Consider the following 51,019-nt stretch of genomic DNA (forward strand, 5'->3'; position numbering starts at 1 on the left):
TTTCAAAAGCGCGTAGAAGATCTTGACGGTGCCACAATCGGGCAGCACCTCCGTACTCGGTCACACGTACGGTGTTGATGACGACGTCCTTCTCCCGTTCCGGCGGGCAGCGGAAGTAGTAGCTCCTCCTTGACTCCGGCGGCGACGACGGCGTGGTGGCGGTGGCGATGGAGAACTCCGGCGAGCTTCGCTAAGCGTGCGGGAGAGGTGGGGAGGAAAGGGGGCGGCTAGGGTTTGGGAGAGGGGTGGCGGCCTATGTACATGTCTTTGTCACGGTCCTGCCTTCACATCGGTTCACGCAACCCATGAGGTTGATTGCCTTTTACCAGTTGTCTTCCCAGTCGGCGGGACATCATCAAAACTTACAGGTGTAAGCTCGGACGTGTTAGAATTAATAGACAACTTGTATTACCAGTCAAAAGGCCATAATATATAAATGCAGATACAGTGGAAATATGCGACCCTAACATGTAGAAAACTACAATATACAAATATATACATCTAACACCCGAAACTCATGGTGGATCACAACCTTTGGAGTTGGAAGTAAAGAATGTGTGTTAACAAAGGTTTGTGCCTTTGGAAAGAAATTCGCCAACTACAAATCTGAGAGCACATAATGAAGCACAACAGCACAGGCTGCACACAGGCACGTGTATAAGCATCAACACCAATATGCTTGATAAGCTCAATGTAGCCGGATGCGTGCAATAAATAAATACACGTACAGCTGAGACATAAGTGGGAGTGGAGTCTTCCATGTGAGACCAAAATCTGCAAGCGACACCCAGTAACAGGTCCCTCAACAATCAACAAAGCCATAGCCCCTGACTCGACCTCAACACTCGAATGGGAAGCCGCTAGGTTTCTTTGTCTTCAAGCAACAAGCAAACCACCAAGAAACACGATCGCGGAAAGTGAACGGCGGTCAGTGAGGATCACTCGCCCACGTAGCATCCGAGGTAGCACGCTGGGGTGGAGAGAAGGCTGAAGCGAGGAAAGAAAAGGCGGCAGTGGTAGTGCCATGAAGATAACCAGAGAACCTTACCAGGATGAGATGGTGTAGTGACGATGTGGAGCTAGAACAAGCGGACTGAAAAAGTTTGTGGCAGGCAGAAATATGAGCGGATAAAGAGATACTTCCGGGGCAGTAGCAGCAAATCAACAAGACTCCCAGCAAGATAATGATAATGTTTGGTTCGGGGAAAGGGATCACCATCAGTAGGACGAAGCAACATTAAGCTCCATGGAGTCTAGTGATGCATCATCACCCAAAATAGCTGAGCAGAAGATCCACGAATATACTTTTCTGAGAGATAGAAAAACCATGATGGAGGAGACCTCAATCCCAAGAAAGTAGCGAGGGGACCAAGATCGGTCATAGAGCGATCATGACAGCCTTGACAAAGCGGCTATGCACTGGATCATACCATTCATAGTCTGTCATCAACATAGAGGCGAAGAAGAGTCGTCCATGAGAGAAGTGTGAACAAATAAGCTGGATCGCCAGCTAGGAGAGAAACGTAGTGATCACCCTGGGTAGCGCTCAAACCAGGCCCGAGGGGCACATTTGAACCATAAAAAACCTTGAAGGCTGACAAAGCCACTCCATGAGCAGAATACCCAGAGGAGAGGCTGCGCCATAACCTCCTCACTCAACTCGCCATTAAGAAGCGTTCCACAGACATTAAGGCTGGGACACGGACCAGCGTCGAGCCGAAGCGATAGCGGGAGTACGCACAGTGGTCATATGAGCCCACGGGGAAAAAGTCTCATCATAGTCACGGCCGTGCTCCTGTTTGAAAGCTCCACGAGCCACAAGAGCGCGATTTATAGCGCTCAAGAGATCCATCGGACGGGTCTTAATTTTATAGACCCTTACACGTGATGGGGCCAGACACCGGGAGGGAAAGAAACAAGATCCCCACGGTGCCGGTGCGCTCAAGCGCAGCAATCTGACCATGGCAAGCTGCCCATTCGGGATGGCGCTCGGCATCCCGTGCGGCTAGAGAAGAGAGAGTATGAGTGCAGGCATAGCGCTGGCGAACATACGTGAAGAGGAAGCTCATCGGCGGAAGACGGCTCATCGAGAAGAGAGGGAAGAAGGAGCAATGAGAGGAAGGTCCGAGCGGAGAGCAGGAAACTACAGTGAACTGCGACGGAGGAGAGAAATTTGGCGCCGAGTCGAAGAGGGCACATGAACTAAGAGGTGCGAGGAAGAGACAGTGGAGGTGCATCGAAATACAAGAAAAGATATATCATCCAACAGTAAGTACCGGAGGGTGGGGCGGATAGAAGATGGCGTCTCATCAAAGTGACATCACGGGAGATGCGCATCAGAGCGACCAGCGGGGTCCCAGCAGCGTAGCCCTTGTGCTCATCCTTTGTATCAGAAAACACACTCAACGGTGGAGTGGTTAGTTGGTGTGTTCGCGAGGAGGTAGGAGGACATAGCAAACGTAACCAAATAAACGAAGAGTCGAGTAGTTTGGAGAACTACCGGGCGCTGAGAGGAATGCTACCTTGAAGGGCGGCGGTAAGATATTAATGAGGTAAGTCAACGCGTGGCAGCGGCCTCGGCCCAGTACGGCGGAAGAGAGAGGAAGCAAATCATCATATACGTGTAGTCTCAGAATATGGCCAGTGCTTCGTTCGGTAACACCATTTGAGCATACGGAGCCACGAGGCCCGAGCGGGTGCCTGCCCGACAAGGACACCACGGAGGTCTTTGGGAGATACTCACTGCCAGAATCAACCTGAAACACACGAATAGGCGTGGAATCACGGAAGTCCCACGAACCATGGTGCAAGCCCTGATAAATAGAGCACCTCAGCTGCGGGCGCATAAAAGACAACCGGGTGTCACAGTGAAAAATCCTCAATGAATAAAATATAGTATCGATACAGCCCCCTTTTTGAAGCAAAGGGAGCGGGACCCAGGACATCTGAATGAACTAAATCAAAAGGTCGGCCGAGATACGAGAAACACTAGTAGGATAAGGGAAAGGTAGATCTGTTTGCCAACCATCACAACCCCAACTTGGTTAAAGACACATCTCTGAGGCAGAGACCCGAAGACGGCAGCAGGACTAATGGCCCGATGGCAGGGCCTAAAGGTGACCCAGACGATGATACCCTTCTTTGAAAAGAGACCGGTGACAAACGACAACGCGGGGCTATCGGATAAAGTATCGGCGGATGGAGCCTTGGCTTGATCTAACTCCATAGCCGGAGACTCAAAGTGCGAGGGTGATGTGCGTGAGACACGTCAGATTGGGAACCCCAAGAGGAAGGTGTGAAGTCTGCTGCATTGTACAACAGAGTTTTCCCTCGGTAAGCAACCAGGTTGTCGAGACTGGTAGAGTCCAGGAACAACGTGAAGAAGGTTGTTGGTGAGGCGGAGTGTGAGTGCGGCGCAGCACCAGGGATTTCCGGCGCCAACGTGGAACTGCACAACACAATCAAAGTACTTTGCTAGCGTAACGGTGAGGTTGTCAATCTCACCGGCTTGCTGTAAACAAAGGATTAGAGCGTATAGTGTGGATGATGATGGTTGTTTGCGAAAAACGATAAAGAACAAGTTGCGGTAGATTGTATTCAGATGTAAAGATGGGGCCGAGGGTCCCACGGTTCACTAGTGAAGTTGTCTCTCCCATAAGATAAATAGCATGTTGGGTGAACAAATTCTGGTTGGGCAATTGAAGCAAATAGAGAAGGCATAACAATGCACATACATATATCGTATGAGTACTGCAGATTTAATCGGGCGGCTTCGCCGACTAAAGTACATTGAGCTATCCGGCATGCATCTATGCCTAAAAGTCCACCTTGGAGTTATCATCAGACCCCTTTCGATGTGTAGTTGCAAACAACAGACAATTGCATTAAGATATGGTGCGTAATGTAATCAACACCAAATATCCTTAGAGACAAGCATCGATGTTTTATCCCTAGTGGCAACTGGCACATCCACAACCTTAGAACTTTCTGTCGCAGTCCGAGATTCAGTGGAGGCATGAACCCACTATCGAGCATAAATACTCCCTCTTGGGATTACACAAGTATCAACTTGGCAGAGCCTCTACTAGCAACGGAGAGCATACAAGAACATAAATAACATATATGATAGTTGATAATCAACTTGACATAGTATTCAATATTCATTCGGATCCCAACAAACACAACTGTAGGCATTACAAATAGATGATCTTGATCATGATGAGGCAGCTCACAAGATCTAACATGATAGCACAAGGGAGGGAAGACAGCCATCTAGCTCTGCTGGACCCACCTGCTCAGCAAGGACACCACGCAGGTGTTGGGAGATATACTCTCATGCAGAATTAGCACGAAACACACGAATAGGCATGGAATACTGAGTACGAACCATGGCCGCAAATCGCTGATAAATAGAGAGCACCTCACTGCGAGGGCGCATAAAAAACAACCATGTGTACCGTGAAAAATCATCAATAAACAAAATATAGTATTGATGGCCCCCTTTTGAAGGAAAGGGAGCCGGACCCCAAACATCTGAATGAACTAAATCAAAAGGTCGCTGAGATACATACACACTAGTAGGATAGGGAAGCTGAATCTGTTTGCCTAACCTACAACCCTGACACGAATATAAAGACACATCTCCTGAGACAGACCCCAGAAGACCACGACGAACTAATAACGATAAACAGGAGCCACAAAGGTGACCCAGCCGATGATGCCACTGCTGAAAAGATCCACTGACAGAAGCAGTAACCGCAGGAGAACTGACAGATGAAGTGTCAGCAGGAGGAACCCGAAGCCAGTCTAACTCCCAGAGCCCCGGGGACTCAAGGCTACGAGGACCAGCTCCAACCAGGGCCTGTGTACGGTGATCCTGAACAACACAATAATCAACGTCAAGAATGACGCGACAACCAGAATCAGTAAGCTGGCTAGCAGAAAACAGGTTCATCTTAAGACTAGGAACACGAGAAACATCAGGAACAGAGAAAGAGGAAGTAGAAAGGGTGCCTCGACTGGAAATAGGAAGAGAGGTACAATCAGCCGTGATAACACGGACAAGAGAAACAAGAGAGCGAAGAGCGGAAAGAATAGAAGACACGGAAGTCATATGAAAAGAAGCTCCAGAATCCAAATACCACGGGGATGTCGTACCTGACTGTGTAGAAGGTGGTGGTCGCGCGGTGCTAGAAGAGCTAGGCACAGAACCAGCAGTACCCGACGAGGAAGAGCCTGTAGCAGCGAGTAGACCACGAAGATCACGGAGAATGTCCTGATCAGATAGCGCAACAACAGAAGATCCTGATGAACCAACCTGCCTACGAGCATGGTACCGCTGACGTAAGCTGAGATCCCTCTTCCAGCAGCTAGAGACATCATGGCCAGACCTGCCACAGTAGGCGCAGGAAGGTGCTATCATACCACGAGGCTGCTGAGGCTAACTCTGGCCCTTGACCGGAGGAGTAGAGAGTGTCGGTAGTGCTGGAGACCGCAACGAAGCCGGTGGCATAGGAGGACCACGAGCAGACGACACAGGAGGGCCATGAGCAGCAAGTACAGAGGGAACCTCAAGAAGACCAGCACCACGAAGACGAGTCTCCTTAGCACGAAGCTCAACCAGTACCTCAGAGAGCGGAACATGACCACGGGCAAGCAGCTGTGCACGACGCGGCTCAAACTCCTTGCGGAGCCGCGGCAAGAACTCAAAAATGCGCAGAAACTCCAGATCCGCGCGTACAGTCAGACAACAGGGATATGTGGCACACACAGCTGTACGAATAGAATCAAGCTTACGCCAAATAACAACACTCTGAGTGTAGAACTCATCAATAGTAAAATCACCCTGCTGAAGGGCATACTCCTAGCGGACCACAGACAGGTAAAGAGCATCCCCAGACGGCTGATAGCGCTAACGAAGAAAAGCCCACTGAGCAGCAGCACTGGGAAAACCCATGAACTCAACAGCACACTAAGGCAGAACACTGGAGGTAAGAACAGCAGCAGCACGAGCATCCTCATCTATCCACTGAGTGTAGTCAGTCAGATCCAGCCGGTATGTCGCAACAGCAGTAGAATGCTCCTGGACCTTCCGGTCATAATCAGCCAGAGCAGTATCATCACCACTCTTGGCTGCATCCTTGACCGCCTAAGTAGCATCAGGGGCAAGAGCAACGGGCGTCGGAGCAATAGGCGCTGTAGGAGCAACGGGGCGCGGCGGACATGAGACCTCGCCAGAAAGCACACCTCAAAGACGAAGACCGCGCATGTGGACGCGCATGAAGGAAGCGAAATCAGAATAATTCGCGCCATCTAAGATCACCGGGCAGCGAGGAATCGCAACATGGCCCGAAGATGAAGACATTTTTTTTGACAAGAATCAGATCGAGATCGAGTCTAACTCCCGATCGAAAATAGACGAGGCGACGGCGACCAGGGCGCCTGGGAGCAGCCGGGAGGGCGGCCGGGGGCGGGACGGGCGGTCGGGAGAGCGAGCGGCGGCGGACGGCGGGCGGCGGCGGCCGGGCGACCGGCGGCGGACGGCGGGCAGCAGAGGCGCGTGACGGCGCGACGGAGACGAGCGGCCGGGGCGGAGGCAAGCCGGCCGGGGGCGGGGAGAGGGCCGGAGGAGGAAGAGGGCCGGCGGCGGCCGGGGAGTAGCCGGCGGCGGACGGCGGCCGGAACAAGCGGCAATGACGGCCGTACGGACCTGGAGGACCAATTTTTGCTCTGATACCATGTTAGGACAATATGCTTGTTGTATTACCAGGGAGCCAAAGGCCATATATAGCCGGTGCAAATAGGCAGGAAACCCCCTAACATATGAAGAAACTAGAATATACAAATATATATACTCTAACAGTTTGTACATCAACCGAGGTAGAGCGGGGTTAGATGGGCGCTTAGGTGAACGCCGAAGCCATTCGACAGCAAACACAATGGTACGACCCCTCTTAAATTAAACACTCTCCCCTGTACTTGGTGACCTACCCAACCCAACAAAAGAATCCGCCATTACCGTTGGCTAGCTAGCTCAACTCCCCGCCACCTACCCGGCCACTCCCCTCCCTCCTATAAACCCCCCTCCCACACGAACCTCACTTGCATATCTCACCACACACACCAAGCAGCATACGCCTCCACCAGCACACAGCTGATATTCACAGCTCGATCGGCCAGCTCTAGTCCACCTTCTAGCTAGCTAGCTAGCCAGGACAGCACCACCGTCGACGATGGCCTCCCTCACCGTCTCGAAGGCGACACCGGCGGCGGCTGGCAACACCACCGCCAACAAGGAGCGGGAGGGCGCCGAGATCGTCACCGGCGCGGAGGCGTGCTACGCGCACTCCAAGGAGATGCTCAAGGGGCTGGGGTTCCCGGGCGGCGTGATGCCGATGCGCGGGCTGGAGGAGTGCGGGCTGGTGCGGGAGACCGGGTATGTGTGGATGCGGCAGGAGAAGGGGAAGGCCTATGAGCACTACTTCCGCGGCACGGGCACCCGGGTGCGCTACGACGCCGAGGTGACGGCGTACGTGGAGGAAGGGCGCATGAAGAAGATGACCGGGGTCCGGAGCAAGCAGATGCTGATGTGGGTGCCCATCGTGGAGATGAGCCTCGTCGACGGCGGCGAGAGAGTCTACTTCAAGTCCAGCGTCGGCATCGGCCGCTCCTTCCCCGCCGCCGCCTTCGCTGACGAGGACGAGGACGCCGCCGTCGACGAAAAAGCCGCGCCGGTGGCGGCGCCCGCGGTGGTGCCCGAGGCTGCTGACGCCAACGACGAAAAGTGATCGATATGTACGCGACCGTGCGAGCGAGAGTGATCGCCGGTGCATATTGATGCATCTCATGCTCATGCCTGGATGCATGTATCTATTTTTATTCTGTGAGTTTGCTTGTATTATTTTCAATTGTTACCACGATGGCTACGTGAATAATCGAGCAAGTCTTTGTCACACAGGAGAAAGGGGTTGGGCGGTGGCCGGTGAGCGTGGCCCGATCGATCGTGTAGCTAGAGTGGTTGAGCCACCGCATTGGCAGTACTACTATCTATCTTATTCCTTTCTCCCAATCTGTCGCTCGCAATTACTCCTAATGAATAGAAGCACTGCACTACCGTCTTCTACTAGTAGCAAGTTATGGTACCGAGTCGCTTTCGTGTTACGTATAGGAATTGCTAACAGATACACAAATACCTGAGTGTTTCTTCGTTTTGGGATTACTATAAACTACAATTTGAAGTGTTAAAGTGCAAGTTTTCTTGGCGTGGTATGGCTAAACAACATATATTTTGAATGGAGATTAGCCAACACTATTTTCTTGAATTTTCGGACTGCTTACCAATATGCCATGTCAAGATATCGATCGACGATGTGGGCTTAGCTAAGTGGTTGGGATCGCAGTGGCGCCCCAACGAACCGGAGTTTGATTCCTATTAGGGACGAATTTCAAAATTGTCACGCCAAGTCCCGCTTGTACTATATCAGAAAAATGTCTAGTTCCTCCTAGACACGGTTTCATTTTCAAGATATCGATCCTGCAGACCGAACCGATACGTGAGCGTGAGTGGAAGAGGCGATCAGGAGATGCGGCGGCCAGAACCCATCTAGGTTGTGTTCTCTTCGCCAGCGGCGCCACCTGTCCGCTCTAGAGGCCTTGGAGGTGTGACGGACCATAGCCCCTCGCTGACGGGGAGTTTCCATTTTTATGTTGTTTTTCAATGTCTTTTTCCGAATGGTGAGGCAACGGCTACATCTTGCAATCAGAATAAGGTAATCCCCACTCTATCCTCGCTTCAATGGCGCATCTAGCGCTAAAAGAGGGTGCATGGAGTTGTGTGTCCGTTGGATCTCCTGGAATTCGATCGCTTTTCGTATTCGTTGGTGTGGTTTCTTTTCAGTCTTTTCTGATCTACGGTTGTCATCATTGATGATGGTTGCTACTATGATGCGCCGGTCCTTTGGGGCCTTAGCATGACGACTTCCTATCTATCTACTACAACAAGCTCTACTACGACAAATTTTGCCCAACTCTCGTGATAGAGGTGCGAGGAAGACGGCGCGTCTTCGACTCGTGCTATTGTTTGTAGTCTTCTCTAGGTGATCCAAGTACCTATTTGTAATTTTTATTACTTTTTGAGCTATTTGTACTATTCTTGATGATGATTATTATTAATAGATCGGTGAAATTTCGAAAAAAATAGTGGGACATTTATGTAGCCATGGTTCAATCTGGTTGCCAGCTCTGCCACCCATTGTAGCATTTAGTGCACTTTTTAGCTCCTCATCCCGACTCCGATGACTTTTGCATGAACCACCTTCTCTATTCTTCTATGTTTGGCACAATTGTGTTAGCTTTTGTTTTCTCTATTTTCTCACTTTAGAGTATCTAGTTCGCAACTTCAAAGTTCAAACTTCTGTAGATTTGAAACCATAAGTTCAATTTGAAAACTATATGAATATTTAGGTTCCTAGTGAGGAGAGCTTCAAAACAATACCAATATTGAATATATTTTAATAATGTTTGAAAATTGACTTTGAAACATAGTGAAACTTAGAAAAACACTATGAACCTTTGCGAAAATATTTTCAAACAATTTGTCTCACCACGTGTTAAACTTGGTTCAACGGAGTTATAAAAATAATTGGCAATTGACTTAAAGTTCAAACCATTAAATATAATGATAAAAAACAAGTTTCAATGGATTTCATTGCCAATCATAACGTTTCATTATGTCTCAGAATTCAAGTTTTGCAGTTTGTTAATTTGTGGCTTGTTTAAAAGGTTTAATTGAAATAAATACGCATGTTCCATTAGATTGTTAATTTGATAACTATTCCAATTTAGATGGCTCTTTTAAAATCTAGGATTGAGAAATAAATGAATGGGGGAATGAGTTTTTAGCCATTGTACCATACGACATGCAAAAGATTCTCTGCTTGTCTCGTCATGAAATTCCAAGCATGACCATGTGGTGTACAGAGAAGGATGTATAGAGATACATCTCATAACAAACATCAGTGAGATCAGTCACACTATTTCTTGTGTTGGGATGCATGAATTGGGCATCGGAGTTGCAAATCTAGTATTCCCCATCCTTAATTCTGTTATTTGGTGTGCTTTGTATTCGGGCCTAAAAGTAAACCAATATCGAGCCTAGCCTTTCGATGTGTATATGTGTGCAACCCTCGCGATGAGAGGGGGAACATCAACGGCCCGGGGGGCCTCCAGCCATCTTGTGACCATGTTCTTCCTCAACTCATGCGAAACCCCACATGGGAACTCATCCTTGCCTGAATTTAACTTATTCCAGATACCAATATTTTGCACACGAAACACTAGAATAGATACCAGAACCCATTTCAAAGCATATGATGATTTGTATTTGTCTCCATTCAGTTCCAATCCCTCCAATACATACATCTAAACACAACATAAGGGTGTCCGATGTGGATTTGATGGACATCGTGAGAATTCACCCTTTATAAATGTAAAATCAAGTTGTAGAATAAAAAAAATATGGCAAAATTGTGACGTAGAAAAGTTATGTGCATGCCAAGTTTGAAATTAAAATACAAAAGTATGTAACTTGTGTGAAAAGCGCAAAGCATCGGAGTAACCTACAAGAACTGGATTTTGACTATGCACGTCCTTCTCTTTTGTGTCGGACACATACGATCTTTCCTAGAAAATCTGCACTAATAAGTATCAAAGTAATATTTAGATGCACCGTCTATTTTATTTTGTTACAAAACTTTGAAATAAAACTTTTGAAATTCTTTGAAAATTATGCCATGCTCTTCTTGTTATTTTTGGGGAGGTGTCCCACTAAAACCACACACACGCAGGTCAAGTCATGGAATGGAACACATACAAACACAGGTCAAGGACGGCCAACACAAATACATCTAGTAAAAGCGAAAGGAAAGCACAAAGATTCCCCTTCCTTCTCAAAAGGGTACATGATTTCATTCAGGTTCCTAGTGATCAACCATTGCATAGAACTTTCAGCATGTACATCACATATTATTTTCCATGTTTTGTGCTTGTTCTCCCATCTTGGCTCTCCCTACATACCAATAATTCTCCAAATATTCTTCAAACCTCTCCCAATAGTAACCTCAAACCAATACCCATCCCTTTCTTCCAACATAACAACGGTCCACCACTTCTACCATCACTGCAAATGCAATTTTGTGATCCATATTTAGTTGTCACCAAATGCATTCGACTGGCTACTTGTCAAGACGTCCCTCTGATAGAAAAATTACATCCGCTCCTCAGTATCAAAAGCGTCTTCACTACCAGTTCCCTGCCAAGGCCCCAGCAGTTTGGACTTAGGAGTTTCATTGGCCCCGAGGGTCCAAGGAGGAACTTGATCCATAATTAGTTGTATCAGTACCGGTACCATCACCATCAATCCTCATGTTCTTCTTGTTTGAGTTTTTATACGAGGTTTGGAGAGGTTTTTTCTGAGGGAAAGTCATCTTGGTTTAGAAAGGTTTTTGTTGTTTTTTTAAATTTTTAAATATATATATATATGCATTGAGAAGATCGTTAATGAAGGAAATTGATAGTTTTAATATCGTCCACACATTTGAATAGGAAAAATTTATTGCAATACTATAAAGCAGACATTTTGAGTATAAACGTCGCCAAAGATTTATGAGTAAAAATCATATTCGATGGTACGTATCACACATGGATTCAACATTGTTCAACAAACATCGAGTATATGAAAAATCGCTTGTGAATATTTTTGTCGTGAAATATTCCCGCAAGTTCACAATTTTCGTTCAAAATGCAAACTCAAAATCTTTGCGTCGTTTACATCCTCGCATTTAAAATGACTTGCTCACTCTTCGCGTCGGTGGCCTCCCCGCATCTGCACCATGCCTCTATACGAATCAACCCTAGGTTTCATCGACCTAGCATCGTCAGATACGGAGGAGGAGCATTCGTCACAACACAACTGTGTTGGGGAAAACATCATCGACCTCACAGGATTTGACTCGGAGGAGGAGCACGCTCCAGAGGAGGAGGAGATCATGCTGGCAAGGCGCAGGGAAGCAGAAGCCTCAGCCTCTAGCGGACACTTCACCGATGATGCCAATGCATCTGGCTCCGGAGAGGGCGTAGACGTCGACGATGCAGAGGCATCAGACACCGGTAATGGCGTCAACGTCATCAACGTCTCCTCTCGTGATGAGGATGATGTTTAGTACAGTGATTTACGATTTTGATGCTCTATATATGTATGTAATGTGCACCGGTCTTTTTGTACATAAAGGCAACCATTTTATATTGGTTCCCTCTCGGTCTAAGCCCAAATATATTATGTATGCTTCTTCAAGATAAATTTTGTGTTGTGCAGCCAATTTTTTCCCTTTTATTTATGCTCAAATAGTTCCGGAGAGGATGACGAAGACTGAAAGTGTAGATATAACACAAACGTCTTTCCACAGAAAAGACATTTGTGATACCCGTAAGAAACACTCGTGTGCAATAATACGCATAAGACTTCCCTAACTCTAATTGTGCGTGATGCATCGACAACACGTACAATTTACCGAGTAAAGGATGTGTGAAATTAGCCCAACAAACCCAACCCTACCTTCTTTTCAGATATGTAAGGATCAACACGGTCCTCCTCCAGACTCAGTCCACAACAGCCGCAAATCCAGATTTAGAAAGAGGCAGGACACACCTTGCTCCTCCGGGTCATCTGGTCAGCGAGCGGGAAGCTAGCCATCCCCGTGAGCCTTGCCTTGCTGGCAGTGGCGGAGCCAGAATTGGAGCAAGGCCCGGGCAAAAAAAAAACTAAGCGCAAAAGCTACAGAAAAATCTCATGGAATAGTACATGCAATTTGGTACGATTGCGAGGAAGAACACATAAATTCAACTCAATTGTTTTTTTAGAGGAGTCAAACTCAACTGTCAACAATCCAACATATAATTTGGTATGTTCTTGGGTTTGCGGATTCAACTATTGGTGGGGTGTTGAGATAGACATTATTTATATTATATTCTACAACATATAATTGATTACTGAAGTTATAAAATCAATTAAATGTTGAACTTCTGTAGCAATATTGTTGTGGGGAATAACTAATGCAAACACACGTTCTGGACAAACAAACACATACTGTATTACCTAGCAGTGGATCCTTGAGCCCTGAACTAGGAGATGCAGGCCGCAACACTGCAGCACCCGGCCAGCGTCGGACAGCGGTCGCACAAAAGGCCACTAGCTAGGCTGGAAGGCTCCGAGGTGCTGCGGGCTAGGGGAGGAAAGCCGGCCTGCCGACGCGTTCTATCGTGGGCATGCGGCGGCGCGCGTCCTGCCCCCAACTGCAATGGACACAGGGTTCGACAGTTGTGTTCGCTCGCTCGTGATGGGCTAACTGAGTTGTGCTACTTTGTTGCAACTTGGGCCGCCAAGACAGAAATCTTTATAAGTAGTAGGCCGGAATATTTGCTGCGCCCCGGGCCATGGCCCTGGTTGCTCGGGGTGTAGCTCCGCTCCTACTTGCCGGAATGCAGATAAACTTGACGGCATCTTCTTTATTGTTTGCGTCGGCCGAACCGTGTGGTAGAACGCTGATAACGCCGATCAATCCAACTACATGTGACTTCTGCTCAGAGGTATACATTCTTTATCTTATTTAATTAGACTACCGATCTGATGTGTAACATAGTTAGAAATGTTGGATCCATTTAAATACTAGGTTAGGATCAGTGAATGCGGATTTTTTACTCATTAGAAATGCCAAATGCATTAGAATATTGTGTTTGGGTTGGGTGTTTTGTGATTTGATATATAAGCTACCTTGATATACATGTTATATTGAACGCTAGGATTAGATTGCTAGATATGTATATTACATGTTGTGTATACGATGTTCTGTATAGTTTGATCTATATGTGAATGTGTATAGCATGACAGGATGTTGTTGTTTATATCTTGACCTATATGTTGTATTGTATAGCTTGATCTATATTTTTTCATACATCTTCAGTTTTTCCTTCTATTTCACATAGTTAACTCTAGGTCTCATCTTACAATAGGGATTGTATTTTGATGACACCGCACACGAATTTGATTGGCTGGTCAGGGCCAATAGAGTCTCAAGTTTTCCTCCTAATCAGCAAGACCCCAAATCATTTTTGACTTAACTAGTTTACTTCTAGCTATCATGTGTTTGGTATGTTATATGTTAACTTCAAGATTTGTTTGTGCAATATTTACGGATTGGAATGCGATATAGGGATTGCTTGTTACGAGAGGCTCAATTGCGCTCTCCCATACACCCCCTTGTCATAAGGATTTCAAGGCACGGGTCGCGCCTCGACCCGTTGCTATTGGGATGTTTTGGTCCACTGCATAAAATACTTCTTTTTAGTTAAATGTGTCTTATATAGTGTTGCCAAAATATCACACAAGTGACGACAAGACCACAAAAAATTCTCAACAAAGCTTGAGCATTTGCAACAGAACCTTCGACATGGAGAGAACGCCGTAACCATGATTTTTTTTTGCAGAATTTTTATTATTGTAGCAAGCAATTGAATCTATGTCAAAATGTTTATGAGATATACAATAAAATAAAAATATTTTTTCTAATGTATTTGCATGCAACGTTCAGCTATGGGATACTGACTAACGCTTGTTGCATACATAAAACGTCTATGATGCTTGCAGAAAGTATATGGCTGAACAAAACAAAGTGTGCAATCACTAATAAATACATATAGTTGCCGAAAAATCATCGTATCCAATCTTAGAAGTGGTTCACTCCCAAGTGTAAAAAACGTATGTGATATGATGGCCCTTCAAATCACAAGCGGTTACGAGAACAGTACCATTTGCGAAAATTGACCCTATCGCACACGGTTTATTTAACCGTGTGCGTTGTAGAGAAGTATCGTTCATCTTTGTATAGTGACGGTAAGGTTACCGTGTGCGACATGTCATTTCCACTGTACTAGTGTAAGATAATCAGAGAAATCATCATGGCACACTGGCAGCATGAGTTTTCTACATTTCTAGCTAGCTAATGAATTGGCCGCTACGTTTGGCTCCCTAAGGACAATAAGGACAATGAAGAAAACAATCTTCTACAAAATTTTGACCAACTTCCTAGTAGATTGCAGCTTGTAGAGCCTGAGTGGATCTTTTTTTTTCATCAAGAGAGAAACAGCCGAACTCACTTACATTTGGTACTCCCCCTTGCTTAATAGGCTTTCTCTCCGATGGAACAGATCTGGGAAACCCAGGTGAAGTGACGGCCAACACAAATACAGCCCAGTACAGGCAAAAGCAAAGCACAATGGAAAACTGCTGCTGCCTTCCCTAAAAAGATGCTGCCGCTGCGTTCATGTTTAGGTTGGTGTTCCGTTCACTGTCTCTACTTTTGAGACTAGTCGTGTCCAGTCCATCAACGTTTTCCACGCAGCAGCACTAATTCTGTCCGTGCATGCACCGAGAGTTCTAACTTCTAAGCACTGTTTTGGGTCTTCTATCAACTGTCGTGAATAGTATGCCGGAAACGACATTAGCACGCACATCACTTCGAGTTCCTTCCTTGTCTCTGCTATGTCGCCGAGTTCACGACCTGACTTGGTGCTGAAAATCACATCGCTGCTGCCGTGCTGCACGTTTGTCTCTCGGCTCATAGTCAATTAGCCATCGCATCTCTCCTAGTAGATCTATCTCCAAAAACGATCTCAACCCAGCTACTCAGTACTATTGAGTAGGACTGATATTCCCACACGCTATAATTGCTCGCGCCTATACGGCGCACGCACAACACATTGCGGCTCTTTCTCCGTCCACATTTTCTTCACAAAATATTTTTATACGAGGTCGCAAAGATCGCCACTTCACAATTTTGAAGAACAATAGTACATCTATTTTACGTAGAGCATCTTCAGTTGCGTCCCTCAAACCGTCTTCCTGAAACATGTCAGATATTTAACTGCTTCTAGCGATGTGTCCTATATGCTGATTCGATCAGGCGTGGTCTAATAGAGTGTTCGGCGTTCCGAGCATGTTCCCGCTACACATGGGTTGTTGTGGTGGCGCTGGACGCAACTAAAAGCGATGTTGGTATCTACCTACCAGTGACCAAAGCCGACGCCGTTGTCTCCGCCTTTCTTTCGCGACACACCTTCCGTCCTGCCCCTCCTAGGCTCATATCGCCGGCCATTTCAACGGAATATTTCGCCTGCGCCAGAATCTAGAGCGACATCATTGCCTAGCCATCCATTGGGACGACTGGTGGTTCACTGACTCGTCCCCGAACATGGCAGATTCAATGCGCTCCACCGTGCACTAAAGGTGTTCGACCAGTGTTGGCGGTTGTGTTCTTGCCTACCTTGTCGGCGATGATTGCTAATGATTTTTTTCCTTCGTAGACATGGATAGAAACGACAAGATGATCCAACAAATCATGTAGGATGAGGAAGACTTCGACGCCGACGTTCAGGAGCACCTTTCAATCATCGGTTAGCTCCAAAATAAGCTTGATGACATCGAACAAAGGAAGAAGGGGACGCGCGGTGGAGTTTCAAAGCCTGGAAGAAAAAAGTCTAAGCCGCGATGGATGTTCAAAGTTGGTCCTTATGAGTGTGAGGGGCCTTTGCGAACGTGATCACCATGTGCCTACAGCTTTTGCTGATTTTATCGTCACGCACGCAGAAATCCGTGACTCAAATATTATGCTCAACTATAAAACGATCTTGTAGAGCAACTGTGGATGCTCAAACGAGAGTCATCAATTGTGATGGTGTCCCATTTGAAATAACTAGTAATGTTGCACGCGCATCGCGCGTATGTAACTATATTGCAATGAATCATTAATATGATCATCAATCTCCTATCCTGCGAAAGTGAAGAGTCTGGCAAAGAAATTTTGCTTCAAAGATCAAACAAATTGAGATGGTCTCTAAAAAATTGGAAGAAAAACGCACTAATTTAACACATGCCTAAAACTTTTGCCATCTTATTCAAAAGAAAAAAAACTCGGCTGGCGGCTATGCAGTTTTTTTTTTTTTTTTTTTTTTTTTGCCAGAGAAGCACAAATGAGCTTGGTCATATTTTGGCAAAAGGCGCAGACAACAGAAGAGATAACCATGGTTTGCATCTTGTCATGTCATATCCTCAAACAGATTAAAGCTTTATGTTCTACCAAACAATTTGTTTCAGCCACTTATGAGGAAAACAAATCTTGTAGCTTCGTTGCGGACTTTGAAACGTTCAGTGCTTGGCTTGCCTCGCTGTACCTAGCAGTAAAATCTTCTGCTATTGCAAATAAAACAATTTCTCACTTTAAGGAATATCAAAGCAGAGTTAATTAGAATGTTCTAGCAGAATGGAGAACCAATGATATAGTGTATGTATGTACAAAACTACTATCACTTGAACTGATTTACAGTGTCATAGGAATTAGGCTTCACGTCTTCAGCGTTTTTAGCAGGCTTGCCGCTTTAACTAAACACAGCTGCCTCGGGCACGATGATTTGCAAGGTGTCGTTGTTGGCTCAAAAAGCTTACCATTTTTAATGCAAAGTTCTCCGCTGAAGAGGCAATTATCCGATGATAAATTTGTATATATGCTTTACCCAGGCAGGCAGCGGCAACTGAAAACAAGATATATAGATCAGCAGAAATAGGCACAACTCGGCATGTGCTTCGCGTGCTTCGTCGTTGAACCATGGGCGACCCACAGGCCACATCGTCATGCACGCTTGTGCGTGGCAGGGCCTGACTACCTGCTCCTCCGTCGACGCCGGCCTCATACACATTGACGTACTTGAAGCTGCACCTCGCGATCGACCTTCTCCGGGTCTTTCTCCGCCGGCTGTTTCCAGGATGCTGCCCTGGTGTTACGGGCCTACGGCAGGACATCGCCGGCCGAGGTGTTGGTCGCCCTCCGCCGCCGCCGACATAGCTCCTGGGTCGAGTCCGTTTCTAGGCGGAGCGATCGGGGTGCGATGTGCGACGGGTGTGTATAGGACTGTGATCCACAATTAGCGTGACGTGCAACAAATTAGGAGAAAACCGTGAGAAATTGGTAGAGCCAAATATGGAAAGAATCGCAACGTCATTGGAGGCACATGTGCCGTTAGATTTGATGGAATAGAAGGCTAGAATTTGATGTTTCTGCCAACTTCGTGCCTTTATAAGTAGTTTAGATATTGTGAAACATAAAATTTGGAAGAAAAAATAAAAATTTGAAGCGTTTTTTCAGATAGTGGAGGGGATACGCTGAAAACAGACGCCCCTAAATCGCGGCACTACACGACAACATCTTCCAAACATTTTATCCAGCACTTTCACCAAACGCGATTTGGAGAGGCGGGAGACGCTCTTACCTGCCTGCCTAGACGCCATCGTCAGCCCATCATAGATTATCCTACTTTACGCTATTGGAAGAAATCGCCCATGTGAATTTTGAGTAGTAATAAAAGTTCGACTCGGCCAAACCAATGTACGGAGTATGTACGTGCCAGGAGTAGATAAACACTAATGACTAATCGCTCGCGTGCCCTTGATTATCGAGCGTGGATCATCATCATCGGATAAAAAGAGGATGTCTCGATACGCTGATCGGCCCATGGGTGATGTGGCACAGTGATCTGATCTACCCGTCCCTGCCCCCCGCGACGGGCAAATGGATGGGATGGGTTCCATTCGGATCACTACCGCCGGAGACCAGGCCAAGTCTCAAGACGCGACGTGCACTTTGGGACTTCGTAAGCGTGCTGCAAAGAGTTCCCACTCCCGACCGAAATTCTCCGAGCTTCAATCTCTCTTAATTTTGACGACGCGATGAGGCATATTTATCCTCCGATTATGGTGGATGGGTTTTCAACTTCAAACACCGGATGATATCGGTGTGACGCCGTGCTTTACGACGACCAGGTGTATACATGTAAAAAGATTCTTCTTAGAGCATCTCCACTTGTTGGGGCTTCTCAGGCCCACATCCGGCATTAGTTAGCGTCGGATGGATGTAATTTTCAGCCGGGGGAGGGAGAGATTTTCAATGGCGAACCCACATCCGATCTCTAGGCCGGGCTATTTCGACCAAAAATATGCCAGTTTTCGGCCAATTTTTGGTACAATTTCAGAATACAACACAAAATATAAATTTATGATATTGTTCGCCGAGGTTTTGCATTATTTCAAAAAAGCAAATAGTTCAACAAACACAACATAATCGTGCACTTCTCATAGCGACCGTGCACTTCTGTAACGAGGAAAATCCAATCATGCCGGTGGAGTCCGGTTTGCATCGGAAGTAGGGGTCCAACTCCCGGCCGGCATACACAATCTTCAGAAAGAGATCTCGACTCACCCTGAACCGGCACCGGAATACTGCAGCGGTTCATCGGCGAAGTAATCGGCGTATAACATGATGTACCCCTCCAGGCGCGGCCTCGTCTTGGCCTTCCGACGATCCGGCGCAAAGCCGCCACACTGCAGTTTTGAGTTTCGCTCGGGTTATAGGCTGGCGAGAGACGCTAGGATTATCATGTGCTCTTCATCTTCGGCGACAGCGACGTTCTCCTCCTCCAATAGCGAAACAAACATTTGCTCGTCCTTGTCATTGGAGTTCATGACCGAGCAATCCAAACGCTGAACACCTCACCGACGTGGTGTTGTAGAGGTCGGCAGAGGGATCGGCATGGGGATCGGCTACGGAACTCCGGTGAGGTGATGAACGGCGGCAATCTCGGCAGTAACTAGGGAGTGGGTGCTGCCTTTCTACCGGCGTATACGCGACGGTAAGGGGTGGGGGTGGTGCCGGCGGCGAGGTGGCGCGACGATGAGGTGGTTTGGACAACAAGAGTGGAGTGGGGAGAATCTTTGTTAAATCTCAGTCCTAGCAAGTACTCTTTGCTCGTGCCATGATCAACAATCTCTTGTGACCAAACATTATTCACTTTGCTTTCATGCTATGTAGAATGTGTGTCACCTGAGCGATCCCTGAGTATATCTCTCCATTACATGGATGGACAAATCTCAATCTTCATACATGCAAACTCAACAAGTAATTTCTGATATACCAAAAATCACCTTTATGATCACCCAATTACGAAGTGACGGTTGATACCTTCAAAGTATTCTTTCGGTACCAAGGAGTAGCATAATCAAATTCGCAAAAAAAAAAAGGAGTAGCATAATCTCATGGTTTAAGGATTGATATATTTGAGATTAGAAATCTATATTTACCAAACATTGATACAATCATATTGCTTTTCTTAGTTACGTCTTGTCCATGACATGAATCCATTGTTAATTGACAACACATGTCCATGGTTAGGAAACCTTAAGTATCATTAACCAACGAACTAGTCTAGTAGAGGCTTACTAGGAACACGACATTGTCTACAAACCACGCAAGTATTACTGTTTTCGCTTAATACAATTCTAGCATGGAGTAAAAAAATATCATGAACAAGGAAATATGATAATAACTATATATATTATTATTCCCTCTAGGGTATGTTCGCAACACTTCAATGTTCTAGACTCACATGGGTTACCCTCATGATTGTGACCATCTATATGTAACCCTTTTTTGGTGGATCTTTGGTTTTTTTATTGAGATTGGTATTTGAGATTGCAATTGTCAGTTTATGTTTGATGTATGAGTAGATTAATATTATGTACCATGTTCTTCTTTATAAGTTTTGATCCAAATGGTATGAGAGAGCTTGAGAGTGGGAGCACGTGTGCATTATTTGGACTAACATGATAGTATGGAACTCGACAGTGGCAAAAAATTTCGAGTCCTACTATGGTTTTTACCTTTCCATTGTTGCCTCACTAGGGATAACAAAATGCATGTGTTACAATCACCAAGTTACCAACAATGGCGATCTCATATCTTTTGAGATAGCATATTTTATATTCAATATCATGTCATAGAAGCAAATGCAATACTCTGTTCTCTTAAATCTAGTTTGTGGAGTTTTCTCTTATTATAGGAGTATTAATGTGATGTGTTGCATCACCTCAACCATAGAACATGATTCCTACATGAATACTTATTAAAAACATATTGAAGTTACATCAATACTATGCCTTTCTCGGGAACCTTTTCATTACATCATGTTTATAAGAGAGTAGACAAGTGAACCTATGAACCTCGGTCCATTTTTAATTATAAGAAACACTTTTCACTTGCCTTTACACACCATTACAATTTTAACATTTAATTAGTACGAAAATACAAAAGTATTAATCATTCTTGCATTTAGTTCTTTAATAAAGTTTACACCACTACATTTGCCATACCAATTTACTTTTTCGTAGAATTTATTTTATTTTTAATATTGCATTTACTTTACTGCATATTTACTTTAATTTGTTACTTTACCATCTTTGTTTTCAATTCTTATAAGAAACCTTGGCTTGATAACCACTTGGTGAAGTTGGGAACACAAGGCAACTGGCAACACTATTTTGTTTTGTAGGTTGTTTGAAGAGGAAAGAAGTTTTTATAAGTGTTCCCATGAGAGTTTGATATAAACTCTTGAGTCAACCTTATGGAGAAGAAACTCTTCCTACATTACTTTGCGCTTGAAGTTCCAAGGAATTGGTATACTAGTAAATCTGATGCCATCGGTGTGCAAGTGTGCAAAATCTCAATGCAATTGCAGTTTGAACACACAAAAATGAGAAAATCTAATATACTCAGACTTATCCATTTTGTTTTAATATAGCGTATAAAACTACATAGGGGATTGAGATTTTACACATTTAAAGTATACATCATTAACGATATACAAAAACTCCCTCTGTTAGCAATTACCCCCACGTTTCTGGGTTTAGTCAAAATCAAAAGTTTGACCAAATATTTAGAAAAAATAAACATCTATAATATAAAACTTACTATATTAGGATCTTCATAAAGTATAATTTTAAATTACTATATGCATTTGATATTTTTCTGCTATTCTTGGTTAACTTACAAGTTTCAAACTTAACTAAACCCAAAATGCGAGGTAATTGTGAATGGAGGAAGTACTCTTTCTTCTTAAATTAATTGAGTTAACTTTGTGTAGTGAGTCAATTAGTTTGCGACAGAGGGATTTTTTTGAAACTTTAAAATATTATTTCGATGTTTAAAGTATGTAGCCACATGAAGTACTAACACCAATTGATTTCTCCGGTGTTGGCTTTTGCACACACCGGTAGACCTCTTCGGGCAACTGCGTGCGGATACGGTCTGAATCACTGCTTGTGGAGTAAAATAAACATATGCCTTACAAAATCGGCCGTTAATACCAAAATCTAAATTAATTGAGTCTACTTTGTCTTGATACAAATATATCTATACATACTCCATTCATGTTAAAAATATGTGTATTCATATATCTACACACTAAACTGCGTCTAGGTACATCTACATCTACACCAAATTATGACACTTGTTTTGAAACTATTGTAGTAGGCTTGAATTTGCAAAATTTGTTGTCATAATCGGGTTCGCTGTTCAAAAGAGAGGAAAATGACCTGTGGTTACGATCACGCATGGCCGATACATTTGGAAGGAGAAGTTGAACACGATTTTGCCTTCCTGGCCCATGAGCCAGCTAAGCTAGGTTTTGTCAAACACTTGTCAGCAGTGATGGAGCACACATGCATACATCCACAAAGTGGTCAGTCCAACATAGTATTCGGATAGACAGAGCACCCTAATTCAGGTTGGCTTCGGATTCTTGCTTTTCCTGCCATAACTGGGAAGATTCACGGCCAGGTTCATGGAGATTTCGAACGATCGCTTGATGTTCCAAAGTTAGCATGCACGGTGGCCAATTTTGACTGCTACTAGTAGCGGTCGCCCAAGGACGAGGCCTATAGTTTTGGTTCATTGAATTTAGACGCTGTCTCTTGTCACCCCGAGCACGTACGAGTGCGTTGGACCTGGTTTTGTTTCACGTTCACATTCACCCTGGCCTGCCGGTTAAGTTAGCCTGGCATGCATGTTGTTACTGACATTCCAATAGAAGTTACCGGCGCCGTTAACTCTGACGACGGGTAGCGATAACATGTTCAACGTTACACTTGGCATGAGCTTTTATTGGCGTTATTAAAACGTAGAGTATTGCGAAGTGTGAAACCCTCGAACTTGGGAAGACTCCTGTTCTGTCCTTTTCCCCCTAGCCGTAAAATGGGGCCCGGTACATTCCCCTTTCCCATCCGCTGTCCCTTTGTCCACGCGTACGGTTCACAGCTAACCACGTTGCAAGAAAAAAACATCTACGGAGTACCGACTCCCGCACGGTTTAATCGGCTATAAATTGGCACCGTCCTCTGCTCGGTTCCTCCACACCGCTCTCGATACATCGATCTCGCGCTCTCAGCAAATTAACATCCGCTTCCAGATCGCAATGGCTCACGTCCTCGCCGCCGCGGAGCCCCTCACGCTCCTGAAGCGCCCTACGCCGCCGTTCGGCGACGAGGACAACAACGGCAGCACCGACGAGAAGCCGGCCGTGAAGGCGCGCCGCCGGGAGTCCGACCCAGCGGCGGCGCTGGCCGCGGCGCGGCACGAGTTCGGCGAGCACGGCGGCGTGAACATGTCCATCGAGGCGTCGGCGACGTTCACCGTGATGGAGCCGGACACGATGCGGCGGCTCTTCGCGGGGGAGCTGGGCCCGGAGCGCGGGGACCTGTACATCTACAGCCGCCACTTCAACCCGACGGTGCTGGCGCTGGGGCGGCAGATGGCGGCGCTGGAGGGCACCGAGGCCGCCTACTGCACGGCGTCCGGCATGTCGGCCATCTCCTCCGTGCTGATGCAGCTGGTGGGCGCCGGCGGGCACGTGGTGGCGTCGCGGTGCCTGTACGGCGGCACCCACGCGCTTCTGTCCCGGTTCCTGCCGCGCACGTCCGGGGTGAGCGCCACGTTCGTGGACGCCGACGACGAGGCCGCCGTGCGCGCGGCGGTGCGGCCCGGGGTGACCAAGGTGGTGTACGTGGAGACCATGTCCAACCCGACGCTGGCTGTGGCCGACATCCCCATGCTGGCGCGGGTGGCGCACGAGGCCGGCGCCAAGCTGGTGGTGGACAACACCTTCACCCCCGTCGTCGTCTCGCCCGCGCGCCTCGGCGCCGACGTCGTCGTCCACAGCGTCTCCAAGTTCATCAGCGGCGGCGCCGACATCATCGCCGGTAAGGATCCATGACCATCTATTCTCCCTCACGCGCGCTGCCTCAAGCCATGCCTTGCTACGTGTTCCATGCATGCATGCGACGACGAGCTAGAGCGTGCGTACCAGCTGTTGCTTGGAAGTATCACGGAAATTAACGTTTCTCTGGACGCTTCAGTAGCGTGCCACATACTGAACTACACACGCACACACGTCCTCAAAACTTTTTTTCCGCTAGAAAGGAAAACGCTACAGGTGTGTTGGTAGACCTTAATTATGTGCAAACAGATGGTACATGCGTCACATCTTTTTTGTCGCATGTCACGTTCCAACCATGCTGGGGCTGAAAGTAGCAGGGCTCACATGCATTGTCCCGATACATGGGGATGGATGGAAAAGGACATCACTGTTAAAATAGCCTGTTCTTTTCACCGGTTTCAATTTTTGAAATAGTTTTCCTAATAGCCGGTTAGTGTATCAATTCAATAAATATGATATCGGAGCTTTTAGACCTCAGGTAACACTAGGGGTAAGTTGGGGCCTCTAATGGATTTGACACATTCCCTTCACCCTATGAAACATGTTGAAAATTTGTTAAAATTTGGATGTATCTTATTCTATTTAGTGTCTTCATACGTCCAAATTTTGATATATCTCGGATAACATATATGGAACGAAGGGAATATATGGTCTTTTTATATGTCCAACATAGACGTGTGGGAAGTAGATTCCAGAGATGGTATCGAGATTCGACGGCCACAAGTAGAACGGAATCGCAAAATTCTCATTAAAAAAAGGGTGGAATAGCGAGTAATAAAATCGTACCCAGCGCAATAACGATTATGACATATATGACCAACTTGACATTCTTAATTTGTAATTACTTCAGAATTCAGCATATAATATAGTGTTACACCCTGCATTTTTATTTAATTTGCCTTCTAGGTTTAGCCAAAGTTACACTTTATAAAAATTTAACCAAATATTTTAAAAAATATAAACAATTATACCAAGACGTGATTTAAATAAAAATAGGATACGATTATAAACTCTCAGTTGCAACGAGAGAGATCTTTGTTACAATCCACATGCAACTCACATAAGAGCACAAATCATGGGGCGATTCATTCAGCTTAGAACTAGCATAAACCATCGTGAACATATTAGAATCAGGATTCTTCCGGTGAAAGATAGCACTCCTTCCGATCCACAATACATACTGGTCGTAGTTTCAGTTCAAATTTAGCAGAATTCAGATATTTACATGCCTGGTATCTCCTCGCCTACTACCAGACCTCTCCAACGGTCCAACCACGCGTACGACGCCGACCCCTCACCGTCGCGTCCTTGCCACGCGCGTCCCCACCCATTTCCGTGCAGAGATAAACACGATCGACGCCCCAAAAGGCCAAGAGGACAAGCTGCTGAGTCAGCGAGGACATCAGCTAAGCTTTCAGTAGCTAGCTAGTCCGTGACGGCGATGGTGACCCATCTACCCGTTCTGGCCGTGTGCACGCTGTACTCTCCATGTGTCGCATGTCTCCCTCCACCGTTCGTCTCGACGGTCCGGTGCGATCCACTCTCCATCACTCCATGGTCCATGGAGCCACGGGAGCGCGCGTTCGTCGTCTAGCCTAGTCCTTTTTGGTTCCTTTCACGTTTCCGCGCCATCTGGTCGATCATGGCGCCACCGGGCCACCGTGCTGGCGGTCTTATCTCGGCAGCAATAGTCGTCAAGCCCCGTGATCGGTGCACCGATTGTCCTGGCATGTCATGCGTCGGGCCACACTGTGGATGCATGCAACTAACTGATCATCATCAACCTGTGTGAAAACCTGCAACTAACATGGTCCGGTTTCAGGGGCGATCTGCGGGCCGGCGAGCCTGGTGAACTCGATGATGGACCTGCAGGACGGGGCGCTCATGCTTCTCGGCCCGACGATGAACGCCAAGGTGGCCGCCGAGCTCGCCGCGCGGCTCCCGCACCTGCCGCTCCGGATGCAGGAGCACTCACGCCGCGCCGCCGAGTTCGCGGCCGGGATGCGCCGCCTGGGGCTCCGCGTCACCTACCCGGGCCTCCCCGACCACCCGCACCACGCTCGGCTCCGCGACCTGGGCAACCCCGGGTACGGCGCCGGCGGGATGCTGTGCCTGGACATGGGCACCGAGGAGCGCGCCGGCCGCCTCATGCACCACCTCCAGAACACCACCCAGTTCGGCCTCATGGCCGTCAGCCTCGGCTACTACGAGACGCTCATGTCCTGCTCCGGCTCCAGCACCAGCAGCGAGATGGACCCCGAGGACCGCGCCCGCGCCGGGATATCGCCGGGGCTCATCCGCATGTCCGTCGGCTACAACGGCACCCTCGAGCAGCGCTGGGCGCAGTTCGAGCGCGCCCTCGCGCTCATGCAGCAGGAGACCGCCCCCGCTGCCAAGTACTGCAAGGCCGTCTGACGGTCCGACGAGACTGCGAGCCCACCGCTAGCTGAATGCTAGCTCGATCATGTTGTATATACCGGTAGTGTTCTAAGCGCCCATCTGAATCTGCTCAGATGGATGCCAATGTTGTTAAGCTGCATGCTTAACTAGTCTTAATTCGTGCAACGTACTGCGACCTCTTACTGGAATAAATTGGCGTGATTTTCCGCCGAATAATGATTTGTAAATTCCATGCATCACTTCTCTCTTACTGGGGTAGCAGGCTTCAGTTCCGCCATAATAGCTGCCCAAGTGCCGATACCAGGTTAACAGGTATTCTGTTTCAACATACAGACAGCTCAAGTCAAGGAACTAGACATCTCTCTACGAACCTGAACCTCTGTACTAGCAGAGAACAGATCGAAAGGCTATCTCTATGCTCTCGTTTCAGGTTGCTGCCTTGGTTGCTAGCTGCAGTTTGCTCATGCCGTCTGGAATATGTTCTGGGCCATCTTCTTCGGCTTTTCTTTAAAAAATAAAAAAGACCGTAGCGCTGCCTTAAATTCATCATGCCGTTATCGATAGAGATACAAAGCGCTGCCTTAAAAGAGGATTTTATGAAGAACACTACTCACTAGAACTCTAATTTCGTGTTGATTTAGCTAACTCTGCCCTCTCATCAACTTTACAACACCATTTTGCCCCCCTCAAAGTCGGAAGCTGGCTCCGTCCCTGAGAACAACCAGCACACAAAAGAAAAGAAATGAAAAACAGCTAGAGCTTCGAGTCCATTGTCCCGCCTTGCCGTCCAGCTGAAGAAGACGCGAAGTTGGAGAAGAAGGACGTCATTGAGGTATTCACCCTCGCCAACCTCCAGAAGCCAACCCAAGCCATAATGACATCCGTTTTCACCTCTAAAGAAAGCTCCCTGCTTTCTCGCCCCGGATCGGAGGGCGCCGCACCTGTCAAAAGGTAGAGAGCTCTCCCTGAACGCGCATGGGTATTGTACACTTGCCGCAGAGGAGAAGGCTCCGCGCAAACGCCTCACCACACCGCCATCCACAGACTTCACCTCCGTCCTCAGCACCAACCGCAACAAACGAGACCAAGCTGCCGAGAGAAGACAAAGAAGATGCGGTGAAACCGCTACCAGCTACCTACCAGCCACCGCCGGGCACTCGCTTCGAGCTCCGAGATCTCATCGGCGTAATTTTCCGTTCAAAAAAGGATTTGTCAATACCAGCCAAGTTCACAATGCCATAGTACTGCAAGCCTGTCTGAGGGGTCTGAGTCTGACCAAGAACCGACCGCTGAATGCTATTGCTAGCTCATGGTGTGTATATACTGGTAACAAGCAGGGTTGAGCAGTGCATCCAGATTACTTTCTGCATGATCTGCAATGCAGCTTAACCGATTCAGAATTACCATGCTATTGCTAGCCAATGGGTGCCAATGTTGTCAATTCCGTGCATCCAGATTACTTTCTTACTACTACTAGCACGCTTCAGTTCTGCCATAGTTGCTGACGAAGTGTCGATAGCACCATAATATTCTTCCGACATACAGGCAGCTCAATGAACTAGATATCAACGTAGTCAGGGTTTACAATGGCATGTGTCTGAAACTCTGAACTCCGAAGCTCCGAACTAGCCAGAGAAGAGATAGAATGGGTATCTACCCGCTCTTGTTTCAAGTTTGCTGCCTTTGTTGCTAGCTGCAGTTTAGAATGCGTGTCTTAACACTTAAGTTCTGAACTAGGCAAAAGCTATATTTTGAAATGTATCTTACATATATTTTGAATTTCAAAAAAATTAAAATAAAAAATTTGCACGTACATCTTCATTTGCTATGCGCTCACAAAGTCGTTTCATAAAAAATCAACTTATCATGTGACGTGTGTGAAAAAGACAAAATTCAGTCCTAAAAATAATGTTTTTCATAAGATAAAATTTCTGTTTTTACATAGACCACAAAAAATTTCGGTTTTTCGTGAAACTTGACGAACACATGTACATGGAGATGTACATTTAGAATTTTTTATCAATTTTTATTAACACTTCGAAATATGATTTTTTGGTAGAGGGAGCATACACACCCGGGAGCCGAATTGAATTTCCGCGAGAAAGGGTATCTCTCTCTTTCTGCTCTTGTTTCAGGTCGCTAGCTGCAGTTTGCTCATGCAGTTTGGAATATGTTCTGGACCATTTTCTTCGGGCACTCCATCGCCGCAGCTTCGAGCTCCGAGATCTCATCGGCGCTCAGCCTCCAGCCTAGCGCGCCCAGGTTGTCCTCGACGTGCCTGACTGTCTTCACGCCGGGAATAGGAATTGCCCCTTTGCAAATGCACCAGTTTATGGCCACCTGCGTTAGATCAGTGTCAGCTTTAGTGTTTACTAATTGTAGGAGACACGTTGACTGAAAATTTCAGAAACCCGTGTTCGTATAAGGCGATATATGTTGATAATTAAGTTGAAGCCAAATTACAAGGACTCAGCGTTTACAGTGCACCAAAATAAAAACCTGCTTGCTGTGTCAGAACACACATCATTTAGAAAATTTTGGGCCATTCTGCGCATCGATAAAATTCACAAGACTACAAGAGCATTGCGTGCTTGTGGGCTATATGACCAGTTTAATGGAGGTTGCCACAACTCAAAGCAACACAATCCTCTTATGTTCAGTTCAAGATGAACAATAGGAACACAACACGAAGAGGAAGACAATAGGAACACAACGCAATCCTCTTGACCAGTTTAATGGGCCTTTTGTAACTCAAATTTCACTAGCCAACATGAACAATAGGAACACAACACGAAGAGGATTTCAAGAATTCTGCATTTATTTACAATGTACAAAAAATCACGTGAAATTTGACTTACAATTTTATTTGTTTGAACTCATCATCTGAACGAGTCGCACATGCACCCTAGCACATGTTCCTCGACGCTGAGGGCATCTTTTAGGCGCTACCATTTTTCTGGCATTTCGTGTTGGTTGTCTTGCGTTTCTAATAAGTTGTTTAACCGTCAGCATGTTGTATTAGTATAGAAAAAATGGATTGGTTTAGATCCATCTTAACCTGATGATTGATCATCATGAAGTCATTCTATTTATATTTTTCTATTATATCGAAGAAACTCGAATTTGAGTCTGAAATAAGTTTACAAGAAATCTGGACAGAGTACTCTCAAGGTATACAAATAGGTCTTAGATGAATGTGATATGTATAAATGCACTGCCTTTAGAGGGACAAGGATCTCAATAAGAAAAGTCCACCGCTAGCAGCGTGGGATCCAGTTTGCAAACCCAAGGATCAAGGAGGATTGGGGTGCTCAATTTATCAGTCCAAAATGAATGTCTACTCATGAAGCATCTCCATAACTGCCACAATAGAGTTGATCTCCCTTGGGTGAAACTAGTTTGGGCATTATATTACAGCAATGCTGCTCCGCCATCTGCAAGATCTGGAAATATTTTGTTTTGGTGGAGGGACTGCTTAAAATCTTTAAATCTCTTCAAAGGGTTGGCGCACTGCAGTTTCAGAGATGGAAAAGCGTTGCTTTCATGGAAGGATAATTGCAGTTCAATTCCTTTACAGAAAACTCTGCCACATTTATTCTCTTTTGCACAAAATGAGGATGTTTCAGTTCACACAGCTATTTCATCCACAGATTTATCTTAAATCTTTCACTTGCCTTTATCTGATCAAGCTTTAGATGAGCTATATGAACTACAAACTTTGTTAGTGGTTTAGAGGTGCAGCAGGCTCCAGACTCTTGGGAAGTGTTCAACAGCACATCCACCTTCAAGGTATCTAAGGCATATAAATCTCAAATGGGGCATGAGGAGATTCTCACAGCTTTGAAATGAATATGGAAGGGGTGTTGTCAGCAGAAGCACAAAGTATTCTTTTGACTCCTTTTGCATAATAAGCTAAATACCAGAGCAATGCTGCAGCGCAAAAGTTTGTTCATGGATAACTACACTTGCATCATGTGCAGTCACTCAGTCCTTGAGACAAGGGATCACCTATTCTGGCAATATTTATGTCCCAATTGGGCTCCTCCAGCCAGGGCTTCTGCTCACTCAGATATCCACTTCACTATGCTCAGTGTCCAAACAACCATATTGACAAAATATTTTTCATGGAGATCATCATGCTAGTGGCCTGGGCAATCTGGACAGCACGCAAGGATTTCATCTTCAAGGGAGTATCTCCCAGCTTATATCGATGCAGAAAGAGATTTAGGGATGAGATGGCTCTCCTTAAGCACATGGCAGTCAGAAAGTCATATATTGGCATAGCAGATTGGATGAACAGTTTTCGCTAACTTAGCTTTAGTGGGCTTAAGGCCTTATATATCTTTTAGTTGCTAACCTCTAGCACTTTAGACTTGTAAGTAACTTTATTTGAAAATTTATAAAACTATGTTGTGGGGAAACCCACTGTTCAGTCTCAAAAAAATATAGTCGTTTTGCACTCAGGAAAACACTTACTTGAGACATGGTTTTGCCTTTTCTGTCTGCAATACTCTTCAGGCAAGACAGCAGAGATTCCAGCCCGGGAAGAATCTGCCGGAACAACACAGACCTGGGTTGAGGAAAGCCAAAGAAAAATGCTCTCTCACCAACTGCCGTAGAAGCTCAAAGAAGGAAACATTATATTTGCTCGGCCTCATTGACCATTACCTCGGCCCATTTGGAAGGTTAGAGGGATCATACTTCCCAGTGAGCATGCCCAGCCCAAGCGGACTATAAGCGATGACACGAACACCTAATGAATCACACACCGTTTTCAGCTCCATCTGCTCATCGCCCATGCTCAGGAGCGAGAACTGCACCTGCATTTACAGCAATCTTCAGGCATAATAACTACTACACTGAATCGAAAGTGTAATTGAGCGGCCCAACATGCACAGCCAGCCATGTTCTGTACCTGAGCTGAGCTTAGAGGGACACCTCTGGACGCTAGGTAGCTGTAGATCTTCAGAAGCTGCTTCGGCCCGTAATTGCTCACACCTACGGCCCGGACAAGACCCTGAAAACACAACTTCAGTGAAATGATACGATATGTAGCACATTTGTACCTGGAAAGGCTTGCACCTTCCTGTCAAATTATACAACACGCGTACGACTAGGTGTGCACTACACAGAAAGGAATTCAGAGACTTTAATCGATGCCATGATATGATGTGTCTGAAAAAAAAACGGAGACCTTGTCATACATTTCAACTAAACCGTCCCAGAGAGCACGCTCCTGCAGAGGTGCATAGTTAGCAGTGGACCAATGCAGCTGCCCTATGCCGAGCCGATCAATCTGCAACCTTTCCAATGATGACCTGAAAAGAGGAAAACCATAAGGCAATTAGAAGATCAAGGTAATGTAGATGATTTCCATACGGAGCTACATATGTTTATTGCACGAGTTCATTGAACTGGAGTAAGAGGTGTACACTGAACGAAAGGAAAATATGGCTTGTGTACATTAAGCACACGGATTGGAGGAATACTTGCAGGCGTTGACAAACTGGCCCGATGTTAGTCGCCATGGATACGCGGCAAACTTCGTCGCGATGACCACATCATCTGGAGATCTGTTCCGCCCTGTACAAAAATAACACCACAAATGGAAGCAATTTCAGCTAATAAAACTGATACTAGAACGATCATCGGTTGACAGTTGCTGAATTCAGTTTGAGCAATTCTGCTATCCAAAGTTCCACACCTTCGCTGATAAATTTTCCGAGAAGCCTTTCACTCTGCCCATTCAACTTCCCGGTTCCGTATGAGTCAGCGGTGTCGAAAAGGTTTATGCCATTCTTCAGAGCTAGATTGAAACAATCCTGCAGCTCACAGTCCATGCTTTCTTCATAGCCCCAGAGCAGCTGGTTGCCCCATGCCCATGTTCCAAAACCCATGGGGGATACTGAAAGGGGGCCAACTTTCACCTACATTTGTGAAACATCAACGTTTCGTTAAGCATATCCCAGTAAACAAGTGTTCAAAACTTCCGATACTAAGTGTACACAGTGCAATATCTCTGAATATATGGTGATGGTTCAGACTAATATTTAATGAGTCAAAAGATTTGCTCTTTCATTAATATAGTAGAAGAGACTGTAATATGACCATAGAAAGGTACATAATTGGATTAACAGGACTTGTTAAAGACTTCAAAGTTTCACTAGTCCATCAAGACTTGGTGGAAGAGGAAAATGACTTGCTCTGGTCAATATCATCTCCTTATTTTGCCGGTTGTCTGATGCACCAACCAGCTCTTTCTCTCTGTTTTTTTAGAGGTATACCATCAGCTAATTTTATTACAGACACTACGTCAGTAGCTTTTCACCCACCTAGAGTTAAAATAAGCTTGGTGGTCGGCTGATGGAACGGTAGCAACAGCAAACTTCGTCATGTTCTCTAACGGCGATCACACGACATGGAACTTTTGGGTTGCCGTGCACGGCTTCGGTAAAGAGGAAAGAATGCATATCGACAATAGCTCTAAACCAGAAGAAGATTGACATTTTCCGTTTGAACCGTAGCAGCTGGGATACTGCAAAGGTACTACTACCACTAATCTAATCGCATTCCTGCTTGAGCTTCGTCAATAGGGGTGTGTGTCACAAATTCTAGGTGGGCAAGTTCAGACAGAACATGGAGTTTGTCCTTGTGTCCCATCTACTCGCCAAGTTCTTTCATGGCGATATGTACTGTGCATTCAGCTCGGCTCATGTCTTGTCTGAATTCCGAAAATCAGCAGCGCGATAAAGAAAAAGAGTACTGTCGAAGCCTTCAATGTTGTACTGATAGTCTGAAAGACTGAAACTGTATAGAAAACTGCAACCAAGGCCTGCTCGGCCACTTCACAGTTCAAGACGCTATAGTTTAAGTGTCTAGCGACCTATATCGAAACCACGGGGGTAAATTTTCACAATTGTTACTCTATTTGAACTCTTCGCTATGAAATCCATGCGAAATCGCCGCATTCCAAACGGGACACTAAGCTTGAGTTCAGAACCGTACTGTGTGGGATACTCAGTACGAGTGCTCAGTCAGAAACGATTTCCTAGTGTGATCTCAGCATGGGTATGACTGCATCATGCATGCGACATGTAGAGGAGAGCTAGCGTGTCAAGACCTTTTCCCACGGCCAGAAGAGGGGTCCGAGGCGCAGGGCCGCGGCAGGCACGGGCGGCGATGACGGTCGCCGGAGGAGGATGCCTCCGCCGTGCGGCTGCGACGCGAAAGGCCTCGCCGGCGCCGCCTTAGCAGCCGGCAGAGCCATAGTCGGTGGATTCTGGGTGCGTTCGTTCTAGTCCGTTCGCGTCCGGATAGAACGAACAACGAATCCCCTTCGTTTTGCGGATTCTGGGTAACTATCTTTTTTTTTTCTTCTAGATTCTTGTGTTCCTCTGGATTTACGTGCAATTGGCGACACTCTAGCCCGGTAGGAACTCAATATGGGCTAAATTATTTCGGCCTTGGCCTAGCTACTATCCACGATTTAATTTTTTGCTACTATGCTAGAGGAAAAGAAAATGGTCCAATGATTTTTTCCCTTTTTTTTCGAGGATGGGGGGGGGGGGGGGGTTTAAAACCCCCACCGCTTGTGATTTATTTCTCGAAGAGGCTAAGCAGCCGGTCTATATGTACAAAATGGGAGGTACAACAGGGGGTAGGAGGAGAGATACAACATCATTCATATCTAGTGAGCAAGTAAGATCGGAGACCATCCACGTCAGCCCGAGCAGCAGCCGGGATGCGCCATCTCCAAAGCACAATGTCATCACACGCGTGTCTGAGTGTGAAGCTCGCGGTGGTGGTATTGCCGTTGAACACAAGGTCGTTGCGGGATTTCCAAATGGACCACATGATCGCCGCAACGCCAAAGTGCCAAGCAGAGGGGCAATACGGGGGGGGGGGGGTGCAGCTCCCAGAGAGGAAACTAACTGTTAGGGATATGGACGGCAAGCCGAGACCAGACTTCACCGGCAAGGGCGCACTCAAAGAAGAGGTGTCAACTAGTCTCCACAACGGGACAAGCAACACAAACAACCGAGGGGGCGCAGTTCTTGTAGAAAAGGTTCGCCCTCATGCTCAGACGATCGATGTCGGCGAGGTACGTGAAAATCTTCAGCTTCGTGCGCGCGGTGGCGAGAGCATGCGATATGCCTCACGAGAGAAGAAGCGAGACTTCGAATGAGAGTCGATGAAGCGCCTGTCGTTGCCGGGGCCGAGGGAGGTGCTGGCAACAATCCGGTGCATAGCAAGGAGCTCGTCGGCCACCATCGAGGTGAGGCGAGGTTGGAGGTCAAGCCCCAGAGCGACCACGGTGGCCACCGTAGCATGGCGGCGGGTACAGTGGGAGAAGAGGACGGGGTAGCGGTCGGCGAGGGGAGGCCCCGTCAACCACTTGTCCAACCAGAAGGACGTGGAGCAGCCGTCCACGACCTCCAACCTTGTGATGGTGCGATAGAGGGGAAGGCATGCACTCTTCGATGATCTTCTCCAGAAAGGAGGGGTACTTGGAGGATTCCCCCAAATCACGGCCTGAAAGAGAGAAGAACTAACTTTTCCATGGCAGAGGGGTAGGTAGGTGGAGGCTATGAGCAAAAATTAACGGCAAACACCTGTTCTGCCGGTGGAGATCATTGATGCCGAAACCGCCCTCCTGCTTGGAAACACCACCTTGTCCCAAGCGACAAGACAACGGGCACCAGAGCGGGAGTCCTTCCCGGTCCAGAAGAAAGGACGGCACCTCTTGTCGATCATGTCAATAACCCCTCGGGGAAGCAAGTGCGAGCACATATAATACATAGCGAGATTATTCAGAACCGCGTTACAGAAAACAAGCCTACGCCCAGCGGACAAAAGGTTCGCGCGCCAACCAGAGAGACGGCGATCGAAGGAGAGGACAAGAAGTGGAAAAGCCGATGCAGGAAGCTTCGAGGGGGAGAGGGGAAGACCAAAATATGGCCGGGGAAAGGAAGAAATGGGACACCCGAGGGTGGAAGCCATGGTTGCTGCATCCTCTGTGGCGACATGCATGGGGATGAAGGAAGATTTGTCAAAATTGATGGCAAGGCCCATGGCAGCGGCGAAATCATCAAGCACCTGCTTGAGGGTGGCAGCCATGTAGCGGCATCGCCTTGCACAGAATAAGGGTATCGTACGCATACTGGAGAACGGGGCAGGGAATGTCCTGGGAGAGGGGGTGGGCCAAGGACCCGATAAGGCGCTGAAGGACATCAACAACAAAGATGAATAGGTACGGGGAGAGAGGATCGCCTTGACGGAGTCCATTGCGGCATTGAATCCAATCCCTAGGTACCCCGTTTAGTAGAACTGTTGTAAGGCCAGTGCGAAGGATGCGCTCCATCCAGAGACACCATCGTTCATTAAAGCCACATGCTCGCAGAACGGTAAGGAGGTTGTCCCATTTGACCGAATCAAAGGCTTTACGGAAGTCGATTTTGAAGACGGTTGGGGCTTTGCGGGTGTGGCAACACCGGAGGAGATTGATACGTCTCCGACGTATCGATAATTTCTTATGTTCCATGCTACTTTATTGATGATACTCACATGTTTTATACACATTATATGTCATATTTATGCGTTTTCTGGAACTAACCTATTGACGAGATGCCGAAGGGCCGATTCTTTGTTTTCTGTCTGTTTTTGGTTTCAGAAATCCTAGTAAGGAAATATTCTCGGAATCGGACGAAATCAACGCCCGGCATCTTAGGATCACGCGAAGCTTCCGGAACACCCGAGAGAGGCCGGAGGGGGCCACGCGGGCCACCGGACGCCGAGGGTGGCGCGGCCCAGGCCTTGGCCGCGCCCCCCTAGTGTGTCACCGCCTCGTCGACCCTCCGACTCCGCCTCTTCGCCTATTTAAAGGTCCCTGACCTAAAACCTCGAGACGGAAAAGCCACGATACGAGAAACCTTCCAGAGCCGCCGCCATCGCGAAGCCAAGATCTGGGGGACAGGAGTCTCTGTTCCGGCACGCCGCCGGGACGGGGAAGTGCCCCCGGAAGGCTCCTCCATCGAAACCACCGCCATCTTCATCAACGCTGCTGTCTCCCATGAGGAGGGAGTAGTTCTCCATCGAGGCTCGGGGCTGTACCGGTAGCTATGTGGTTAATCTCTCTCCTATGTACTTCAATACAATAATCTCATGAGCTGCCTTACATGATTGATATTCATATGATGATGCTTGTAATCTAGATGTCATTATGCTAGTCAAGTGGGTTTTACTTATGTGATCTCCGGAGACTCCTTGTCCCACGTGTGTAAAGGTGACGGTGTGTGCACCGTGTGGGTCTCTTAGGCTATATTTCACGAGAATACTTATTCACTGTTATGAATGGCATAGTGAAGTGCTTATTTATATCTCTTTATGATTGCAATGTGTTTTGTATCACAATATATCCGTGTGCTACTCTAGTGATGTTATTAAAGTAGTTTATTCCTCCTGCACGGTGTAATGGTGACGGTGTGTGCATCGTGTAGTACTTGGCGTAGGCTATGATTGTGATCTCTTGTAGATTATGAAGTTAACTATTGCTATGATAGTATTGATGTGATCTATTCCTCCTTTCGTAGTGTGAAGGTGACGGTGTGCATGCTATGTTAGTACTTGGTTTGGTTATGTTGATCTGTCATGCACTCTAAGGTTATTTAAATATGAACATTGAATATTGTGGAGCTTGTTAACTCCGGCATTGAGGGTTCGTGTAATCCTACACGGTTAGTGGTGTTCATCATACAACAAGAGGGTGTAGAGTCTAGCATCTATCTATTTATTCGTTATGTGATCAATGTTGAGAGTGTCCACTAGTGAAAGTATGATCCCTAGGCCTTGTTCCTAAATACTGCTATCAGCTGTTTGTTTCTTGTTTTCTTGCATCTATACTTCCTGCAATATTACCACCATCAACCACACACCAGTCCCGGACGACAAAGCACTTTTACGGTGCCGTTGCTACTTGCTTATATTTATTCATACCACCTGTATTTCACTATCTCTTCGCCGAACTAGTGAACCTATTAGGTGTGTTGGGGACACAAGAGACTTCTTGCTTTGTGGTTGCGGGGTTGCATGAGAGGGATATCTTTGACCTCTTCCTCCACGAGTTCGATAAACCTTGGGTGATCCACTTAAGGGAAACTTGCTTCATCGTTCTACAAACCTCTGCTCTTGGAGGCCCAACACCTGTCTACAAGAATAGAAGCACCCGTAGACATCAAGCACTTTTACGGCGCCGTTGCTGGGGGAGGAAAGGTAAAAGGCACTCATACTCCAGTCCCAGGTAAAGTACTTTTCTGGCACCATTGTGTGTGTGCTCGAAGCTATTTCCTTTAGATCCTGCAATTGCATCTTTTTGTTTCTTGTTTACACTAGTTAGGCACAATGGACAACAATGAGCTTCTTATTCTATTTCCTGATTTAAGACATGGATGGTTTGATGTGAAAATTAAAAAACCTATGGAACCTTGTTTGCATGCTGGTAGTAATATTAGTATGAACGCTTTGAACACCATTGTTGCTAATGATATAGAAAGTTCTAAGCTTGGGGAAGCTGGTTTTGATGAGCATGATCTTTTTAGTCCCCCAAGCATTGAGGAGAAAATTTACTTTGATGATACTTTACCTCCTATTTATGATGATTATAATGATAGTAGTCTTTTAGTACACTTTGTTATGGAGGATAAATTTGATTATGATTACAATATGCCTCCTATATTTGATAATGAGAATAATAATGATAGCTACTTTGTTGAATTTGCTCCCACTACAACTAATAAAATTGATTATGCTTATGTGGAGAGTAATAATTTTATGCATGAGACTCATGATAAGAATGTTTCATTTGATAGTTATATTGTTGAGTTTGCTCATGATGCTACTGGATATTATTATGAGAGAGGAAAATATGGTTGTAGAAATTTTCACGTTACTAAAACACCTCTCTTTTTGCTGAAAATCTTGAAGCTGCACTTGTTTTATCTTTCTATGCTTGTTACATTATGCTTCATGAATTTGTTTATTTACAAGATTCCTATGCATAGGAAGCATGTTAGACTTAAATGTGTTTTTAATTTGCTTCTTGATGCTCTCTTTTGCTTCAACTACCATTTCTTGCGAGTGCATCATTAAAACTGCTGAGCCCATCTTAATGGCTATAAAGAAAGATCTTCTTGGGAGAACCCATGTGTTTATTTTACTACAGTACTTTTGTTTTATATTTGAGTCTTGGAAGTTGTTACTACTGTAGCAACCTCTCCTTATCTTAGTTTTGTTGCATTGTTGTGCCAAGTAAAGTCTTTGATAGTAAGGTTCATACTAGATTTGGATTACTGCGCAGAAACAGATTTCTTTGCTGTCACGAATCTGGGCCTAATTCTCTGTAGGAAACTCAGAAAATTATGCCAATTTACGTGAGTGATCCTCAGATAGGTACGCAACTTTCATTCAATTTGGGCATTTTCATCTGAGCAAGTCTGGTGCCTCAATAAAATTCGTCTTTTCGGACTGTTCTGTTTTGACAGATTCTGCATTTTATTTCGCATTGCCTCTTTCGCTGTGTTGGATGGATTTCTTTGTTCCATTACCTTCCAGTAGCTTTGAGCAATGTCCAGAAGTGTTAAGAATGATTGTGTCACCTCTGAACATGTGAATATTTTAGTATGCACTAACCCTCTAATGAGTTTGTTTCGAGTTTGGTGTGGAGGAAGTTTTCAAGGGTCAAGAGAGGAGGATGATATACTATGATCAAGAAGAGTGAAGACTCTAAGCTTGGGGATGCCCCCGTGGTTCGTACCTGCATATTTCAAGAAGACTCAAGCATCTAAGCTTGGGGATACCCAAGGCATCCCCTTCTTCATCGACAACTTATCAGGTTCCTTCTCTTGAAACTATATTTTTATTCGGCCACATCTTATGTACTTTACTTGGAGCGTCTGTGTGCTTTTGTTTTTGTTTTTGTTTGAATAAAATGGATCCCAGCATTCATTGTGTGGGAGAGAGACACGCTCCGCTGTTTCATATGGACAAATATGTCCTTAGGCTTTACTCATAGTATTCATGGCGAAGGTTGAATCTTCTTCGTTAAATTGTTATATGGTTGGAATCGGGAAATGCTACATGTAGTAATTCTAAAATGTCTTGAATAATTCGATACTTGGCAATTGTTGTGCTCATGTTTAAGCTCTTGCATCATATACTTTGCACCCATTAATGAAGAAACACCTAGAGCTTGCTAAATTTGGTTTGCATATTTGGTCTCTCTAAAGTCTAGATAATTTCTAGTATTGAGTTTGAACAACAAGGAAGACGGTGTAGAGTCTTATAATGTTTACAATATGTCTTTTATGTGAGTTTTGCTGCACCGGTTCATCCTTGTGTTTGTTTCAAATAACCTTGCTAGCCTAAACCTTGTATCGAGAGGGAATACTTCTCATGCATCCAAAATCCTTGAGCCAACCACTATGCCATTTGTGTCCACCATACCTACCTACTACATGGTATTTCTCCGCCATTCCAAAGTAAATTGCTTGAGTGCTACCTTTAAAATTTCCATTCTTTACCTTTGCAATATATAGCTCATGGGACAAATAGCTTAAAAACTATTGTGGTATTGAATATGTACTTATCCACTTTATCTCTTATTAAGTTGCTTGTTGTGCGATAACCATGTTTTACGGGGACGCCATCAACTACTCTTTGTTGAATATCATGTGAGTTGCTATGCATGTCCGTCTTGTCCGAAGTAAGGGAGATTTACCACTTTATTGGTTAGAGCATGCATATTGTTAGAGAAGAACATTGGGCCGCTAACTAAAGCCATGAATCATGGTGGAAGTTTCGGTTTTGGACATATATCCTCAATCTCATATGAGAACATTAATTGTTGCTACATGCTTATGCATTAAAGAGGAGTCCATTATTTGTTGTCTATGTTGTCCCGGTATGGATGTCTAAGTTGAGAATAATCAAAAGCGAGAAATCCAAAATGCGAGCTTTCTCCTTAGACCTTTGTACAGGCGGCATGGAGGTACCCCTTTGTAACACTTGGTTAAAACATGTGTATTGCGATGATCCCGGTAGTCCAAGCTAATTAGGACAAGGTGCGGGCACTATTAGTATACTATGCATGAGGCTTGCAACTTGTAAGATATAATTTACATGATACATATGCTTTATTACTACCGTTGACAAAATTGTTTCTTGTTTTCAAAATAAAAGCTCTAGCACAAATATAGCAATCGATGCTTTCCTCTGCGAAGGACCTTTCTTTTACTTTTAATGTTGAGTCAGTTCACCTATTTCTCTCCACCTCAAGAAGCAAACACTTGTGTGAACTGTGCATTGATTCCTACATACTTGCATATTGCACTTGTTATATTTCTCTGTGTTGACAATTATCCATGAGATATACATGTTACAAGTTGAAAGCAACCGCTGAAACTTAATCTTCCTTTGTGTTGCTTCAATACCTTTACTTTGATTTATTGCTTTATGAGTTAACTCTTATGCAAGACTTATTGATGCTTGTCTTTAAGTACTATTCATGAAAAGTCTTTGCTTTATGATTCATTTGTTTACTCATGTCATTACCATTGTTTTGATCGCTGCATTCATTACATATGTTTACAATAGTATGATCAAGGTTATGATGGCATGTCACTCCAGAAATTATCTTTGTTATCGTTTACCTGCTCGGGACGAGCAGGAAATAAGCTTGGGGATGCTGATACGTCTCCGACGTATCGATAATTTCTTATGTTCCATGCTACTTTATTGATGATACTCACATGTTTTATACACATTATATGTCATATTTATGCGTTTTCTGGAACTAACCTATTGACGAGATGCCGAAGGGCCGATTCTTCGTTTTACTGCTGTTTTTGGTTTCGAAATCCTAGTAAGGAAATATTCTCAGAATCGGACGAAATCAACGCCCGGCATCTTAGGATCACGCGAAGCTTCCGGAACACCCGAGAGAGGCCGAGAGGGGGCCACGGGCCACCGGACGCCGCAGGTGGCGCGGCCCGGGCCTTGGCCACGCCCCTAGTGTGTCACCGCCTCGTCGACCCTCCGACTCCGCCTCTTCGCCTATTTAAAGGTCCACGACCTAAAACCTCGAGACGGAAAAGCCACGGTACGAGAAACCTTCCGAGCCGCCGCCATCGCGAAGCCAAGATCCGGGGGACAGGAGTCTCTGTTCGGCACGCCGTCGGGACGGGGAAGTGCCCCGGAAGGTTCCTCCATCGACACCACCGCCATCTTCATCAACGCTGCTTGTCTCCCATGAGGAGGGAGTAGTTCTCCATCGAGGCTCGGGGATGTACCGGTAGCTATGTGGTTAATCTCTCTCCTATGTACTTCAATACAATAATCTCATGAGCTGCTTTACATGATTGAGATTCATATGATGATGCTTGTAATCTAGATGTCATTATGCTAGTCAAGTGGGTTTTACTTATGTGATCTCCGGAGACTCCTTGTCCCACGTGTGTAAAGGTGACGAGTGTGTGCACCGTGTGGGTCTCTTAGGCTATATTTCACGAGAATACTTATTCATCGTTATGAATGGCATAGTGAAGTGCTTATTTATATGTCTTTATGATTGCAATGTGTTTTGTATCACAATATATCTGTGTGCTACTCTAGTGATGTTATTAAAGTAGTTTATTCCTCCTGCACGGTGTAATGGTGACGGTGTGTGCATCGTGTAGTACTTGGCGTAGGCTATGATTGTGATCTCTTGTAGATTATGAAGTTAACTATTGCTATGATAGTATTGATGTGATCTATTCCTCCTTTCGTAGTGTGAAGGTGACGAGTGTGCATGCTATGTTAGTACTTGGTTTGGTTATGTTGATCTGTCATGCACTCTAAGGTTATTTAAATATGAACATTGAATATTGTGGAGCTTGTTAACTCCGGCATTGAGGGTTCGTGTAATCCTACACGGTTAGTGGTGTTCATCATCCAACAAGAGGGTGTAGAGTCTAGCATCTATCTATTTATTCTGTTATCTGATCAATGTTGAGAGTGTCCACTACTGAAAGTATGATCCCTAGGCCTTGTTCCTAAATACTGCTATCGCTGTTTGTTTAGTGTTTTACTGCATCTATACTTCCTGCAATATTACCACCATCAACCACACACCAATCCTGGATAGCAAAGCACTTTTTTTGGTGCCGTTGCTACTGCTTATATTTATTCATACCACCTGTATTTCACTATCTCTTCGCCGAACTAGTGCACCTATTAGGTGTGTTGGGGACACAAGAGACTTCTTGCTTTGTGGTTGCAGGGTTGCATGAGAGGGATATCTTTGACCTCTTCCTCCCTGAGTTCGATAAACCTTGGGTGATCCACTTAAGGGAAACTTGCTGCTGTTCTACAAACCTATGCTCTTGGAGGCCCAACACTGTCTACAAGAATAGAAGCACCCGTAGACATCAGAGATCAGCCGTGTACACAATGTTCTCGAAAATACGGTCCGGACAGGAAACCTGTTTGGTCAGCATCCACAAGGGTTTGAATAGCGGACTGAAGCCTTGTAGTCGGCACGTTAGTGATGGCCTTCATCACGCAATTTTGGAGCGAGATGGGTCGGTACTGAGAAGGATGGGTGGCAAAGTCGATCCTGGGGAGAAGGACCAGGAAGGCGTGGTTGATCCTGGAGAGATCCATGGAGCCATCATAAAAAGAAGAGAAGAGGTCGATGACGTCCGGAGCAACCGTATCCCAAAAGGTGGAGAAGAAGGACGGACCAAAACCATCGGGGCCGGGGCTGGACAACTTATTCATGGTCACGAAGGCAGTATTCCTCTCCTTAGGGGAGAAGGGGTTACTCAGACTGGCAGGCAAGGCATGAGCGTTGTGGTAGAGGGATTTTTTTTTTCTTTTGAAGAGGGGAAGGCCTTGAAAGACCTGGAATTTGCATTAAAACTGCGGTGATTGTACATTTATAGAAAGAACCTCACAACACATAAATTACAACATGGTCCCAAAATGTTGCACAGAACACCCTAGTAGATATAACACATGAATTGTGATGTCCACTGTCATGGATACCTACAACAACTAAAACCATAGGAAACTTCTTAACTGTCATTTGGGTGTCAGCAAGGAAATACACAAGAGTCGTAAAAACAAGATAAGAAATCATAGGTTAGGACCTCACATATTAGAGAACCAAGCGCTGGTAGGTAGAGATCAAAGTGGTGAACTCCAACACCGCATTTGAATCACATGGTGTTATCATCGTGCAAAAGAAATCACATGTTTGTTTTGCCCGAACCCCAATTTACATTTTAAAGAAAGGGAATGATTTGAGTTAGGACCTCATGTTTGGCTTCCCTCCAAAATTTCTTCAGAAAGTAGATCCTTTGTTTCAAACAATATTAAGTGATTACCTATAGCTATCCTATCCTTTAAAAATATTGCTACATATTTCCTTTGCAAACATGACATAAATAGTACACAAGCTTTTTCTTTGTGAGGGTGAATCGTGTACTAACCTAAGTGTCTCCTAAAATAAAACTTGGCAGTCTTTTTATACATATCTCTTCTCCAGCCCTAGCATCGCGCGCGGTAAGGCCATCTACGTGTGGTGATATGAAAGATCTCTCATTAGGAGAGGATATAAATAGAGTGGTTCCTTCTCTTGTGGTGTTTATGCTACATAACATAAACACAATCTAATGTAAACATAGCGTGGTAGAGCTTTAGGGGGGATTGGGGGCCTCTTATAATGTAAACAATCTAATGTTATGAAGATTAAATTAATGATAATATAGTGGTAACCATAGTTATTACATTGTTTAATTAGCATATTGCCATGATAGCACACATGCATTTCTATTGCATGGTTATGGGAAAAAAATCTAAAAGTTATTACAAAAGAAATGAAAGTCTTGATACTAGATACGTTTATCATACTATAACATTTTTAAGAGAAAATTTGATTGAGAGCTTGAGAAAGAAAAAAAACCTACTATGGATAGTTCCAAACTTCATAACTTGTTTGAATAGTATATAGTTTTCGTACTGTTCACATGTTGTTGTTTTTTTTGTTTCTTGAGATGCGGATCGGGTTTTAAAATGAAAATATTGGACATAATAGTTGTATTTGAACCAATGTTGCAAAAATATCAGATTTTTTCGAACATTTTTATTTTGCTTTTATGGGTAGACTAGTAGCACCCAAGCACCGTAAGCAAAGGAAGCACGTGATACTCTCTGGAATGCTGGGCAGGTGATCGAACGCTTGTGTACTCGAGACTTTTGCATTTATCCCTTGTATTTCACCACTCCAAACCCTGCTACCGCGTGCGAGTAAATATACAAATCTGTGATGATCCGACGTGCGCACCACGAGCGAAAAAGGGCTAGCATTGAACATCTTCCAAAACTTTAACACAAAATGAATTGGATATGTAATGTTTTCATAATCTAGTCCTTTTTTTGCACGACACCATGGTTATATTGCGAGGTCGCTGGTAGGGCGCCATGGTTGTCATGGGACCATGTCGCCATGCCATGGCGTGTGCATGTAAAACGGTTAGATTGTGTTTTTTTTTTACAAAACTCGGTTTATTTGTGTTGAATTAAGTTGTAGAAGAAGGTAAATTCTGTCCATTTTCACTGGCGGTGAGGCGCGCGTAGCCGGGGAGGAGTCGAGTACGAAGCAGTAGAGCTGTAGTAGAGGCCATGCAGTAGCAGTCGGTGAGTGACTGGCTGACTGGTTGGTGGCGGCGTTGATGGCGGAGTAGTAGCGAGACTGGACTACGTACCGGAAGCATCAGTCGCGTCGGCATCGTCTCGCCTGCGTCGCATTCAAAGCACACTCCAGAGGGAGCGAGCGTCCCCGTGAGTTATGGGAATTTATGGCTGCGGCAGCAGCGGCGCTCAGCTTGAGGAAAAAGGAGCTTTCCCGGGCGCGCGAGCATGCAGCGCAGATCTCGACGCGCGCGCGCGCGTAGGATAGGAGTATAGTGTACGAACGTGAAAAGTCTCCAGGGCTAGATGCCGCTGCTTGCCGCTAGCTGGACTGCTGCAGCCTGCAGTGCAGCTCCTCGGGGTTTTAAATCCCCCGTCGTTTCCGTGCGGGCGACGCTCTCACTCTCCCGTCGCGGAACCGAATCATTTCGCAATCGATTGAGGTAGGGGTGCTGGACCTGCGGCTGGGCGCCTTGTCGGTCGTCTCTCTGTCTCTGGCAGCGTTCGATTTGGCCTCCAAACACTGGTGCAGGAGTCGTCCAGAGTCGCAACACCACACCTAGGGTTGGGATTTTCCTCTCTTTTTAAATATTTTTACCTTTTTTTAAAAAAAGGCCCGTGTTCATATACTATCTGAAATCAGCTTTTACAAGGACATCCTTACAAGAAAAAAGAAATAAAAAGTTCAACACCATTGTCCTTATGCATCTTTTTAGATAACGAGGCAAAGACTTTGCCCGATTTTAAATTAATAAAGCCACAACAAGGATTTGAGTTAGGGTACAAACTGTTGGGCATTACAGCTTCGCCAAGGACTAGAGATAACCAGTTTCATGATCAAACTAAAACAAGGTAGAATGCTTGAAGCAAAGACACAAAGTTTGCATGGATGCTTGGCCTTCCCAGACCCCGCACCTCGGTCGGAGCTACTTCGTCACGGCGGCGCCGGCTTGAGCTGCACGTACAGCTCCCTTAGCTCGCGTGCCATCCAGCTTAGCCCCTCTTTTTCTCTTGACTTGAACTTTAGGCTCCACAGCTCCAAAAAAATGATAATTTTGTAAATAATATCAGCTGGGTTAGCGATAGTTTTCTTTTCGATAGCAAGTTACAAAACCCACAGGAGCCTTCTAGGATACCCCGAGAAGCTAGCAAGAATGGCATGAAATTGGGCGAAGTTGGCGGGGCACCAGTTGCACCCGAGCAGCTGGCACGTGACCGACCAGGCGAACACCGCCAAGGAGCAGGCAAAGAAAATGTGGGTGGCATCCTCCGGAGCTCCACAAAGAGCACAAAGGCCATTGGACGGACTGTATCTAGTGAGGATCTGCTACCCAGATGGCAACTTATCAAGCACTAACTGCCAGGAGAAGATTTTGATTTTTAGCGGTACTCTGGCTTCCCACATGTCCTTAAAATGGGCTACCGTCGTGCCACGAGAAAGTTTGGTATACATGGACTTCACCGAGTAAGAACCTGTTTGCTCCAAGTGCCAAGTGACCTTGTCTTGGCCGGTTCGAGAAGAGTAGGGGCCATCAGCTCTAGGAGCACACTCCACTGACGCAGGCCCTCTTGGTCGAGTGAGCGATGGAAACGGACTTGCAGAGAGTTTTGGAGTAGCGCATCAGCAATCGAGATAGCTTGGTTGTCGCAAATGGCAAACAACAAAGGGAAGGACTCCATGAGGGGACCCCTCCCGCACCACCAGTCCATCCAGAAGTTAGTTCTAGCACCGTTTCTCACCTCGTGCTTTGCGCCAACCTTGAACAGATGCTTGATTTTATGCAAACTTTTCCAAAAACGCGATCCTCCATGATCCGATCCCGAAAACGAGGTCCGAGCGTCGCCATACTTGGCACGGATGATACGAGCCCAGATCATGTCCTCCTCTTGGTAAAGCCTCCAAATCCATTTTAGAAGCGAGCAAGGTTCATCTTCTTGGTATTGAGCAACCCCAAGCCTCCCGCTTGTTTGGGTCGCAAAACATTTGGCCGAGTTAACAAGATGATACTTTATTTTTGGTCTCGCCCTTCCCAAAAGAACTTGGATCGATGCGAGTCGAACCTCGCATGAATCCCATCATGGAGGAGGAACAAACCCATCGCAAACATTGGCAGGTTATCTAAGCAAGCATTGGAGAGAATGAGTCGCCCCCCTAAGGACATCAATCTACCCAACCAAGGTTCAATCTTAGTGGCGAGTTTCCTAACCAAGAATAGCCACCTGTTCCGGGGTCAATTTTACGTCGGATATTGGGAGCCCCGGGTAAGTGAAAGGGAAGGTACCAAGCTTGCAGTTCAGCTTGTTAGCAATGGAGGTTCGCTCGTTGTGACGCTGACCAAGCACAAATACCTCGCTCTTATGGTAATTGATCTTGAGCCCAGACATATCTTCAAAGCACATGAGAAGGAATTTAAGGTTTGTAATGTCCTCGTCCGAACCCTGGATGAGGATGAGCGTGTCATTGGCATACTGGAGGTTACTGAGACCAGCAGGCAGAAGGTGAGGAACTAGCCCATGGATATGTCCGGCAGTGGCAGCAACAGAGAGAATCCCAGACAGAGCTTCCCCGATGAAGTTGAAGAGCAGAGGGGAGAGGGGATCACCCTGGCGAACCCCTCTCTTATTTCGGAAAAACGGTCCCACTTCAGCATTGATAGAAATAGCAGTTTGCCCCCCTAGAGACAAGTTGCAAAATCCTGTGGATGTAACCTTCGTCAAATCCTTTGCAGCGTATAACTTCCCCCGGGAAGTCCCGGTTTACCACTTGTCATAAGCCTTCTCAAAATCAAGCTTGAGGAGCACCCGTTGTGCTTTATCTTCCGAATATCATGAATAATTTCCATAAGGGCTAGTGGACCGTCAAGGATGTTCCGGCCCTTGACAAACGTAGTTTGATTCGGGGATAGAATCCTGTTAGCTATAGGGTCCGGCTTGGAGGCGTAGGCTTTGGAGATGATTTTGAACACAACGTTGATCAAAGCAATCGGTCGCATGCTGCGAGATTTGTTACGCCCGGGGACTTTCGGAATAAGGGACATAATGCCAAAATTGAGCCTAGAAATGTTGATGCGCCCCAGCACAAAGTCATTCAGAATGTGCAGAACACCATGTTTGACCTGAGGCCAGAAGTTCTTGAAAAATGCCAACCGTCCGGGCCCGGAGCGGTGTCTGTCTTCATCTCCTTGACAATGGCCTCGAGTTCAGCTTCGGAGAAGGTGTAAGCCGGGCCCACATTGTCCTCCTGCGAGACCCGAGCATCCCCTTCCCGGGTAGATGGCGCCAACCCACACACCCTTGGGGTTGATGAACCAAGCGAGGTCCTATAGAACTCATAAACGTGCTATTGGATGAGCTTGGGGTCCGTGATTGTTCCGTTGTCTGTGTTGAGCGCATATATGTTACATTTCCTTCTCCTCCCATTGGCGACAGCGTGGAAATAAGGCTGTGTTCGCGTCGCCCTGCGAGCCCACCCGACTTTGCCGCGCTACCGCCGGTGTTCCTCCTCCACTTTGTAAATGTGCAAAAGCTGTTCCTCCAAGTGGTATCGTGATGCCCAAGCATCCTCGTCGAGTCCTGAGGCGTCTGCCAACATGTCAAGTTGAGCAATTTGGGTCAGCAATGACTTTTTTGTGGCCTTGGTGTCCCTACCAAGATTCTGGTTCCAGCCCCTTAAGTATTGTCGCAATCCCGCAGACATGAAGGACCACCAGTCAATGATATCGCGGCCACCCACCTTGGTCAGCAGCCGCTCCCAGGTTAGCTGAACCAGCGAGACAAAGTCGTGGCGCTCGAACCAGCTTGTCTCGAAGAAGAATCTGTTGGAACGCACGGGAAGCCCTCCCCGTGTCAAAAACCGGTGGCGTATGATCGGAACCAAGGCGGTCTCCCGCGGACGAGCGAGCACAGCGGAAAGATGGCTTCAAAAGAAGCACACACAAACACACGATCCAGGGCGGAGCGGACAGGGTTGAGCTGATGATTAGACCAGGTAAATCGCGCTCCCGTGCGCGGGATTTCCCTAAGGGCCCAAGACGCAATGTTATTGTTGAAGAGATCAATGAGCGTCGAGTTGAGATTATCATTATTCTTATCCTCGGCAGCTCTGATAAGATTGAAGTCACCTCCCATGAGAATCGGAAGGGGACACCAGGCAATTTCGTCCGAAAGATCGGCCAGGAACCCCCTGGAACGAGCATGATCAGCATGACCGTAAATACCAATCACCTCAAACTTTTTTTAGTGGCACGATGAAGAACAGAGAGACTAAGGAAGAATTGACCCCTGTCCATTCTCCCAACTTCAAACATGCCTGTCTCTAACTCCCAGCGACATGCCTCCCCGATTGGGCGTTGGTCGGGAGCCAAGACCAGAAGAACCTGTCACCGACCTCTAAACTTGCAAGCTCTGCGTCCGTGAAATCTTGTTTGATAGTTTGTTGCAGGAGGACCAGATCGATACGATGGAGCCTGAGGTATTCTTTGAGCAATGTTCGCCTCCCCCATCGGCTGAACCCCCTGATATTCCAGAAGAGATCCCTCATTGGGAAACCATATTCGAGCCCGTGCTTGGCAGGTGATCGGCCGGTGACCAACAGGTGTAGGCCTGTGAGCAACTCTTCGCTTCTTGGCTGCGAGCTTCTTGGTTTTGCCAGAGCCCGAGGCTGGTTCCCCCTCGGGACCCCCCTCAGGGCAAGCACCTTCCTCCCTTTGATTAGTACTTGCCTGCGCGGCGTCTTCCTTGGCTTTGGCCACCTCCGCTTGGGCGCGTTCACGGGCTTGTAGAAGAGCCACCGCTTGTGCAAGCGACCCTTCCGAAGATTTGAACAAAATGCATCTCTCGCGAGCCACTTTAACAAGATGCTCAACCGAAGAATCTTGAAAAGCAACAATGGTAGAGGAAGAGTTCGAATTACCTGGAGCGGGTGTCGCGGAGGAAGGAGTATCGGTGCCATCGCCGGAGCTCTTGGTCAAGGCGTTCTTCTCAACCATGGCGCGGATGGCACGTTCAAGGACCGGGCCTTCGGTAGGCCCCGTAGATCGCGCGCTCTTACGCGAGCCTCCACCAGGGCGCCTTGGTGCGGGGCTCTCTAGCAACTGCCGCCCCGGGGCCGGAATCGAGCATCCAGAAGCAAGAGCTGGCCAGAGGGAGGAGAGCTGCCAAGGAAGAGAGCCGGCGCATGATGGAGGCCAAGAGTGGGTGGTGGGGAAGGCACATGGGTCTCCTCAGTGGTCGTGGCCTCGGCAGCTTCCAGCATAAGCTTCCGAGAGGGGCGATCATGGTTTCTCTTGCTCCGGCGTTCACTATCCCGCCGGTATTCCTGGTCCGAAGACGCAGAGGGAGGAGTGACCCAGCCCACCTCCACCCGTTCTGCAGCGGTGTTGACGTCAGAAACCCCCTGGCGGGCAGAGACGGTCAACACGGTAGAGCCGGGAACAACTAGGGCTGCGGCTGGCCCCAGTTCCTCAGAGCGACGGCCCGCAAAGCCTCCTGGTCGCACGTCCGATGCTTATCACAGGGCGTGCCACCTGACCTATACCGGTCGGGAAGGTGTGGATGATGCCTCGCTTAGTTTCACTCGCATGGCATACACGTAAACATTAAATACGAGCCTCGATCGGCTCTCGAGGTTATCCCGTGAATCGGCTCAAAGAGCCGATCCACCCATGATTCGGACGAGGTGCCCGAATAT

At 46.4% G+C, this 51,019-nt stretch overlaps 3 protein-coding genes across 3 annotated transcripts; 2 read left to right on the forward strand and 1 right to left on the reverse strand.

The window, feature by feature from the left end:
• Nucleotides 1-7,232: 7,232 nt before the first annotated feature.
• On the forward strand, nt 7,233-7,787 carry LOC124647630. The gene has a single exon (XM_047187542.1). It carries the CDS (start codon nt 7,233-7,235, stop codon nt 7,785-7,787), a length of 555 nt encoding a protein of 184 aa, XP_047043498.1.
• A 15,616-nt stretch (nt 7,788-23,403) lies between these two features.
• On the forward strand, nt 23,404-26,840 carry LOC124647631 (methionine gamma-lyase-like). Its single transcript, XM_047187543.1, has 2 exons — nt 23,404-24,187; nt 26,027-26,840. The coding sequence occupies exons 1-2, from the start codon at nt 23,404-23,406 to the stop codon at nt 26,617-26,619; spliced, it is 1,377 nt and encodes a 458-aa protein (XP_047043499.1). The 3' UTR covers nt 26,620-26,840.
• A 1,663-nt stretch (nt 26,841-28,503) lies between these two features.
• Nucleotides 28,504-33,886, reverse strand: LOC124705988 (pyridoxal reductase, chloroplastic). The gene is made up of 8 exons (XM_047237666.1): nt 33,725-33,886; nt 32,309-32,531; nt 32,094-32,187; nt 31,799-31,922; nt 31,520-31,621; nt 31,273-31,424; nt 31,081-31,174; nt 28,504-28,944 (listed from the first exon to the last, which is right to left on the reverse strand). Exons 1-8 carry the CDS (start codon nt 33,869-33,871, stop codon nt 28,759-28,761), a joined length of 1,122 nt encoding a protein of 373 aa, XP_047093622.1. The 5' UTR covers nt 33,872-33,886; the 3' UTR covers nt 28,504-28,758.
• Nucleotides 33,887-51,019: the final 17,133 nt, after the last annotated feature.

This window comes from Lolium rigidum, chromosome 4, assembly GCF_022539505.1.
Source record: "Lolium rigidum isolate FL_2022 chromosome 4, APGP_CSIRO_Lrig_0.1, whole genome shotgun sequence".
NCBI lineage: Eukaryota > Viridiplantae > Streptophyta > Magnoliopsida > Poales > Poaceae > Lolium > Lolium rigidum.

What these genes read in the sequence shown, in the direction of transcription:
- LOC124705988 (XM_047237666.1), bottom strand. Translation starts at nt 33,871, where the DNA reads ATGGCTCTGCCGGCTGCTAAGGCGGCGCCGGCGAGGCCTTTCGCGTCG. An exon ending in TCTTCTGGCCGTGGGAAAAG is followed by an intron (nt 32,532 to 33,724) that starts GTCTTGACACGC and finishes TCACAAATGTAG; the next exon opens with GTGAAAGTTGGCCCCCTTTC. An exon ending in AAGGCAAAACCATGTCTCAA is followed by an intron (nt 28,945 to 31,080) that starts GTAAGTGTTTTC and finishes GATCTAACGCAG; the next exon opens with GTGGCCATAAACTGGTGCAT.
- LOC124647631 (XM_047187543.1), top strand. Translation starts at nt 23,404, where the DNA reads ATGGCTCACGTCCTCGCCGCCGCGGAGCCCCTCACGCTCCTGAAGCGC. An exon ending in CGGCGCCGACATCATCGCCG is followed by an intron (nt 24,188 to 26,026) that starts GTAAGGATCCAT and finishes GTCCGGTTTCAG; the next exon opens with GGGCGATCTGCGGGCCGGCG.
- LOC124647630 (XM_047187542.1), top strand. Translation starts at nt 7,233, where the DNA reads ATGGCCTCCCTCACCGTCTCGAAGGCGACACCGGCGGCGGCTGGCAAC.